Source organism: Uloborus diversus, chromosome 3, assembly GCF_026930045.1.
Source record: "Uloborus diversus isolate 005 chromosome 3, Udiv.v.3.1, whole genome shotgun sequence".
NCBI lineage: Eukaryota > Metazoa > Arthropoda > Arachnida > Araneae > Uloboridae > Uloborus > Uloborus diversus.
The window spans coordinates 168,365,837-168,431,732 of NC_072733.1; the positions used below are offsets into that span (position 1 = coordinate 168,365,837).

Genomic DNA, 65,896 nt, shown 5'->3' on the forward strand with positions numbered 1-65,896 from the left:
ACTAATCTCATGATCTCTAAATTAAATTAGCATGAAATTCAAGATGCATGTCAAATAAAATATTCAAGATCATTTGATTTTACGATAGATATTTTAAAATTTACTCAAACAAAAACCTGGGGAAAAAATGTGTATGTTAAAGCAAAATTGATTTTTATTTTAGTCTATTCATTTAATTTTAAGTTTTATTTAAATATTAGTAGCTTATACATTTAGCAATTTTTGCAACTTCCATTTCTGAAACATCCTGCATTTTAAGAAAATTTGCAAAATTCCCTAGTTTTTTTCCTTTTTTTTTCGCGGGGGGGGGGGGGGGGGAGATTTTGAATTCCTTGTATTTTCTGGTTTTTCTATGGTATGGCAACCCTGCGTGACATGATTAGTGTAAATAAGTACAAAAGCTTGATGGATATTTAAGTTTTACGGGTGTGACCCACTTTCCCCAATGAACAAAATCTAAGAAGACATAATATAGTAAACTTTATTCTTCATTCTGTTTTTAATAACGTAGTTGACTCTCTTTTGTCCTAAATGATAAATAGCTGAAAAAAACTACCAATGAAAACAATTATTTATTTTTTATTATGTTATTTTTCCATTATATTGATTAAACTTTTTGGAAAACCAGAACTAGTTAGTGTTCCAAATATTTACTGGCGAGTTAGAAAACATAAAGCATAGTAGTGACAGAAACAGGGGCGTAGCTAAGGGGGGGGTTTTGGGGACAAAACCCCCCCCCCCGAAAAGTTAGTCTCAAAAAAAAAAAAAAGAAAAAGAAGAGAGAAGAGAAAGAAAAAAAAAAGAAAAGGGAAAAATTCCAAGTGATTATACATATATATATATATATATATATATATATATATATATATATATATATATATATATATATATATATATATATAATATATGTGTATATATATATATATATGTTATATATATATATATATATATATATATATATATATATATATATATATATATATATATATATATATATATATATATATATATATATATATAAGAAGTAACCCCCCCCCGAAAGTCGGGTCTAGCTACGCCACTGGACAGAAATGTACATAATGTGATTTTGTAGAAATGGCAGTCTCTGGAACCTTGAAGTGAGAATCTTTACTTATCCTTATCAAAAGCTAAAATTGAAGGAAACTGACATCCTGAGTTTCCAGTCAAAAGAGTCATTGGGATTCTACCTTATTCCCGAAATATAGCAGCCAACTAATTGTTTTTTTCGTTTATCTTGATGGTTGTGTAAAGTCATCCCTGGCTATTTAATAAAATTCTTGATAATTTAACTTTATCACTATCTTTTTGCACTGAGGAATTCTTTTCTCAACTTCTCTGATAAAGAAAAATTGTGACAACATAAAATAGGTCAGTTAGAATGAGTCAAAAAGCACAAGCAGAGGAAATGGCAGTTAATGAAACCCAATTTCTCTGCTATGTGCCATTCAGTGGGTACAAAAATATAAGCTTCTTGGGAAAGTGGAGTGAAAAAAAACATACATTATGAAATCAAATTTATTAATATATGAATACATTTTAACAGAATAGAATACAGTAACGGCTTTGCAACTTGTTCAATCAGAAAAAAAAGGTTTTTTTTAGTAGTAACTGCAACAAAACTATTTGTTAGTAAACAAGTTCCTATACTAATTCATCCTTTACACTTTCAGTTAGTTCTAATTTGGTTACAGTACTTTTACTACTGTTGCATTTTTTCTCTTGCTAAAGCCTTTGGTAAATAAATTACCTTTCGTACCTTTCTGCCATTTGCACCTATCATCATTATTGCATTTTTTAAAATATGTTTATCTACGTTAGAGAGTTTATACTTTCTACTTGGGGCTAATTTCTTCAATATTAGTGAAATTAATATTGCTTGGAGAGAATTATAACATAAAAAGATTTATAAACTAGTTCACACAATGATTGAAAATATTTTTTTCAACATACAACAAATAGATAAGTGTGAGGCATATAACTATATGATGTTTGCTGCAATATATTTAAAATGTGTTTCTGGAATTTCTAGAAATTTTTCTAGGTCAATCTTTATCTATCCAAAAATTAAAATTCAAGAAATTGATGCCAGTTATAGTAGCTTCAAGTTAAAAGGGTTTCTGATAATCGACATTCTACCCTACTTCAAAACAGCTCAATAATCTAAACAACGCTAACTTTCTTACTAATCTAAACTCACCAACTTATAAAGCATTAATTGTAATTAAAAGAAATACATAGGATTAACGTAATTTAAAACATAGAGTACGAGTATTTAAAACACAGTATTATATTAATAGGAGTGACTTAACAGCATGCAGTAAAGTGAAATATAAACTGTTATAACAATAAATAAGATGATTTAGGACATGAAGACAGCTGTTTTTTTTGATCCAGACCAAGAGCGGAACATGTCCAGGGGTACTGCAACAATACTTTGAATGTAAGGCACCAAGAGAAAATGTGTCGACGAGGATGCACTGAAAAATACAAGCAGAGGAAATAGTAGCTAAAATGAAACCAAATATCTCCACTATGTGTCATTCAGTTTTGAGCAGTCACAAAATTGCAGGAACCTGGAGGGTAAAAAAGAAAGCATTCATTTTTCAGTTAAAATATATAATAAATATAAATCAATAACATATAGTTGATCTTAATTTATTCAACCAGAATATTTTTTTTTTGTAGTTTTTGCATTAAAATAGTTTTTTATCTGCTAATATCAGAAAACAAACCTTTTCTAAAATTTAATATTGATTCGAAAGATCTGTAGTTTGAAAAATACACAAAGAGAAATTAGAATGGAAACAATATCAACAAAACAAAGGTGTTATGCAATTCAGTAAATAATATAATTATTATTCAGTAAAACCTTGGATTCCTGAACAAAAAATTTACTTCACCTATAAATGAAAGCAACACAGCACCATAAACTAGCATAGAAGGATACAATTTTGAAGCAATGCATTACATTTTGTAATTAAGGGTCCACTGTACATGGTTTAGGGCCCTGAAGACCACTGTTCCTTGATCCAGACCGAGAGCCGCGCACCCCTGGGGTAGAGAATAGAAGAATGTATGGCACCAACAAACTATACGTCGACGAGGAAGCACTGAAAAACACAAGCAGAGGAAATGGTAGCTAAAATGAAACCAAGTCTCTCCACTACGTGTCATTCAGTTTTGAGCGGACACAAATTTCAGGAACCTAGAGGGTAGAAAAAAGCATTCATTTTTAAGTTAAAATACATGATAAATACAAATCAATAACATATAGTTGATCTTAATTTTTACAAACAGAACTTTTTCAATAAAATATTTTTTTATCTGCTAATATATATGTCAGAAAACAAACCCTTAAACAAAATCATTCTCTTCACTTCCAGTTGTTTTATTTATTTCATTATACCAGTTGAATTATGTTGCATTACTTTGATTTCAGTTATTCTTTTGCTTAAGAAAATTTCAGTAATTTGCACCTAACTCGTGCTTTTGCAAATTTTTAATCTGATACTCTTCCTAGACCTAGAAACACTTCTTTGAGCCACTTTTTTCTATTCTAAAATTTAAACTTGATTCGAAAGATCTGTAGCTGCAACACAAACTAGCAAAGAATCATACAATTTTGATGCAATACACTACATTTTATAATCAAGGGTCCACTGTATATGGTTTAGGGTCCTTTGAGACCTGCTACATGTTGCTGTGCTTGAGTCCCCAGTGGAGCTGATATTTTGTTTGACTCGGGTTGCACTTTCTGAAGAAGAAAGGCACCCTTTACGAGGAGAAACCCCTCGGCTCCCCTCATGTGCCAGTCCATCAGCAACTTCATTTCCATAAACATTTACATGTGACGGTATCCACTGAAAAGTAATTTTAGGACGTCTGTAAAAGTAATGTCTGTCTACCTGTTACTATCAGAAAGATTTTCATAACATACAGCACTAGCCAAATGTATATAAAAACAGCACATTTAATATCCGTTACAAAATGACATCACTATTCACAGAATACAGCAAATTTCTCATTAAAGAAAGTTGAAGAATTTACAAAATACAGCAAGAGAAACAAATTGAAAAGAAAAGAGTACTAACAGAACAAATGTATTTTCCAATAAAAATAAATACACATGTATTCAGGAAGAATTGCTTTTTATAATCAATGACATTTTAGTAAATTAAGGTAGCACAAGTAAAGATTATGTATTAAAACAAGGATAAAATAATTACTAATGTACACACAATTGTTCATACTATATAATTCACATTTCAAAACTATTTCCCCCAGAAATATTCCAATTAAAAAATTTGTTTAATTAAGCTGCAATGTCTATAAAGTAACACACACAGGTAGGTTACAGGATTTTAAATTTCTCTTTATTAAAACACATAATTAAACAATAATATTATCGAGACAATTCATACGGATTGACTTCCATTAAAATGCAGATACTACTAAATATTTCACTTTTTACATATATTAATTTTGTTTGAGATGTTAATAAGAGCAATTAAAATGACTTACATCGAATAACTTTAAATTCTGGTTCATTCTTGAATTGCAAATATCAATTTCTTACTTCAGTCATTACATCGGAATGACAGGTCATAATCAAGAAAAAACACACACTTGGTTTCGTAATTTGTTCAATCAGGTTTTTTGTATCTCTCACTATGAGATAACACAAACCCTTTAAAATAAAAACAATCCATTCTCTTCTCTTGAAATTGTTTTATTTGATGATACCAGTTGTACTTGTGTTGCAGAACTTTGACTTCAGTTGATTCTTCTGCTAAGGCAGTTTTCAGCAATATGTACCTAACTACTGTTTCTGCAAATTTTCAATCTGATCCTCTTACTAGAGTAAAAATCAACCCTTGGAGCTACTTGTCTCTATACTTGAAAGACCTGCAGTTTATAAAATATACCAACAGAAATTAGAACGAAAAGAATAGCAACATAACATAGGTGTTAGGGAATTCAATAAACAATATAAATATCATTCAGTGAAACTTGATTATCTTAACATACAACATTTTCCAAAAATAAATAAAAGCAACACAGAAATATAAACTAGAAACACAGAGCATATAATTTTGAAGCAATACATTACATGACAATCCAAGGTCCAAGTGCCACAGTTTAGGGCACCGAAGAATGCTGTTTTTTGATCCAGACCAGGAGCCGAGCACCCCCCAGAGGTATTGCAGCGATATACGAATGGATGGTAACAAGAGAAAATACCTCGATCCATGGATGAGAAAACACTGAAAAAAAACAAGCAGAGGAAATGGCAACTAAAATGAAACCAAATCCCCCTGCTGTGTTTCATTCAGTTTGGAGAGGACACAAAAAACGTACTTCAGGAACCTGGAGAGGAAAAAAAGCATTCAATATAAATCAAAATTTATAATCAAGAAAAAAACACACATTGGTTTCGTAATTTGTTCAATCAGGTTTTTTGTATCTCTCACTATCAGAAAACAAACCTTGTTTCATTTATTTCACTATACCAGTTGGATTTATGTTGCAGAACTTTGATTTCAGTTTTCATTACTCTTTCGCTTAAGAAATTGAATAGAAAAGAGCATTAACAGAGCAACAGTACATTTCAATACAATAAATACACGTAATTTCAGCAAGACTTGCTTTTTATAATCAATGACATTTTAGTAAATTAATATAGCATAAGTAATTACTAATGTACTACACATAAGATAAACTAATTACTAATGTACTACACATAATTGTTCAACGTTCATACTACATAATTCACATTTCAAAATTATTTCCCACAGAAATATTCCAATTAAGAAAATTTATCATTAAGCTGTAATGTCTATAAAGTAGCACACACAGAGGCTACAGGATCTTAAATTTCTCTTCATTGAAACACATAATTGAACAATGATTGAGACAATTCATATAAATTGGCTTCTATTTAAATGCAGATACTAAATAGTTCACTTTTTCTACACATATTAAATTTGTTTGAGATGTTAATGCAAGTAATTAAAATAACTTACTTCGAATTACTTTACATTTTGATTCTTTCTTGAATTGCCAAGAGCAATTTCTTACTTCTGTCGTTCGGGCAGGAACGGTACCTGGAAATAAAGAATATTTTAACAAAACAAATTCCAGAAATTGATTCCTCACCTAAATCAAGTCAGCAAAGAGAGCAATGAAGTTTTTTTTTCTGATATCATAAAAGGCATAATAAAAGATAAGTAATTAATGCATTAAAACAAAAAGAAGGTACCTTGCCGCTATCCACATTGCACGTTGGACAAAACAAAGGTGTTTTGCTATTCAGTAAATAATATAATTATTCAGTAAAAATTTGGATTCCTGAACAAAAAACATACTTCACCTATAAATAAAAGCAACATAAACCAGCATAGAAACATAATTTTGAAGCAATAATTGCATTATATAATCAAGGGTTCACAGTACATATTTTAGGGCCCTTTGAGACCTGCCACATGTTGCTGTGCTTGACTGTGTGCGCTTCGTAGTAAGGCTAGTACCATTTGATCTTCCCAGCTGATTGCCATAAGTAAAGCAAAAACAGGGTGGGTTGCTTTTTACCCATGTGCAGGAGCCCGTCTCTAAGCGGAGCTGATATTTTGCTTGACTCTGGTTGCAATTTCTGAAGAAGAAAGGCACCCTTTACGAGGAGAAACCCTTCGGCTCCCCTCATGTGCCAGTCCCTTAGCAACTTCATTTCCATAAACATTTACATGTGACTAACCACTGAAAAGTTTTTTTAGGACGTCTGTAAAAGTAACGTCTGTCTACCTGTTACTATCAGAAAACAAATCCCCCCCCCCCCTTTCTAAAATTTATCCTTTTCACTTCCGGTTGTTTTATTTATTTCACTTTTCCAGTTGCTTTACCTTCTGTATTACATTATTCTTTTGCTAAAGCAATTTTCTGAGACTTGATTTTCATAACAAACAGCACTAGCCAAATGTACATAAAAGAGCACATCCAAGGTACAAGATTAGTTACAAAATGACATCACTATTCACAGAATGCAGCAAATTTCTCATTAAAGAAGGTTGAATTATTTATAAAATACAGCAAGAGAAACAAATTGAATAGAAAATATTATTAACAGAACAAAGGTATTTTTCAATAAAATATATACACATATGTTCAGGAAGACTTGCTTTTTATAGCCAACGACATTTTAGTAAATTAAGGTAGCATAAGTAAAGGATTATGATTAAAACAAGGATAAAATAATTAATAACGTACACACAATTATTCATACTACATAATTCACATTCCAAAATTATTCCCCCCTCCCAAATATTCCAATTAAAAAAATTTGTTTAATTAGCTACAATGTCTATAAAGTAACACACACGCCTAGGTTACAGGATTTTAAATTTCTCCTTATTAAAACACATAATTAAAACAATAATATCGAGACAATTCATATGGATTGGCTGCCATTAAAATGCAGATACTACTAAATCTTACACTTTTTCTACACATTTTAATTTCGTTTGAGATGCTAATGAGAGGAATTAAAATGACTTACTTCGTATCACTTTAAATTTTGATTCTTTCTTTTGAATTGCAATTCTTACTTCACAGTATTCGTTACATCGGGATGAGGGTAACCTGGAAATAAAGAATATTTTAACAATACAAATTTCAGAAATTGATTTCTCATCCAAATCAAGTCAGCAAAGAAAGTGTTGAAGCTTTTTATTCTGAAATCAAAAAAGGCATAATTAAAGATAAGCAATTAATGCGTTTAAAACAAAAGAACATACCTGACCATTACCCACGTTGGACGCTGGACGATCCCATTCTTGAGCGGTAAATAGGGGGTATAGGAATAAGATGACATCACCGGCCGGCAGCATAAGAAATGTTTATATTTTTCGAGTCCGGGCAGCCGGCAGCGGAGTCACTTCGAAGTAGTAACGGTCCAGTTTCACATTGACTTGTAAACAAGCATGGAACAGCGGTTACAGGGTTACAAGCTCCTTTTAGTAAAATCGAGTCGTCAGAAGAAGGCATCTACTACTGTAATCACGAAGAATAAATTTGAAAAATAAACGTAATAGTACAAAATGCATGAAAATGACTTTTATCATTTCATGAACGCCGCCATTAAAAATCATAAATATCATGTGACAGATCACGTGACAGTTGGGCACCCTTTTTAAAGGAGCCAAAAGAACCGCAAGGACATCTCCAAGCCTTCGTTTTCACCCGGATGCACCTTGCTTTCACCCCAGGGTGCCAAAGGACCTTTCAACGGCTCCTGTAGTTCTGACAGTGTAGGCTGAGTGGTCTGGATGTAGTCAAAGCTTAAAAAAAAAGGAAGAACACCCTTCGATTAACAATCAACTTATCTGAATGATAACTGTAGCCTGCATAAAGGAGTCGAAACACCAAGCAGCATTCCCACTGCATTTATTTTATTGCGTGTATATGTTATGAGTACATGTACTGCGTAATACTAATATAAATTTGATATTATGTCGGATAGCCCAAACTTGCCCGAAGTTCAGATAGTTTATAGCCGAAAACTCTACCGAAAAAATCTTATCAATTTAACCGAACAACTAAGCCCAGTGCTTTTAAGCTTTATTAAAATATGAACACACACACATACACAGGCTATTTTTTTTTTCTTTTTTTGCCGAAAGCGACGTAAAAAATTGGAAAACTGCATTAGAACTTTGCTTTAAAAAAATGCATAAGAGCTACAGGCTGCATCAAGGTTTTCAAACAGCAAGGGGCGTTTTCGAAAACTTGATTTTTCGACCGTAAGCTATTTTTCGTCATTAGCCAGCCTGATAAGTTTTAAAATGAGAAGGGAATAATATATAAGATAAGATATTGAAGAGAAATGTTTTTATTTTTTTGAAAATTTTTACAATTCGTTACCGCAGGCTGCTTGAACCGTTATAACTTAGATGGCAGCTCGTGTTCATTATTTAACAGCACGGTTAAAATACAAATTAAATTGAACTATGCTCTATTTTAAGCGTAGCTTTTCGAATGTAGTAAAAATGTGATAAGCTATTTTTTTTTTGCCCCTTTAGAAACACCCGAATGCAACCAAAAGGGGGGGTGCACAACTAGATCCTACTAGGAGTCTACGTACCAAATTTTAACTTTCTAGGTCTTACCGTTCTTGAGTTATGCGACATACATACGCACATACGCATATCCGGACATACATACATACGTACATACAGACATCACGAGAAAATTCGCTGTAATTAACTCGGGAATCGTCATAATGGATATTTCGCGTATCTATACGTTCTTTCGCACTTATCTACGTGTGTTCGAGTCGGAAAAGAAAAAAAAAAAAAAAAAAATCAATATTCATTCGGGTATGAGTAAAATGGAAATTAAGGTCGATTTTTTAGTGAAATTTTTTTTGCGATCTTGAGATTTAAAGTGTCAACCATTCCTAAAACTTCAGACATAATAAAATTCAAGAAATAGTTTCATCCATCCCACTGATTTTTATTTATAAAGACTGAAGGTATGAGAACATCAATGAAATAAGGGTTTGTGGCATACTCAAAACCAGTGGTTGGAAAAACTACATTTTTTTTTGTAGCGAACTACAACTACTTTGTTACAAAAGTAGTTAACTACAACTACAACTACTTTTTTCAAAATGTAGCAACTACAAACTACTTTTGAAATGTAGTCGCTAGTTCGCTACTTTCCAAAAAATAAGTAAATAAAAAGCATACACAATAGGTTGTCCCTTAAAAAATGAAAGTCAATTTTTCAAGTCGCATACACTCTTGTATTTTCCCCTCTTGTGTCAAAACAATCGTGAAAAAAAGTTTCATATAATTTGCACAACGGCAACCCGTGCCGACTTGCAACTGAAAGTGTATAACAGTACTTGTATGCTAGGCCAAATCGAAAGAAAAAAAAAACTTTTTTTAGAAACTCGAAATTTTTGTTGATAAAACGTTGCCCCTGTACCCAACACCTCACATGTACCACAAGAACATTTATTCAAATTAAAAAACATTTAGATATGCCACACTTGACCTAAAATTTATAATTTTATTTAAAAAATTGATTTTTTTTTCAGTTATCTTTTAAAAAATTTACATATAAATTTAAATAGAATATCAAGTTCAAAAATTACTGGCGAACACATTTACAGATCAAGAATTACAAACGAATAAAAAAAAAATATTTTTTTTAATGAAAAATTTAACTGAACCTGGAAAAAAACCAGATCTTTGAGTACTGTGTGGGAGACCTTAAAATTGCAGGAAAACAAAAATTTCTATTTAATGCTAATTACCTACTTTTCTACTTCACTGTTTATATTTTTTAGCTTAATAATTTCTTAAAATCTTACATTTCTGAAAATATGTATCAAAAACTTAATTTTTTGAAGAAAATTATAAATGTTAGGCACGTGTTGGATAGCTAAATGGTTTTTAATTTGAATAAATGTTTTTGTGGTGCATTTGTGGGGTATAGGAGTAACGTTTTATCAACAGAAATTTTGAATTTCTCAAAAAAACATTATATTTTAATTTGGCCTAGCATTACACAAGTGCTGGTTCACACTTTCAGACATAATCGGCACTTGCTGCCGTTGTTCAAATTATATGATTTTCTTTCTTTTTTTTTTGACGTAAAAGGATAAAAATATAAGAGAGTGTGCGACTTGAAAAATCAACTTTCGATTTTTTTTGGGGAGGGGGAGACACCCTAATACATACACACACCGTAAAAGGATTGAACAAAAAAGATTGATATATTAGCTCACCAGAAGACGCTAAGAAAAATGTCCGTTATCATACTCTCACACACTGTAATGCTCGTATTTATTGTAAGTCCCCCAGAAAAGTTCATTTTCATCCTTTTCTATAACATTTTCAGTAGCTTCTTTTTATTTGGAGAATGCTGTCAAAAATTTAAGCCTTGCTAAAATATTTTTGTTTTTCAATCTTCGGTCTGTTCATATAAAATTCACCAAATTTTCAACTCGCGAAATCACCGATATCTTCATTTTCGCGAAAATAAGTGCATTTCACAATATAAATATTGGTGAAATATGAAAATTAAGAGGGCAAAAAAACTAATGGCGTCAAACAGATAGAACGTATGGCGTCAAAATGAAATGCCTGAGGTCAGCTCGTATTTTTATGAGTCTTATTTCTCATTGCATTCGCTGATGTACTTGTGTAAAGTTTGCGCCAGTCAAATTCGTTTGAACCTTGATTTTTTTTTATTTTTTTTTTTTTTAGTTTATTTAAAAGTAGTTTCCAGAATTCGCTACAAACTACTATTTTTTTGTAGTTAACTACTCACTACACTACTTTTTTATAAAAGTAATGCGCTACACTACAAACTACGCAAAAATGTAACTACTACAGTAGCGTCGCTACTTGTAGCGCTCTACTTCCAACCACTGCTCAAAACAATATTAAAAGATATTATAAATATGCTCGTAAACACTTAGTTTTTTTTTTTTTTATTTAACTAAGCACATATGTACGTTTCCTTTATCTCAGTATTTTTTGAAAATCAAATGATAGTATCGCAGCAGACAATGAAATCGTGAAGACACTAAAACGTAGAAAACTTGGGCTAAATTTAATAGTCAGCATTCAAAATTTCAAGCAAAGGCTGAAATAGATCAAATGCTATAGTTTGCAGTCGATTTTAATAATTATGGAGTACTACTGTTTTATAAATTTGTTGTATAATATGCTCAGCAAAATCATTTGAAGTGAAAGTAAACGTTTGACGCTTGAGATTTTCTTACAGTCACCAAATTTTGGGCAATCATCCTTTCATTCTGGCCAAATCGTCAAGGCCTAAAATATGTAGTGCTCAGAATATATTGATATTTTTAGCATAGGATTGATCCCGCACCTGCTGGACTCTTTTGATATAGTTAGTATGTGGTGAACTGATGAACAAGAGCGGTGAGCAAGGTTGTAGCACTGTTGCAAGTGGAATTAGTTGGTGTTGTTTTATGTATTAACGGTAAGCATTCTTCTTAGTACATTAAAGGTATTAATAATGCGCTTATTGCGATGAATGAAACTGCTTGCGGTTTCCGGGGACTAGTGACCGATAGAGAGAAGAGGGCGGTGGCTCTCTATAATTGAGGTAAACTTAATCAGGCAGCATTGTGAAGGCTATGCAGATCCTTATCACAGCATTACGACGCTGCCAAGGTAGGTTTGCCCAAACCATATTTAATATGTTGATAATTAAAATCCTAATACGCCATAAAAATACAACTCATATGAAAAATTAACACATTTAATCTAGGCTAACAGTGTTTTGTTCACTAACTTCAAAAGTGCATTTTTATTAGTAAACTTGTAAAAATTTGGTGACAACATTTTATTCCTAATTGAAATTCAAATAGAATGTTATTTCCATAACTCAAAATAATAATGTAAGGTATGAAAACCAGACACGAGCTCTGAAAAATATACAGAACAATGAATAAATAAATTTAAAGGGAAAAAAAGCGTAAGAACATATTAAAAAAAAAAAAAAAATGCGTCAAATCTTTTTTTTTTTGGAGCACGCTGGGGGGGGGGGGGGGGGTGTCTGCGAATCTCGTAATTTTTCCGGAGGGGGTCCGCAGAGGTCTGAAATTTGTTAACTTCTGCGATAAACAATAGATCTGGTGGATTAGTTTACATTTTAAAGCTATTATTAATGTAATTTAATGTCTTTTTTACTTGGCGAAACATTTTAAATTGCAAAGAATTTTTTACGTATTTTAAACACTCATTTTAATACTTTCATTCATTCAAGTTGAGTTCTTTGAGTCTTTGAGTTCTTAGCACGGGCATCGCCGTGCGGGTACTTATAGTCAAAAATATTTCTGCATTGAAACTCTCATCATTGACGTATTTTTTTTTAGCAGTAGTGCTTTTGCACTTTATATTATCACCTGAATTCGCTCCCAGAAATAGTACTAAGATTTTACACCCTTTCGATTACTACATTTTTACTAATGAAGTTATAAGATGACATTGTGGGGGTGCAGATATGGCATATTGTTCTTATTATTCATATTTGTCAAATTTTAGTAGAAGAAATGAATTATTTAAATTTGTTTGGATTGTTTCCAACATTTTGTACACACAGAAATGTTTTTAAAACATTCATTTAATTGCTTTGAAAACTTAAATAATTATTTGCGTGTGGATTAAAAACTATGTAGCTTATGTCTTTAAAACAAACTTCCCAATCACTTTCTAATGATTTTCAAATAACGCAAGTGTAAACAATTTTAGCAAACTTTCCATTCGAAATGGGTGTCACGCATATTTTCTTGTTGACTAAATGTTGGACAGTTATTGTTAAAATTGGAAATCGATATTTATAAAGCAACACGCATACACTTCCAATTATATTGCCAAAAACTCCGTTTCATTATTCATTCGGCATTCTCTAACATCAAATAAAATATCTTCAATCAAACAGCATACTCTTTGAAAAAAAGTGCCACTAAAATTTTTTCAGTTCAAAGCGAAGTATTTTGATTATATTTTCCGAAAAATGGTTTCTACTTGGAGCTCTGGAGCAAGTCTATCGTCTCCAACGTGTGGAAAAATAACCTCAGAGATGCCAAACGAAAGTGCTGGTTTAACATTCATAGATTTCTTACCTAAGTGTAGAGAGCCTGGCGGTCTGTTTTCTAAGCCTGTTTTTGAAACTTTTAGGTAAGAAAGATCATTTCTTTTTGCTTGAAATACCTTTCTAATTTTACAAAAGAAAGGGAAAAACTTGAGTTATTATATTTTAAATCTCATGGTAAAAATAAGTATAATAATGGAAAATCTAACGCTGATTGAAAAGAACTGTAACATTAGTTTTTCTTCTTTGCAAATAATTTCAAAATTGGTTAATAATGAATTATGAAAACTATTCCATAATTTTCAGGAAAATTTCAAAATTTTACAACGTTTATTTTAATTTTATTAGCTAGTTTTCATACAAGAGAACACAAATTAGCGTCATTCTTCCCGTTCAGTAGCTGAACTGGTCTTACTTTTCAGTGTAATGTTACTTTAGTGCACCCCAGGATTGTTGGCACCCCACGATTGTCCTTGAACGGGTCCACTTCATCAGTTGAAAACGGAAGAAGTGAGGACTGCTCCAATTAAGATTGGCGAAACAAGTTTTTTTTCGTAAAAGGTCGTTGATTGCTAAAACAATGATAAAATATATTTATCTGAATACTCGCGCCAATCTCCCTGTTAATGAGCATGTTGTGAGACTCCTGATTTCCCGATCACGTTCACTTATTTCTCCATTCCCTGCCAGAACTCCACATATCCTTATTTCATTTTTTGATTTCAAGAGCTTTGATCTTCATTTTGTACAGTTCAAAAACTTTAAAACTAATTAACTTATTACGAGGGATATCAGCTACGGGGAAATTTAAGACCAGTAAAAATCCTGAACTTATTGGGAGATTTGTTTTCGATTCAGGGGCACCCCGATGAGTGGTCACGTGAGGTCACTGTGACCGCCCAAAAATGTCCTTATTCGGCAACTTTTGTTTGACGATTCGGCAAAGTTATCACCATTCAGAAAAATTTGGGGTTCCATTTGGCAGAACTTGGAGTTCCATTCAGCAAAACTATCATCATTCGACGAAATTGAGAATTTTCGCCCTCCCCAAAATTTAAGTTCGTGGAGCGCCTGTTTCGATTAGCGGAAGACTGCGAGAGAAATTCAATTTTCTTTATCTAAAAAAACCAATAAAACTCTTTATTCTCTAACTTAAAAATATTTATAAAAAAAAACATTCACTCGAATTTTTGCGCTTGCGATAAAACCCTATTCATTGGGTTTCTTGTTTCTACAAATGGCTCCTAACACAATCGTAAGTACGAAAAACAATTTAAATTCAAATGAATGCCTGGGGCTGGATGTTGTGTACTGAAGCTGGATGCTGTTAATGTGTAAAGAGGATTCTGTAAAGTCGAGAGGGTTGGTTACAAATAAAATCAATTCTGCGGGACATGGATGCCACGGCCCAAGTGGAAGAACATGCTCACGGAGACACGTGGAACAGGGGACATGGACGCCACCGCTTAGGAGGAGGGACATGCTCACGAAGGCCCGTGGATCAGAGGAGTTAGCATTATAAGCAGAGGAAAATAAAATAAAAAGAACGTCAACTACGGTAGAGTAAAAACGGCAAGTAATCGTGATTGCTCAAAAAATCAGAGCTTTTGGATATAGTTTTAGTTTTTTTTGTTTCCGGATCAAGGATCAAGGAAAAAAAAAAGTTATTAATCGAAACAGAAATGCCGTTTTACATTGATTTGACACAGACGCAAGTTAGAGATTAACAGAATTAAAAAAAAAAAAAAATGGATTCAAAGAGCGACGCATTTCATTTCGTTTGTAATGATCATTGACGTGAACATTTTCTATTTTCGTACTGATATTTATATTTTATTCTTTCATTTTTGATAACGAAAAAGAAAGAGGTTGAAAACACGTCATTTTTTTCCAACACCAAAGGAAAATCTGCATAGAATTTTATTTTTGGCATAAACCATCTACTTAGGTGCACTTCTTTTCATATATTTTTCAAACAACTAAGAAAACCTTTTCAAACAGAAGCTTAAAAATTAATTGCATCTGTAACGTGTAAAACATACTCTGTGTTGAGTTTGTAATTCATTAAGCAATCATATTTTCTTCTTGATTTGACTTTGCCGTGTTTTTTTTTTTTTTTCCCCCCGCTCTGTGATTGATTATTGCTATTGCTTGAAAAAATATTTTCAGAAATCGAGTCTCTGGTAGTAAACATTATCGTTGGCTTTATTTAACTTTCTATCCCTTTTCAATGGCAATTTCTTTCGGATTAGATATTCGTTGCTCTTTTTATTTTATTTCAGAATATTTTCGGATCGTAAATTAACTTTATACTTATTAAAATATGGTAATTCAGAATGATCATTCTTTAAATGATATCCAACTAAAAAATTTCTTATACTAGTGGTGCCCAACTTACGGCCCGCAAGTCACATCCGGCCCACGAAGCCGATTTTTGTGGCTTGTTGTTTTGTTTAATCGAAAATCTGAGGTCTTCGTGTCTCAGTGGTAGAAGCTCCGTCTTCTCCCGCCAGTGCCCTGGGTATTATTTCCTTCTCTTGAGTTGTATATATTTCTTATGTGTGTCCGGAAGCAAGGCGCTTTGTACGCAGTCCTCTATGTATGTGAAGTTGTTGAGCTTCTGTATAAATGAATCGAAAAGCACGATTTGTGACAATGTTCCAAATTTGAGACTAAATATTCAGGAATTAATTTCTGGAAAATAGATGTAATTAATAAAATAAGCATCAAGTAATTGTTAACAACCATTTTATTGGTTTGTAATTTTCTATTCTTTTCCACATCTTCTCATGTTATTTAGAAAATAGTTAATTATTTTGAATTTTTATATATATACTGGCACGAGAGAATAAACCATAATATGAGGAGCGGCCTTCGGCAGAAAAAGGTTGGAAAACACTGTCTTATACGAAAAATATTTGAATGAATTCAGTTCGAAATTTTTTTCCACCTTCATTTTGCCTGATTTTAAATTCATGCTATTTGTTTAAAATTTTAAAAATAAATAAATAGTCGAACCCCGCTATAGCGAACCCGGGATATAACGGTCCGCCGGTTGTAGCGAACCTTTTAAATGGTCCGAACAGAAGTCCTATGTCATGCAATTTCAGGCGCTTATAACGATCCCCAAATGCTAAAGAATCGGTTATAGCGATACAAAATTTTCTAAAAATATTTCACCATTTGGTGAAACAATTGATGAAGACATCCTATCATTGGCAAACGAACCTGATCCAAAAAGTAAATTTATTTCAAACAAATTTTATTGGACAGAATTTTTGACATTGAACGTGTACATCGAAGATTTTCTGGTTTTATGAACTTCGGTACTTTCTGATCAATTCAAAAACCTTCGACGAGAAGAACTTCAATGTGTACTGATCTTCTGTCGTCGATAAAAAAAAAAAACAGAAGATATTTGTCATGGACCTTCAATATCAAGCTCTAAAGGTAGCTGTCAGTATTTTGAACAATGTTTTTTGCAACTGAATCTATAGAACAACATGTTACGGATTTTTTTACAATAGCTGACTAAAAAATTGGCAGAATGCATATAACATCCAAAAGCTTGCAAACGAAAATATCATCTTTCTTCCATGCTATAGAAAAATGTAAAAAAAGGGTAAATTTTTACAATTAGTTTATTACTGAGTACAATTTCATTAAAATTTATTGCCAATAGAAATATCGTGTAATTAGGATGTTTATTATAGAAGTATCTTAGCGAATTCGGACTTTTTTTTTGGAAAATCAGATACAGCGAACCTCGGCTATAGCAATTTCTCAAGTCGGTTAGTTGAAGGTTCGTTATTGCGGGGTTTGACTATTACAATTTTCAAAAGTATCTTTTATTTAATGTTACAATTGTTTGTTAAAAATTTTTACTTCATAGATAATTTATTTTTTTATGATTGTTTTTATGTTACATGGTATTTCTACTTCTAAAATATTACGATATGTTAGTGTTCTTTTATGGTTATTCGTACACTTAAACTATCAGTAAAGATAGCTGAAAATTATACCTTTTAAAAGCACATTTATTGGAAACGAATTCATTTTAGAATAATTTTTATTTTTACCCTTTCAGCTTCGAAATTTTACATTGTGGGAAATGTTTTTTGATCACTCAACAATTTGTTTCACTCTACTTGTACCACATATACACTTAACTAAGACAAAATAGCTGAATTTTAAATCTTCTTAGTAAAATGTTCATTAATCGTTGAATTCACTGAAACGTAATGTCTAATTCTTCGAAAGAAAGAATTCGATATCAAGTCAAATATTTATATATTATTTTTTCCTTTTTTGCTTTTTGTTTGATTAAAAGAGGCATATTTTGTTTTTAGAAATCTGTTTTCAATGTTAAAAAGGCATGCAGTAAAACCTCGTTTATCCGGACTAACCGGGATCAAAAGCAATTCGGATAGTCAAAAATCTGGATAATCCGGGTAGTCAAAGCAAATCTTTATGCAAATAGTTTTTCCGTTCATTACGACCAAAAATTATTTTTTATTTATTTTTTTTTTAAATTTTAAACATAGAATTGTCGACAATGCATAAAAAATATCAAGACAATTTATCAAAAACATTTTTCAGCACAGAACTGGTTCACTGTGTTCTGGTTCAAATATAGTTCAAATACGTTTGGCGGTTAAATAGAGCACGATAACGCAAACCCGTTAAAATCAAAAGCAAATGTTTAGTGTCGCATAGGTGCGTTCTTGCTATCATAATTTTAAATTATCTATGTGAACATGATTTTTTTAAAGCCTTCAAATTTGATCCTAATAAACGAGGTTCTACCACGGAATTTGAATCATAGACAGCTGGTGCACCAAGAAAAATTGGTGGGGGAGGGGGGAAAGGAGATGGGGGACAAGGGGAGGGGAGGGGTTAGGTAGGTGGCACCCTGAAGCTGAGTTTTTCAGAAAATTGAGTTGTATTACTGGATTTTAACGTCATTATTAACAAACTGATCTTTTCTGAAATTTTTGAAAGAGGGCCACAGCAGACTGCTTTCGTTCAATTTAAAGTAAAATCGTAATTTTTATGAAATAAAAATGAGAAAAGTATAAAACTCACACTTGTTAAGTGAACTCATCTTTCTTTACACGCGTGAGCCGATTAATACAATAATTTGTTTTATTGATTGTTAATTTTTTAGCATTAAAGAAAGTGGAGGGGGATGACTCCATTAATTTTCGGAAGTGAGGGAGCGTCCCTTGTACCTCCCCCCCTCGCCCCCCCCCCCGAGTGTCCTATGTTTGAAATAATGTACAGCCTACGAATCAATTGAGAAAAATATTTATCCAAGGTTAGAAAATCAGTGTTTATTAGCGGGAAAGAAGGCCTGATTAATTCTTGATTTTTGTCAAACACTTTCTTTTTATTAAATACTGTTTTAATTTCAGAACTGTAGTGGATCGAGCGAACGAATGGCACCGTTTGAATCCACAATGGGAAATAAAGACTTGTGAAAGTGTGGAATTTAAAAACAAAGGAGAAAACGTTGATTATGAAAAAATGACATATTTTGAGCACGGTGAAGGTGAAACGTGGTTTATTAGAGGTTTAAGGTATACTATAATTTGCATATTTATTATGATATTGATGAGTGTTAGTTACTGGAGCATCTTAAATTGTTTAATAATGTAGTACACTACAACGAACTTCAAGGTACCGCAAAAATTTTGCTCGTTGTAACGGAAATTTTGTTATAATGGAATACAAGCAATTGTAATGGCAATTAAAACGGGACTGAACATTTATTTCGCTGAAGCAGATATTATTCGTTCTGTTGATATTCACTGCAATGAGATTTTATTATTTAAATTTCACATAAAAGCGTCTTAAAATGACATTTTGGGATTTGTTCGATTATTATTTTTATCAATGTCATTTTTGACAGTTGCGCTGAAAGCAGATTTACGGCCATATCCTCCAGCCGAGTTGAATCTCATACAGATATCCGAACTGTCAATCGAAGCGAGACCTTCGATCGAAGGCTCTTCCACAATCAATCAGAAAGCTTCAATCGCAGTTCGGGTGTTTGACTGAGATTCAACTTGGCTGGCGAATATGGCCGTTACGGTACTCACTTGTTATATCTCTTCACAAAGCGGTTGCATTTAAATACATTTCCAGCTTTAATTAAATATTCAAGAATCACATTGGAGACCCACGTTTAGTATCGAAACATATCGAATAACGTATTCTCATTACTTCAAATAAGTCGCTCTATTTTTCTAACTATACCTTGCTGAAACGGTAAATCTAGATCCATTCAATGCTTTTAATCTGTCTCTTCTTCGATTTTTCACGAAAACAGAATGTTGCGAAGGAAGCCTAAAATTTTAGAACTGTTTTCAATTTGTAGAAATCTTACGAACTATTATTTCAAGGAACCCCGTTTGCCAGGTCCAACAGTAACCATGCAGAGATATACTAAAGGCTTTTATCGCAGCCATAATTTGAATTCAAGACGACAAAATTCAAATGAATACCGGGGGCAGGATGCTGGATGATGTGTGGTGGATAGTGTTTTCGTGTAAAAAGGATTATGTAAAGTCGAGAAGGTCGTCTATCTATCTTCTATCTATCTTCTATCTATACATTAATAGAAAAAAGTTATTTAATGTTTTATGCGTTTTTTTTGCACTTTTTAGTACTTTTTACCTCACAGACCCCGAACCAATTGCACCACACAAATATTTTTTGTACTATAGTGTAGAAAATTTAATTTTAAATATGATGAAGGAAAAAATTTTAAAGATAGAGCAATTTTTGTATTTTTATAAATTTTTGAAAAAACTTTTATTTTGCATTTTTTTCTGGGTTTAGTTTTTTTCGAAACCCATCCTGCAAAAAGTATTGAGCCCTCAATTCCAAAATTTTAGTTGGTAATAGTTAAAACATTCCGCCCCCTTCAGAAGAAAAAAGTTTTTAAAAAACGTAAAAGTTTTGTTTTTACAATTTTTTAAATGCAGAACACGACGCGACCTGTAAGCATTGCCGGCTGAGTTCCGCACTTCCTCATCACGTGACCTAACTGAAATCGTTCACTTTTTTTTTTTTTTTAACGTTCAGAGATTTCTCAGATCTTGATTTTTCCCAACTTTTTTTCTTTTTTTTCTGGACTGTTTGCTATATTTATTATTGGTCAAATAATTTTGCGCATTTTAATTCAATAAAAGCGGTGATTTTTTTTAAACTTTTGCAAACGCTGCTTTTTGGACACTACAAGGAACATAGAGCCTTTTTTTGCGTGTAATTTTAAGCGAATAAATAAAGCCCGCGGTTTTTTCGCATGATTTTTGTAGGGATTGGTGGTTTTGTTTGGTAGATAGAGAGATGATATTAAGTGGGCAAAAAATGTTTTTTTTTTTTTTTTACATAAAAAGGATTGTTAATTACTATCAGAGGTAGATATGCATGGATCGTATAGATAGATAGATAGATAGAGAGAAAGAAAGGTGGACAAATATAGAGGTGGATACAGTAGATGGACAGTAAGAAATAGAGGAACTTCAACGGGGGATCAATACCCCCCCCACCCCACCCCACACACCATGTTCCGGCAGCGCTTGCTTTTTTTCTTTCCTTTTTTGTTTTATTTAGGGATTGCATTTATTTCTTTTTCCATCCCCCCCCCCCCAAGCTGGACCTTTCGCTGTATCTATATTACGTTACATTTCATAGTTGTTCGCATTAATTCAATAAAAACAGCGAGATTTTTTTTAACTTTGTCAAACGCTACTTTTTGCACACTACGGGGAAGAGATGGATTGATTACTACTGCTGCCAAATTTATTTAAACATCCGCCGAAGGCGGCAAACTTGAAGTAAAAAGGTAAATGACAAGTTAGCTAAACAGCCGCCGTAGGTGGCTGCTTGCACAGAAAGGCGAATGACGTAAGAAGGCGAACCAGCTGGTCGCCGCAGGCGGCTAGTACATAAAATAAAATAAGATGTTTGTGTGTGTGCGTGGCGCGCATCCCAGTAAAACGGTAAGGCCTAGAAAGATGAAATTTAGTATACAGGTGCAGTTTTTGCCGAAGATATGCACCTCGGGCTTCGATTTTTGATATTTTAATAAGAAAAAAAGTTATTTAATGTTTTATGTGATTTTTAGCACTTTTTAGCACTTTTAACCTCACAGACCCTAAACCAATCACGCCAGACGAATATTTTTTGTACTATAGTGTAGGAAATTTAGTTTTAAATATGATAAAGGAAAAAATTTTGAAGATAGAGCAATTTTTGTATTTTTTATAGATTTTTGAAAAAACCTTTAATTTGCATTTTTTTTCTGGGTTTAGTATTTTTCGAAACCCATCCTGCGAAAAGTATTGAACCCTCAATTTTAAAATTCTAGTTGGTAATAGTAAAAACATTCTGCCCCCTTCAGAAGAAAAAAGTTTTTAAAAATACGCAATAGTTTTTTTTTAACAATTTTTTTAATGCAGAACGCAACGCGAGCTGTTCGCTTGCCGGCTGAGTTCCGAAGTTACCTCATCACGTGATCCAACTGAAATCTTTTGCCTTCTCTTCACCTTTTTTTTTAATATAGTTTTTTATTTTTTTGCAAGCGTTACTTTTTTGCACACTACGGGGAACATAGTCTTTTTTCTTTTTTTTTGCGGGCTATTTTGATTAAATAAATAAAGCCCGCGATTTTTTGCATGATCTGTGTTTTTGTTACGGATTGGCGGTTAGGTTAGGTAGATACAGAGATAGAGATCGAGTGGACAAAAAATGTTTTTTTTTTCGAATTAATACTTTTATAAATAAAAAAAAAGATTGTTAATTACTGTCGGTGGTAGATATGCATAGATCGTATAGATAGACAGATAGATAGATAGATAGACAAATATAGTAGATGGACAGCAAGAAAGAGACGTGCCCGTCATTTAAGGTACTTCAACGGGGTGTCAATGCCCCCCCCCCCCCACGCACACCATGACTTTGAAAAAAACAATGCTTTCACATAAAAGTGGGAGTGTTTTTTTGTTATTTTTCGTCAAAATTTGCATGAAGAGTACGCCGTTTGTGTCTTCCCTCCCCTCCATTAAAAGTGTTCAAACGACGGAACTGGAGATAGATCTAGAAAATATTTTATTCAAACTACTAATGATTTAGATAGATATAGATTGATTGATACCGCCACGAAATTTTTTTAAGCAGCCGCCGAAGGCGGCAACATTGGCGCAAAAAGGCGAATGATAATATTGATATATAAAGAAAAACATTGACTAATACCTTCGCTAAATTGGCTAAGGAGCCGCCGAAGGCGGCAACCCTGGCGAAAAAAGGCGAATGGCGTAAAAAGGCGGACCAGCTGGTCGCCGCAGGCGGCTAGTTTATAAATAATTCGATTTCGAGGCACATGGACGCCTGCATTTTAAGCATAGAAAAATAGAATCAAAGGACGTCATTCAAAGGACAGGTGAAATCATCAAGCAATTCGTGAATGTTTACGATTTCACTGAAATTTATCTCATACTTCATAATAGCTAATCTAATTAAATACTTGATAATAATTGATATTGGATTTACTTGCTAAATGCTAACAGTTCAACCAAATTCATCGCTGCATTAAGTTAATCTCAATAAACAGAAAATGTCATTTAATTAAAAATAGTCGCATCTGAGAAATGTAGCAATAATTGCACCAAACCAGGAAGCTACACTAACACAGGAATTATAAAAGTCAGAATAAAGTTCAACGTTTTTTGGTGCATGAAATTATTGCTCCCAGTCTGCTCGCTGTGGAGAAATTATTTTCTTGTACTAAGTTCAAGATGTATACTGTAATCCCCCCCCCCAAAAAAAAAATCACGTTTCGTATATGTGTCGTTCATTGTTAAAATGGTCTATACCGTATTTTTAAAATGCTTATTTGTATGCTAAGTTATATCAGATTTAATAATACCTTTCAGTATAAGAGCGGAGCAAAACACCTTGTAAAAGATAAATATCTAATAACAAATAAGTTGCTGAACATTTGTGTTTTTTTTTTCCTAAGGAAAAATTTTCAAGGAGCTATATGCAATAAGGCGCGAAGAAAATTATTCATACCATGGCAATGAACGACACATATTCGTTTTGACTATATGCAGGTAAATTAATTATCACGAATTTTCGCATGATGTCTGTATGTGCATACGTACGTCTGTATGCATGCATATCGCATAACTCATAAAAAGTACACCGTAGAAGATTGAAAAGGTACGTATGTATAGTCTCTATGGGGTTTAGTTGATAACCATCCTTTCTCGTTGCTTTCCGATGTTCCAAAAGGGTTCTTTTACATGCTTTATGTGGAAAATCAATGTTAATTTCAAACAGACGTAATGTCACGAATTGGCGACCTCTTGGCGTTATATCACAAAGTTTTTGACCGCCAAATTTTATTTGCCACCCCCCCCCCCCAACTTATTTGCCAAATAGGCGACAAATTTGATGTTGAAAGTGAGATGCCGAATCATGTGTTAGTTTTGTGATATTGGCTTAATTTAGCGTCAGAACCTAAGTTAAATATTATCATTACCCCCCCCCCCCCCCCACCTTTTTTTTTTGCAATTTTACTTTATTGTGTTAATTGTAAAGTAAGCATCTTTATGTGCACTGTGTAAAAAAGTACACACAAACGCGCTGTTTTTTTTTTTTTTTTGTTAAGATAGTTTCATTTATTCGCTCTCGGAAATAGAACACTCTGTGGATTTTTCAATTATAAGACCAATTTCGCCATTTACGAAGACTATTTCCTCGCTGGGTCAGGAGCTTCCGCTTTCACCCATTGAGAAGGGATAAAAATGGAGGGAGTGAAGAAGTCTTTCATTCTTGGAGCAAAAATCTCAAGTCGCATGATAGAGTTTCGAACAAGTGTTGAAAGAAATCAGGATTTTTTTTACTAGTTTCCAATTAAATGTGTCACCCATTCGTCGTAGTTGAATCACATGACTTAGGATCTTTGCTTCAGCTTTTCCTAAGCCAATGCAATAATTGGCTTAGCTTTGACTTTGCTCCCTCCAGTTAAGAAATCCTACTCTAAGCTCGTACTTCACGAAATTTTTGCCAATTTATCGAAAGGTTTACTGAGATTTCTCTTCACGAAGAAATACGGCAAAACTTTCGCAAGATTTGAGCATGCCTTTCTGAGGGTGCTTCAATGCAATTTTTTTTTATTAAATAAAAAAAAAATAAATAAAAACAAGGAAACTTTTTTTAGGTTGTGGATTGTCAAACGAGATAGCACTAATGAAAGAATTCGAGAAATAGGATTTATAAATATCGTTCCTGAAGAAAGATCTGAAAAGGGAAGGTTTTCGACTTCATTTGAAAGACTCCAGGATGTTATATCTAAATTTAATTCCAAAATAACGGAAAATCCTATTCCGGGTAAGTACGTATTTTATAAGTTTTAAAACTAACCAAAGCTTAATTTTGAACAAAGGAAATAAGGGAGCCTTGTAGTCTCCAGAACTTATTTTCATACGTAAAAAGTTTGAAATCGACGGGAATTCGGGAATGTGGAACAATTTGCGCAACATTGAAAATAAGTAGGGGGAGAGGATGGTGGTCTTCATTTGTTTTATCGTAGTTTCTTTCATTTTAGCTCAAAAGGAAATTTAAATACAAGATATTATTATGGCCACTTTTATTTTTTTTCCTTCAAATTTTATCCTTATTATGTTCGTTTAAAAAATGTCAAAATGTTTTCAAGCTGTCTCACAAGGGTGCACACAGTGGGACAGGACATGGGGTACATTTGGTCCATTGATAAGGAAACATAAAAATCAGCTGATTATATTGTACGACAACATATCAATAAATGGAGGTTTCACTTTTACATTCTATCCTTCTCATTTTTTGAAATCCTTAAGTATTTTAATGTTACCTTCTTATTTTTTCAATGTAGCACACATTATTTTTCAAATATTTTTTTGACTCTCTGACGTGCTTTATAATTGTTTTTAACTCTTGTCGTTTAAAAGCTGTTAGCATGTGTATGTACTATGTATATCTCAACCATTGTAATTTCTAGATGCAAAGATGAATAGTATGATAACATACATTTGAACAGTGCATCTTACAGCCCATTTATCTGCTGCGATACCAGTGGTGCAGCGAATGGGGGGGGGGGGGAGTAGAAATATCCACCACAGGCCTTGTTTTTAACATTATTTCCGGGTATATTTTATATATTCCGGTTATATTCTATAGTAATAATATTTGATAGTATCAACCACTATCGCAGCCAGAATTACCTTTCCGAAGGTGTTTTTTTTTTTAATCAAAACAGTCCTTACACGTGTATGTACAGTAAAACCCCGCTAATGCGGATACTAGGGGGACAAATTTTTTTGTCCACAATAGAGGGGTGTCCGCAGGATAAGGGTTTAATAATGTTATTCGCATTGGAATCGGGGAATTAAAATATGTCCGTATAAGAGGGGTGTCCGCACTTGAGAGGTGTCCGTTAGGAGAGGTTTTACTGTAATACTAAAAACAAGGCCTGTGGGAGATATTTTTACTCTAAAAACTCCCATTCGCTGCAACACTGGTATCAGCAGATAATTGAGCTATAAAATGCACTCTTAGATGTATATGTTATCATACTATTCATCTTTGCTTCTAGAAATTGCAATTTTTCCCAGTAACTACCTTTTAGAAAGAGAAATCATAATTATTTTTCTTAGAAATCTAACAATTACTGCAGTAATGGTTTAAAATAAAGAGGCCTTATGCATACTAGGCACAACAATTTAAGGAGGGAAAAAACAGACCTGTTTAAAAATGTTTTTAAGGAAATTTGGCTCTCTACTTGAAGCAACGTTTTCTTCACAGGGAGTTAAAAAAATAAAAATAAAAATAACTATGCACTAGACTTGTGGTATACCCAGACATTAACTTTGGGGGCGTATATCGTCAATATCATGAAAGAAAAAATTCTTTAGTTTGGAATTTTCAGATTTATTTAGGAGCCATTTCATATTTAAAAATGATCTTTCAGCAATACATGTTGTAACAGACAAGGGAACTGAAATGTTTAAAAATTAATGACATTTTGAAATCATTACTTTGTAATCACCCTGTAGACTAGGGTGCCGCAAGAAAATTACAGTTCTTCATGGAGTGCCGTGAATTGGAAAAAGTTTGGGAACCCCTGTTCTATGGAAATTAATCTAGCCTGCTGTTACAGTGATTGTTTATTTTTTCCTATCAAAGTTCATAGAGCGAAAATGTATTAAAGCTTGACCACGGAGAGATGGCGGATGACCTTGAAGCGGAAAAATCAATTGTATCGTTTGTAACAGGTAGAATCAGCCAGAAAGCGCCGGTTCTCGCTGATCCTATCTGTTACAAAATAATTACAAATAATACAAATGATGTTTCCGCCTCAAGGTTACCTGCCATCTCTCCGTGGTCAAGCTTTTCCTCGCAGCGATTTTTTCCCCACTCCCAGTCGGCGCATTGATAGAGCATCAAGCACGTTTTGTGCGCTACATGTAGAAATATATTTCAGGTCGCATCGTCACTATAGAAAGTCAAGAAATGAAGATGACCACAATGGGTGAGTTTGACCCCGACCAATCTAACTGGGAAGAAAGAGGGAATATGAACAAACGTTTCATCTTCATTATTCGAATTTTCTTTGAGATAATGAATGGGATTCCAGAAGAGATCGGTGAGCTTTTTTTGCATTTCTATAATGAGATTTTTTATTACTTTACTTTCACCACACTGCCTAGCTAACTTAACTAAAAACTCAATCTTTTCAATGTTTAATTGCAAAAGGGAATCAAATTTGGTATTTAGGCTAATTTCAGCATTTTGAATTCATTTATGCTATCAAAAATAGGGCATTCCATTAAGATTTTCAAAGTTATCGTTCATTTCGATATGAAAACGGCCTCTTATCAAAATTTTATTTTACTAATTAAGAAGAAGTTCACGGCAATTAACATCATGATTTCATAGTGAAAATGATGGCGGAATAATTTATAGAAGTGTTTCTTTCTTTTTTTTTTTTTTTGCATCCGTCCAGAACAACAAAATTGTATTTACAGGGCAGAAAGAGCGATGAAAGAGATTTACAGGGCAGACCTATTCATGAAAATCATGCACTTATTAATAACTATAACACAGATTAAAATGCTTATGCCTTGCGGCTCTCTTAACTTTTTTTCTGTGTTACTTGTACAACTATATGTCTGAACACTTTAATATCAATATTCGGACATACCGAACATTTGGCGAGATTGTTAAATCAATAATCGGCCAACACAAATATTTTGTCGATGGGTCAAACGTTCGTTGCATCTATAATTAGCATTACTTTCATTTTAACCTTCCAGCGGGCGCGGTCTCAATAGCAACATGAAAGGTCGCGCGTATCTCTTAAAAATACACTATTCTCCCATACAAATATCCATTTTTGACATATCTCGCAGCTGAACTTCGTGAGTGTAGTTCGCAGTTCGCTTGTCATTTTGGATTATGATTGGAAGTAATTTTTATGTTAAGTTGAGTTAAGTGTTAGGATAGCAGCAGTGCAGCGCCGTGTCCAAGGGGAGGGTTTTAGCGGTTAAACCCCTCCCTTGGGGAAAAAATAAGCAAAATGAAGAAAGACTTAAATTTACTTTAATGAGAAAGTTTGAGTTCAGCGTTTTTATTTTATTTTAATTTTCTCTCCGAAGTTTTTTGCGATTTACAACTGCTAAAGCCTTACAAACTGATGTAATATTTCGGAAAAAGTATGGCGGACGAACCGCTGAATGATCTACCAATGCAAAGAAAGAATATTGCTTATTGTAAGGAGCATATGGTGAATTTGGCATATGTTACATCTATGAAGATGCATTAGTGATTGTGCTTGGCTATGTAATTTGCATCTGCAAAGAGCTCTTTCTTGTTTAGTTTATTAAGCATTATTTCAGAACATAACAACCTGATATACATTCTACATTATAAAAGAATTTGTGAAGAGTTTTTAATACTCATTGCAATATACTACATTGTAAACAGAATTAATTAAAAAGAAGCAAGCAAAGTTTGATTAAAGCGAATCTGTGAAACGAAGGAATACTTTGGTAACTTGTACAGCTAGAGGTATCTTTCAAGAATACAGCAGTCCTTACATGTGAATAAACGCCATACTGGGATCGGCAATTTGTCGTAAAACTAAAAGCTGTAAGGGGGTTGAATTCTCCCCCCCCCCCCCCTACTGGTAAGATTAAAACCCCTCACTTTATGAAAATCTGGACACGGGCCTGTAAGCAGTGTATGTGAGAAACACGCGCGACTGTTAAACTAAGTTCTTGTTACATTCCATTTTCAATGTTTTTATAATAAGTTTTATTACAGGAGAGCACCGTTTAAATGTATTTCTTTGGACCGTTCCTGAAAAATGTATAGTATTTAAGCCTAAAATAATAAAATAAATGGAATATCGAACGCATGCAACAGAAACGTTTTAAGCAGTCGCGCGTACCTCTCAGATACAAACATTAGATATGCAGACTGCTACTGTCCCTAGACGAGTTCCAATGATAACTAAAATTAAGGCTAGGGAAGGGGAAAGAATAATTAAAGTCAGACGTTCGTAGTGCTATAGGGGGTAAAGCTATGAAACAAAATTACCTCTTAGCGGATCTCTCAGATCCAGCTGGAGGATAAATCACAATAAAAATAGTTTATTGTTATTGATATTTTATTAAGAAATAAGAAGCGTTTTTATAAGAGAAAAAAAGACTAACATTGATTATTTTGAATTTCACTTCTCGTTTATGTTCTACTAACATTATATTTTTACATTTCGAAAAACAAAAAGTTTCTTTATTTCAGGGAGAAAATTTTTGAAAGAAATAAAATGCAAAAAAAGTGTACACATTTTTTTTCAATGCCAGAAATTAGCGTCAGTAAGGAGAAAATCTATTTTTTTTCTGCATTTTTCGACAGTTAAAATCAATAAATGATTTAAACTGCGTTCTTTAACTACAAAGTGTGTTATTAAGTACAAATGGTAAGAAATAATTTTGCTTTCAAACAAATATAAAGTACGCGAAGGATTGTTTTAGGAAGGAGAATATCCCCTTTCTTCGTATGAAATTTTCTTTAAAATATCAGTATGTTTTCGAAAGTGGCAGCAGTATCAAAAATTGATTTACTGTAATGCTTTTTTTTCCGGAGATACAGCGAGGGGGATTAAGCCCCTAGAACCCTCGAGTCTAAGGTAAAAACTTAACTGCTTCCGCGTTCTCACTGATCCTGTTGGGAATTCCAAATAATATTATTAATAATTCACGTTTATTTTGATATATTTGGCATTAATTAAATCCCTATTTTCTTTTATCTTGCAAAGTCACAAATGCTAATTTCAATGTTTATAACGTATTTCCCGATCTTAGACACGTGCGTGCCTTTCGTCATGAAATGACGAAATTCCTTATCCATTTGATTGGCCGCCGTTCTAACATCGGGAAATGCGCATTTCACATGCAAATGACTCTGGCTGACTATATATGTTGCTTCTGTAGCTCAGTTGCTCTCTCTCTGTTAACGCGCCGTATTTTAGTTTTATAGTCAGCCAAGTCGGCTACTTGCCGTCATGCTCTTGATTAGGCATTTTATAACTGTAAACATTATCTGCAAACCTTAAGTTTAAATAACTGTAACTTCGATTGCATAAATGATTCTTCATTTGTCATAATGCAAATTTACAAATAATGGTTTTGCCTGTTTTACTAAACTAATTATGCTTCGAGAGAACTTATGTTGCAATATCATATTTCATATGTAAATAGCTCGCCAAGGATACCACTGTATAATATCACCAAGGAGGAAATAAAGTCATAATTTCAAATACAGGTATTATTTTCTGAAAAGGACTCCAGTTACACTCTGCAACTAAAAATGCACTAATTAAATTACTCATCGGTGCGATAACTTCATTGATAAAATCTCATCGCACAATTGATCCTACCTACTACAGTGGCGCAGCGAAGGGGGGGGGGGGGTGAAAACACCCCCCTAAGCTATTGATTTTAACATAAATGCAAATTCTAATACAGTAGTTTATGCATATAAAAGCTAATATGCATATAAAATAAAATATGCTTTGATATAAAAAAAAAACTTCAGAAGGTGTTTTTGATTTAAAAAAAAATTCCCTTCAGAAGGTACTTTTCATCAAAAAAAAAAAAAAAACTCCTCCAGAAGGTTTTTTTAATCAAAAAAACCCTCAAGAAGGTATTTCTGGCTGCGCTAGTGACCTACTACAAAATAAAGTGCTCTGTTTCAGCTTTCAATTCAGCTGCCAGCTCCCCGCGGCACAGTGATACAAATATTTTAGTATTTTAAGTAAATGTTTATGAAACTTATATAGTAAATTAATCTTTTTTAAAGTTAAGTTTTGAAACATCAACACCTTATTTATTTTTCAGGAGTTGCAGACTTTTCTCCTGATGTCGTTAAAAAGAGAGGAATCTTTTCCCTTCCTGAATATGAACCTTTTTCCAACGTAGTCAAAAAAGCGTCGGACTGGTGTGCTCAGCACACTGGATTGAAATTTGTCAATGCACAGTCCCTCGAAATTAAAATTCCTGCCGATTCTTCTGGTTAGTTTCATTTATGATTGGGATTCTGAGTGCATCAAACTTTCCTTACACACACATATGGACTATATTATAGTGCATATGTATGTATTCGGCGCAAACATACCACCAAGTGCAAATATGTATTTTGCTTGCTCATAGTTTCAGACAGGGGTGTCCATCCCCCCAAGCTCAATGGCGCGAATTCCCCCCCCCCCAAATTTTTTTTTTTTTTCCTCGCTGTCGAATCGGGTTAAACATAACAGTTTTTAAAGTGTTTAATTTCCAGTCAAATTCATGGTTTACAACGTGGACCTAGAGTAAACAAATTTTGGGTACCCCTGAATTTTGCTATACTTTTTTTTTTTTTCAAACGTATGAACAATTACAGGGAGAGTGAATTCAATTTTCTGGCTTGGAATGGAGTCATTACTAGATGTACATGTATACACTATGAATATTGAAACGGGAATTTATTGTGACTTAGGTAAGGGGTCCGGGGGTTTCTCCCCCGGAAAACTGTAGAAATTGTAGTTTTAAAATCACAGTTTTAGACGATCTCTGGTGATGTAAGGGGGATAAAAGGTTTGGCGACCTCTTCCCGGTAATTTTTCAATATTGAAACTTTAAAAGCGCAATTGTAGATAGTCTAACGTTGTGTTAAGGAGGGCTCTCCTTTGCTTTCAAAATTGTAGTTCTAAAAACGCAGTTTTAGACTATCTGTGGTGTTGTTACGAAAAGAAGAGATCCTAGGGCTCGCCCCAGGAACATTTTCAAAATTGAAGTCTTAAAATGCTATCTATGGTTGGGGGGAAAGCAGTTTTCTGAAATTGAAGCTCTAAAATCGTTATTGTAGCCGACCTTTGTGACGTTAAGAAAAAGAGTTTTCGGAAGCTCTCGCGGAATTTTCTCGAAATTGAAGTCCTGAAAACCAAATTTAAGACGATTTTTTAATAATGTTGACGAGAAGTGGGGGAGATGCTCTACTTAAATTTTCGAACTTGTAGCTTTGAAAACGCAGTTCTGATAGATCTTGATAATGTTAGTGGAAGGTGAACTTCGGTCTTAATAAAAGAGAATCGTGGATGTTCCTAAATTGCGTTTTAAGATTACATTGTCTATTCGAATTTTACAGAAAAAATGCTTTTTGTCCCTATTATTTCAATTGCTCATTTATAATTACTATTTTATTTTTTTAAAACAACGAAGAGTTTCCCTTTTTCTTCGTCAGTTGCATCGCTAAAATTAAATTGGCGGCCCCACTTCTGAAAAACTAGGGAAGGGGGTGCTACGGCGACGTCCCTGAAGAGTACGTGAAATGACGTTCTTATTGAATGAGTTTAAATATTTTTTCTTTCCAACTTTCAAAATTTTCATGTTTTAAAGAAAAAAAAACCTTCTGGGAAAAAAATCCCCCCCAAAAATTTTGATGGCGCAACTTGCGCCATAATCCTCCCCTGTGGGCACCCCTGTAGTTTCACACACAGAAGGATAGATTTTTTTTTCCCCGAAACGTTTTTGCTGTTTGAACTATCATTGAATTATGTACTTCTTTACTTGAAAAGAATTAAAAAAAAAAAAAAAAGAAATAAAACTTCACAAAATATAAGTGAAATTTTCAGCATGAAAACTGATCACTCCTGAGGTGGAGTTTAAGCTAAAAATATCAACTTGACATGTGTATCCGTATATATGGAAAGTGCATAGGATGAATCGCTCAGAATACAAACGGCAAAGGTTCGATAATGTGTGTCCTTGATATATGTAAAATTTCAATGAAATAAATAATAATTTTCTTTTGTGAAAAATATAGTAAAAATACAGGGGTGAACCCAGGGTAGGGGTTATGGAGCTGTGGTTCCCCAGATAAATACAATTCTAATCCCTCAAGTACTTAAAGATTTTCGAAAATTTCTGCTTTCAGATTTCAATTTCTATAAATCCCCGAATTCTCCTTTCTTTAACATCATTTAAAATCATCAAACATTTCGTGTTTAGAACTTCAATTTTTAAAAACTTCTGGGAGAGTGTCTCCATACTCCAACCGTTTCCTGAACATTAATAAAGATACAGTGAAGCACCGTTTATACGTTTCTATCAATTATACGTTTTTAAAATTGGTCCTTGCAAAGTCTAATACACATTAACCTACACCTATTATATGTTTTTTCGTTTGTACGCTTTTTTCGTACAGTCCCTTCAAAAATGTATAAACGGTGCTTCACTGTAACGTACATTTGCGTTTTTAGAACTTTAACTTCAACAAAATCCCGGGGGAGCCCTACTTCCCCCTCCACATCAATAAATATCGTCAAAAATTTTAGTTTTAGGGCTTCAAATTCAAAAAAAAAATCTGTTTTTCCGGGAGAGAATCTCGAACCACATCACTTCTTTAAACTTCACCAAAGATAACTACAGATGTGTTTTTAGACTTTCATTTAGAAAAATTAAAGAGCGTCCCCCCCCCCATCTCTGTCACACACAGGGGCGTGCACAGGGGGGGAGAGAAGGGACACCTGTTGCCTGTTGGTCCGAGCCCGAGCCTGAAGGGGGCCCAATATTTTAAATCTTAGGGGTGAAATATAGGGGTAAATAATGGAGGGGGGCCCGGAAAAATCATTTGTGACGCGCTTCAAAATTTCTGTGCGCCCCTGGTCACACACACACACACCCATCATTAAGGAATTATTAAAAACTTCGCTATTTCAAGACATTTCAGCGGAAGAGTCTCCGAGTTCGAACCTTTCATTAAGTACCTGAACCGCTCTTCCTCCTTCTCCTAGCATCAATAGAAATCGTCTAAACTGCACTTTTCGAGTTACGATTTCAAATAATTTCCATTGGAGAACGCTCCTTATCTTCTTTTACTGCGAGAATGTTACTTAACCGACTATACGTTCATACTGCTAATTTTCTTTTTCCGTTTACAAAACGCAATTCTTCTGATCTGTGCGTTCCCATATGCTGCATAAAACAAACCCTGAACTGTATCTCTCTATCGCTATATATACGTTTGAAAAAAAAAAAAAAAAGAGGAGTAGCAGCAAACTCCCTTCCCCCTTCCCGCTCCCACGACGACCTTGTTAAAAAATCATCGCTTCATTGAAATGTGGAGACCCCATCCTGAGGAGGAGACACGAAAACGATTTAAAATTTTTACCTCCTCAGCCCCTCTCAAAACAAAATCCTGGATTGTTGCCACTGTAGAAATTTTCAACATAATTATTGTGTACGTTTCCGATCAAATTAATAATCTAAATTTTGATTGTCAGTGAAATAAAAACATTAGTTTCTCTATTTATTTTTTTTTCTCCAGACTTTAAACACATGTGCTTTAGGCAACTCATACCATGATGAAAAAGTGACAAAAAATTGCTGCATATATCTTATGTAAACTCATTTCGCTATTTCCTATGGTATTATACACGTATGAAATACTTTCGGAAGCATAATGTAACGTATTTTATCTGCGAAGAACCACGACATATTTTCACGGCTTACTCTGAAACAAAGACTTCAAGTTCACGAAACGATAACAAGTAACGACGTAACAAACAATAACGTATCCTTTATTCCATTTGAAATCAGGAACATATGTTACCGGACTCTGTATTTAGTGTGAACTAATGGGTTAACTTCCATGGTAAACTCCCGATTATCCATGGAATTGGGTAGCACACGTACCGCGGATAATAAAAATCGCGGATAAACTGCAAGAAGACTAAAACGAAGGACAAAAAATAAATAAAAAAATAAATAAATAAATAAATGAATAATAATAATAATAATAATAATAATAATAATAATAATAATAATAATAATAATAATTGAACTTCTTCAAAAACTTAAGCTGTACTGATGAATAATACTTTCTTCAAGCAGTAAAAATATATACAGTACAGTAAAAATGTTTTGTATTTTTGCACAAGGAAGCTTAACATCAGTAAAGAACAAGTGTTATGTTCAATGAAGTAAACACAAAAATAAATAAAAGAAATACAACTGAGTTTAAATTGCAATTTTTTGACAAAAAAAACAGCCATTGGTATTTGCTTCTTACTGCGAAGATACATGTTCCTGATTGTTGATTGGCTCGCGGATAATCGAGAGTTTACTGTATTCATAATTTTCATTCAAATAACAATATTTAATAAAATAATATGTTTCGAAACTACAATCCTTAACTGCGAAAACTTAACAAAAACTTTTTTTTTTTTAAATCTTCGAAGTATTTTTAAAAATATTTTTATTTCCTTATAATTTTTTAAATCAGGAAAATATGTTGGACTCCGTATTTAGTGTGAACTAATTATAACTTTTATTCAAATATTAATAATAATAATAGTTTTAAAAAAAATGTTTCAAAACTACAATTCTTGGTCGTAAAAACTTATTAGAAACAATGTTTTTTTTTTCTTTTTGTTTCTTTAACTCTTCAAAGTGTTTTTAATTTATTTATTTATTTGTTTAAATATTTTTATGGTGCTTAAATGCGGCTTTTTTAAATGCAGATATTGCAACATTAATGGACTTTTGTATTTTCAGTATCACCCTTTTTAGTTTTATCACATATTTTCTAAGCACTTTATACAGTGAAATCCCGTTACAACAAATACCAATACAACGAAATACATTTTGAGCCCCGGTTTAATTTCCATTGCTGTACTTTTATTCTATTACAACGAAATCCCAATTGTAACGAAGAAAATTCGCGGTCCCTCGAAGTTTGTTGCAACGGGATTTTACTGTCATTCAAGTGGACAGCAATTTATTGAAACAAGTTCCATATCCTTTCAGGTGATGATGTTGATACGCAAAAAATGCATTATACAGAGCATGGATCTCGATCTACGTTCTATATACGAATCGTTAGAGTTGCTTATACTAAAATTGTCCAAGACGTGAATATTAGCAAAAAACAGCCATCCTCTCTTACCCAGCTAACATGCAAAACATTTGTCCCCGAGCAGTTATCTACAGGTTTATTTGTTCCGGAATTTGAAAACCTCACTAAAACTAAGCAAAGAATTTCTGCTTGGGTGAAAGCAACTGGTGAGCGTATTTTTTCGCATGCTTGTATTGTCCGTTTTCTACGAGAAGGCACTTGACTCCTCCCTCGTCACGTGGCATCCGATGATTCTGTTTCGCTGTTTTAGGCAGAATGTATATTCGGATCATAGCATTTTGTCGTAAGAGCAGCAATTTTTAAAATGTAAGAAAACTAAAATGACAACAGACAAGTGAAGCAAGTGATGTAAAGGACACTAAGACTGTTTTTGCTCATTAAAATGCACACCCAAGTTACGGATGTCTGGTTTTGTCTCCTTTAGAAGCGCGTGGATTGCTTACCGATCACCCCCGGGCGTAGTGCCTTCTCGTGAAAAACGGACAATATCTTAAATGGTAATGTGTTTTAAATTACATGACATACTGTAAAAGCACAAATTTTCACAAAGCTTTAATTTTCATGATTTTCGTAAGCCCGTAGTAATCGCAAACTTTTAAGCCTCGTGAAATATTTCAACTTATAATCAACTTTCAGTTTTGTTCGTGTAAAATTAAAGAAATTTTCAACTCGCGAAATAACCGATATCATTAGTTTCGCGAAAATAAGTAACTTTTCAACATTATTCTTATGTGAAATATTATTTTTTCAGTGGAAATTTCCAGATATAAAGACTATCTTCGAAATTTACACTTTATCAGAAGACATTCAATCTGTCAAGCAATAAAACTATTGCCAATGTCTAGGAAGATATTAATGAGGTACTCCTTCAAGTACTCATGTTATAGTGCCTAGAAAGTACTCATGTCAATAGGAAAAATTAAACCATTAAATCGTTTCTGATAATTGAAAGTTTTATTAGTTTTCAGAATGAGAAGTGTTAGTTTTTTTATTCAGTTTAATGTTATTTTAATATTTAGTTTATTTAATCACGTAATTTTTATTTTAAGTGACTACTACGTTTAAGAATATGGTTAAATCCTTTATTTTTCTGTCTTTTTTTATTTTGTGTGTGGGGGGGGGGGGGGAGTAGAATATATGTTACTTTATTTTCGTTTGATTAATATAAAATTTTAAGCCACAGCTGAAACTAAATTTCGTACAGTTATGTGAATCAAAAATAAAGATAATCTTTGAGATTAAAACTTACTGAATCTTTTCTAAACTTTCACATGACATATGGCAAAGAGAAAACGAAATATTTCTATACACAATTGCACATAAAATAAGTTTTAGAATTTTGTTTAAAATTATACAGAACATTTTGAAAAATCTGAATTTTGTTGCATATAAAGTCAGTTTATCCATTTAGGAAGCTACGCGGGAGCAATTTTCCTTTCTTGAAGCTTTTCACTGTTAAATTTCACCTATGGGTTATGCTTTCAACAGTGAAGACTATGTTCGTTGATGCGCTTTTCTACTTTAAATTTTTTGATGAGATGAAAAAAATGAAACGTGCAGTTTGATTTTCCATCCCCATGAGGTTCATTAAACATTTCTCACCATCTCAGATTTTTGGAAGTGCTCAATTCCTTTTTACATTAATTTTTTAATAGAACTCGGAAACGAACTAGCGAGCACAGATCATGGGGTACGTTAGTCAGCATTACGAAAACAACTTCTAAAACAATTTAAATGATAAATATCATCCAATAATTGTAACTAACTTATTTTCTTGTCATGCTAAACACAAAAGAACAAAAGTTTAAAGATCAATATAACGTATTAAAATATTAAATTGACCAACTTCTACTTTTGCGCTGTTTACGCCAGAACCATCATATTTTCTCAAGAATCAGCAGAGGTTGTATCTTCATCAGCTTCACTGTTGCTAATAATATAATATTTGTCTTCTAATTCTTCAAATAAGTATCCGTTTTTTTTTTGAGCAATCACGATTGCTAATTGTTTTCATTTGACCGCCCTTGGCGTTAGGGTTCCTTTTTCAACCCCACTGTCCTCTGCAGGCGCGACTCCTCCCGGTGGCCGCTTCTCCTGATCGGTGATGTCCATATCCTAGACACACGCACGCTCATGCACATACACACTCACACATATACACACACGTGCATGCACACAGATCTACGCACACACACGCAAGGCTACACATACACATACACAACTGTACACACGTAACCGCCCAAGAGGAGGAACAGGAACCGTTTCTAGAAACAAGTGAGTAGGACCAATAAGTAGGATCCTGCCGCAACTCATGATTGTGAAAAACATAATTTGTATTCAAAATTTCAGTTTTTTTTTTTTTTTTTTTTTTTTTTTTTTTTGTGGCGTTTCTAAAAGTGGACCAACGCACCCCCGTTCTTGGTTTTAAGAAATGCTGTCATAATTTGTTTCTTTATGATAAAAAATAAAGAAATAACAACTAATTATGGACTAAAAGAGCTTGCTGTATTAGGAGAGTTCGAGTTGTTTCTCCATTCTTCATTAAAATCATTTAAAAAAATAAAATTGCAGACTTGTAAAAAATACTCAGTCCGGAAAAAATAACAATAAAATTTATTTCTAAACTGAAATTTTTTCAATGTTACTGTACCTTGTAATTTTGTTATAAAATATGTAGGACTATAGGTGCTATTTTTTGGTCCTAAATTAAAAAAAAAATATTAATAATATTAAAATAATTGAAACCGGTCCATAGTGCCCTGCTGTCCAATGAGTCCCATCTCCCACTACTTAGAAAATTTAATTGTGACAGGCAAATTCAATCACTTGGTCATTAAAGAAAACCACCATATAGCGGCTATATGAAAATTGGACTTCGAGAAATTTCCAATACAACGACAAAATGGAATGACGTAGTGAAGAATACATAGGTAGGCAACAATAAAATGATAACCTTGAGTAATACGTTCTCTGATGTCTTCTAATGGAGGGAAAATGCTGAAAAATCTGAACTGGTTTAGTTAAACTGAATTATTTTTAAGGGCTGAAAACAAAAAAAGGGGCCTCCGTGGCTCTGTGGTAGAAGCTTTGTCTTATAAACTGGAGGTCGTGGGTTCGATTGCAGCCTGAATGTTATCCTTCCCTTGTTGTAAATATTTTCTGTGTGCGTGTGTGTCCAGAGGCAAGGCGCTTTGTACGCAGTCCTCTATGTGTGTGAAGCTGTTCAGTTGCTGTATAAATAAATACATAAAAAAATAAATAAATGAATGATTTTATTCTCAGTTGTAAAACCGAAGTATAGGTCGTTGTTTCGGGAAAAGTAGAAGATTGTTCAGTTTCATGGATTTGCTTCAAAAGAAAAAGGACAGTAAATGCTCATAAAAACGAGAGGTTAGCAGCATAATATTAAAAAACTTTCGTTTGTGTACACAATCAAACGAGATTTGATATTGGAATTTCTAAATAACAATGTTTACATGTTTGATGACAAAATAAAACTTTTAATGAGAAAAAGTTGTGGGGGATGTAAGTTTGAGACATATTTTTCATTTCTTCATGTTTTGGATAAGAAGATTCATTTTGTAGTCTCTCAAAGCAATTGTAAGGAAATTTCAACGACAAAAAATGTAAAAAATATCAAAACAGTAAAAACAAATACTTTTCTTGAGTTAGTTTTGATTTTCTTTATGTTTTTATAAATTTGAAAACCTTCAATAAAAGAAAGTACATGATTTAATGCTTTGTAACCTCATTAAGCAAACCGTATTTTCTTAGAGAGCATGAAATTAATATGAAGTATGACTGTGACAACGAAAATAGTTCAGTTTCATGAATTCCCTGGGAGAGAAAAATTACACCGAATGCTACTTAAATCCTGTCTTAGCAGAAAAAGAACCTATGTATTATTCAACAGAGTTGTTTGATGTTTGAATTCCCCAATCACTACTGTATGTACAATTCCCTAGCGCAGCCAAGGAATGCCTTCCGGAGGGTTTTTTTTCTTTTTAATCAGAAATACCTTCTGGAAGATATTTTTTGATCAGAAATACCTTCTGGAGGGGATTTTTTGATCAAAAATACCTTCTGGAGGGGATTTTTTGATCAAAGATACCTTCTGGAGGGGGGTTTTTGATCAAAAATACCTTTTAGAGGGGTTTTTATAATAAAAAATACTTTCTGGAGGTTTTTTTTTTTTTTTTTTGATCAAAAATACCTTCTGATGTTTTATTTATTCTTTTTTTTATATCAAAACAGTCCTTTCGGATATATAAACTACTGTATTAGAATTCGCATTTATGTTAAACCAATGCCTCTGGGAGGTGTTTTTACCCCCAAACTCCCCCCCCCCCCTCCTTCGCTGCACCACTGCTCCAATTACATGAAAGAGTAAAATTACATTATATAATTATAAGAAAGAATAATAAGAGACTTAAAATTTGCAAACAGCTGTTTCGAGACTAACAAAGTGAGTGTCTTCCTATGTGCAAAGAAAGAGAGGTCCACAGCAATCTTCCTAAGAGTACTACTCTTAGTAAGATCTTAATAATCTTCCTAAGAGTACTACTCTTAGTAAGAATTCAGTAATTTTCCTAAGAGTACTCTTAGTAAGATCTCTATGAGTGCAACTGATAAAACTTTGAAAACAAATTCTTCGTTGAAGCTGAATTAAATTTTTTGTAGCCGTTTAGAAAATGTTCTTTTCTTCGATTACATGTAAAATACCCTAAATTCGCATCCAGTTTCCAGTTTCTGAAATTTCTTTCTTTTCAGGAGCACTAGTGGTTAGTGCAGAGACAGCTGCTGTACGTGTTTCTACTGGGGGAGAGGCAAAACACGGTCCGGAGGCAAGCTTCACTTTTAACGAAACGGAAAAAGATGAATACTGGATTTTTGTAATTCGACTCTACCTAAACGGACAATACAATGATCCTCCAAGCAATTTGTTGCCTCCTTTGACAGAAATTGACGAATCTTGCTGTGTTTTATGTTGAAAATGAGTCCTAGAATGAATTATGAGAAAATAAAAATTTCAGGGAATGATTTCTCATTTATTATTTCTAACCTTTAGGGAGGTACATTCATTTCATGTTTAATTCTATAAAAAATGTCGGATTTTTCTTTTATACTTGACTTAAATAGAGAGAGAATAATAAAGATATAATTAAGAATGAAAGAAGCCAATGCTTTTTTTACCTTATACACTTGCTGTATCCCGGACACAAGGCAGATAGAATGTCTATCTTTCTTGATGGAGTGACGTTGAGTCGGTCAACTTCCGTGTCTGTTTCGCTGGATTCAGTGTTTTCGCATCCATATGTTAAAAATCTAAAGGCAAAATGAAACATATGTGTAGGTAGACAAAATGAAGAGAAAAATACTTCAAGCTTGTTCCAGATTAGATTCTGATATAAACAGCTTCATCTATTAGACAAGCTAGAAAAAATTTTTCCTATTTTATTTCAAAATAAATACAGCCGTCCCAATTCCTCCGAAACTCCATAGCTATATTTTCACACCTTATCATGCAGAAATCTTACCAGCTTCTAAAGGACAGCAAAAGATTGAGAACACAGCGATTCGCCTCCGGGAACAACATAACATAACACTCCAGGGTCCCCCGTACCTACCACTATGTGTGGTTTAAACGGTTGGATGGGGCCCTGGAGACAGCTGTGTTAATCGGTGAGTTGATACATTGTATATGTCGTACATAATGCATGCAATACATGAAATCATATTCCGACAGACAGGAATTTTGCTTACAAAATTTTAAACTCACACAAAGATTAATAATAATAATAATAACAATAATAATAAAACATACACACACATACACACACACACACATATATATATATATATATATATATATATATATATATATATATATATATATATACACATTACACTGTACACAGCTATACACTATTGAATAGTGGTAGCAAATCAACAAAGTGACACAAACAGACAATAAACTCAGCTACATTCACCGAAAACAAAGCCAACAATCATTAGATTGTACAATGTAATAGGAGACATGCAGAAGGACAGAATGTCTAAAGAGGCAACCATTAGATACTAAAGCTGTGGGTAAATAAAAATGCATGGGTAAAAGAAATTAGATTGAGCTCTGGTACAGGTAACCCTCGGTTGATAAAGAATGGAAGATTGCGTTAAGACGCGCGATGCTATGCCGCAGTTTAAGTGCCTGCTTCAGGCGTTGTTGATGGGATGTGCCCGGAGGACAGCGGAGATGGTGGGCTTCTGTCAGTGGGCAGTCAAAGATGTAATGGAGGCTGTCCCCTATTTCTCCGCAAGAGCAGAGAGGAGAGTCGATAATGTTAAATCTATTCAAATATGAAGGAAATGGGCCGTGATCTGTTGAGAAAATGGTGTGGCAACGGTGTGAGACGCGCGGGTAGAGCTTGATTGTTGGTAGCATATCGTGCAACCCTCTGCTCGTCTCCGCGTTGTCCCATCGGTATTGCCAATCCATACAAAGCTGAGTTGTTAATAGCCTCTTGAGGTGAGACGCGGGGTATGGGACACTCGCGTCTTCCTGAAGTCCGGTAGTGTCTGCCGCTAATTTGGCAAGACGATCAGCTTCGTCATTCCCTCTGTTGTTTGAATGGCCTTTTACCCAAAAGATGTTAAAATTTTTAGTAGAGCTGAGTATCTGTTTTTGAATTGTTTGGACTAATTGATTTTTGCTAAAAAAAATTTTAAGGGCCAATAGAGATGACAGGCTGTCAGAGAAAATTTGGAACGGGTATTGAGGAAGGCTTTGCGTATAAGCAATTGCATTTTTGATGGCCAAAAGTTCTGCTTGGAAGACAAAGTTTCCCTCCCGAAGTCTCACCGAAGAGGAACTTGTAATTGTGTCACCTGAAAAGGAAACAAACGCGGAGCCCACACCAGCCATGGTTTTTGAACCATCTGTGTAAATTCTGCGGGATAAAAGTTGGTTTGGATGGATCTCCTCAGTATGGATTAAGCTAGTGTCTACGAGTTGTTCGTAGGAGCATGTGAACCATTTTGGAGCGTCAGTTTCAAAGAGCGTACTTTGGAATTCGATTCCGTCAAGATGAATTGGTTTTTGTTTGATTAGGATGTTGAAGGACCACATATGTTGCCTTATTAGTAGTTCCAAAGGGGGGATCCCAGATAGTATGTAAAGGGCTTGATGTGAGGTTGTGGAATATGCACCTGTAAGAACAAGAAGGAAACGGCGTTGGATAGAATGGATTTTATTTACGAGGCGTACTCCTAGGTAATTGCCCCATAGTCCAGCTGCATGCATGAGGGAGGATTCGACCACCGCCTTGTAAAGTAGACGTCTTTGATGAAAACTGATGCCCCAGTTACCCCCCGCTAATCTTTGAAATTTGCTAAGAAGTGTTACTGATTTAGTTTTTAGGTAGTCGAGGTGAGCCGTCCATTTTAGGCGATTGTCGAGCACCACCCACAAATATTTTAAGTTATTTTTTCTGATGATGTGGAAGTCTCCCATTAGAAGAGTGGGGTCTATTTTGAGATTCCTTGGGACTTTAAGGTGCATATATGCTGATTTGGAATTGGAAGCAGTCAGGCCATGCTCGAGCAGCCAGGTGTTGACTAGTGAAAGAGTGTCGTGCACAAAGGTTTGCAGATCATGCGTGCGCCTTGTTGAAACGAGAATTGCAATGTCGTCCGCAAGGGCCTGCACTTGGGTGTGATCCGGCCATGGAATTCGAAGTAGTGAAGCCACGACGAGATTCCACAGTTCCGGTCCGCTACAGGAACCTTGCGGACAACCTTTTTTCTGCTGGATCGAGCATGAGCCTGTGCTTGTTTGAATGAAGATTTTTCTGTGAGAGAGGAAACTGCGATATATATTTAAAATGCCCTCGTCGCAGTGGGAATCGGCGAGGTAATATATGATCTTATCCCATGGAAGATTGTCAAAAGCTGAAACAATGTCCAGGGAGATAAGCACCATTTGATGCCCTCTTGCAATTCCTTCTTCTATTTTTGCAAATAGTGCAGCCAAGGCGTGATTAACGGAACGCCGCGGGACGAAGCCATATTGGTTTGGGTGGTGGAGGTTGTTAAGGGAAAGGTGGCTTTGGAGACGGAAAAGTAAGATTCTTTCAAAGATTTTTGAAAGCACTGGCAGAAGAATTATTGGCCTAAAGGAGATAAAGAGGGAAGGATCCTTACCTGCTTTCAGGAAAAGTATTAATACACCCTCTTTGACAGGTTTTGGAAAAGTTCCTAGTGCTTGGCAGGCGTTGAAGTAGTCTTTAAGGAAATTGGGGAAGGTGCGATGAATAGCAGTCCATATAATGTAGTCCAGGCCATCTTTACCTGGTGCTTTCTTGCGAGGGATGTTCAACCTCCTCCCTCGTAAAAGGAGTGTAGGTTGAGGGTGGGATAGGGGGATCGACTGGAGGATCTGATTGGTCTTCTGGGTAAAAATGGTTCAGGATCTTTTGACAAAAAGAATCTTCAGTATCAATAGTGGCGGAAGATTGATGCATATAAGTTGGGGAGAAAGCTTTGCCGAAGAAGATTTTGTAGGGTTTGCCAAACACATTTTTGCTGTGTGTGCAGACGGTTTTCCAGGAAGTGGTTTTAGCTTGGCGTATTGCTCGTTTGTATTTGGCTAGTGCTTTTTTATAAATGACTTTGAACTGATTCTCCAGTGAGGAACCCCTGTTGCGCTGGAGACGGCGTCTCGCAGCAGTGACACACACTTCTGTGAGAGAACACACTACTGTGTTTAGAACAGTCAAACCTGTATGCCACCATTTTGCCGGTGAAGGTGTGGCGAAATTTTTCTTCTTGAAAGTTAGCTCTGCACAGTCCTGTATAGCGAGTGTGAGGGCTGTTGTGAATCGATCAAGGTCATCAAATGTGGTCAGGGTTGGAAATAGGGCAATTATTGGTGGCAGTTTAACTATGAGCAGTTTTTCAAATGGTATAGTAGTATATAAAGTTTTATAGCGGATGAACCGTGAGGTTGAAAAAGAGCTGTCGATATTAATAAAAATATAATTATGATCACTTGCTGATATGATATTGCTGACATCCCAGCTAATGTTGCTGCAAATATTTTTGGAAAAGGTTAGGTCTGGCCAACCATGACCATGTGCTGTTTGAAAGGTGGGAGGGGAGTGGGGAGAGTTCAACATGTTTAAATTCAAAGTAGCGGCAAAATCAAGGACGGCCTCTCCCCTTGCCCCGTCTCTGGAATAACCGAAAGTTCTATAAGGGGCATTGAAGTCCCCTCCGATGAGGATGGGGATGAGATTTATTGAGTTAATGAAACTCGAAAGCTCGAGAAGAAGTTCTTCGATTGGTTCGGCCGGGGACGAGTATGCTGAAAGCAAAATGAAGGGGGAGGTGTCCATTGAGACCTTTACTGCCACAAAGTCATATGACTGAAAGGCACTTATAGTTTTAAGTTTATCTGTGGGTAGGAAAATTGCCGCACGACCACTGGTTGACATGACTCGGCCCCAGGAGGAAGGGATATTGCAAATTTGTTTCTTGACCAAGTATGGTTCCTGAGCCAAGAATGCATGAATTTCTTGTTCTGATAATAATTGTTGAAGTAAGGATGTAGGTGCAGCCGCTCTTTGAAGGTTTATCTGAACAATCTTCAGAGAGGGAGTGGAGACTGAGGTGAATGAATTTGGGGGAACTGTTGAAAATTGTTTTAGATTTAAGTGGTTAAAAGATGAAGAATTTGCCGATCTAGTGGATGGAAGGGATATCTCAGAGTTTGCATTTTGATATGTTTTATTCATATTTCGTTTGGGATCTAACTTTGTTATCAATATTCAAATAAAAAGGGCACTTAGAGTCGTTTGCTGCGTGATCGGTAAAGTAGTTGGTGCGTTTGCTTACATTGGAATTGATGCAATTCGTGCAAAATGGTCGGGTTGCATTGCAAGGTTCATTGCCATGGTCCTCAGAGCAATAGCAGCAACTGCGTTGCTTGTTGCAGTCCCGGGCGACATGGCCAAAGCCCTGGCAGGCATAACATCGTCGAATTCCGAGGAATTCTCGGATGCTGATGACCCGCCAGGAAAGGCTTAGTTTGGGGGAGGACAAAATAAAGTGGTAGGCGCTTGGGGAACACTGGAAAACCCAGTTATTAGTGCCGTTTTTCCCTGAAAGTTTAAAACACGGGGAGACCTCCTCGTGTTCGAGAATGTCAAAATCGTTGTAGAGAATATCTTGTAGGACTGGGCCGTCAAAGTCAGGTGTGACACCGTAGAGGATTATTCTCGGTAATCTGAGTCTCGGTGCTCGCACGCTAATTTTGTCCTTTAGGACTGGGACTTCTGCGAGGTTCCCCTGTAGAGAGGAAAAATCATTTTGTGTTGGCAGGTCAATAGCCACTCCCCCTTTAGCGACGTACCTGACCATTGAAACTTTGATACCGTCCTTCAATGGATCGAAGTTAGTCTCCAAGAGCTTCCTGAGGTTTTTAGATGATGTGCAATTGGGGTCGGTGGGGTACATTAACATGGTGTGTACATTTCTTTTGGCTGCCGAAGCATAGGACGGGGGGTCATTAAAGGGGGGGAGAGGCAAGATTTTTAACGGGTTGGAGAGGAGAAGGCGAAAGGATGGTGGGGGAATCAACTATTAGCTCTGTCTGTGTGCCAGCTGTGGTATACGTGATCTCTGGTTGGTCACACTGGGAATTACTCTCAGTCAAATTGAGCTCAGGGTGTAAGTTTATGACATTATTTGCATCGCTGGGCGAAATTCCAGTGGGGGAAGAAGTTAATTGGTTCTGTCGGCTATCCTTAAGCTTAAATCGTAGTAGCGCAAGGGCAGATTTGACTTGCTCTCGCAATCCAATCTTCAAGAAGATGTGACGGTTTCGATCCTTGCCCGAGATAATATTGTCAAAGAAATCCAATATATCGTCTACTGAGTTTTCATATGTTATGAAATTTATTGGGGGTTGGGTGGTCTTATGAAAATGGTCTTCAAAAGGACCAATGTAAATCTCACTAAAATCTGTGGAGTTTGAAGATTGCAAGGAGTGTGAGGGTGTTGGTGGTGTACTGTTGGTGGGAGGTGGGGAGGTTGGGTGAGGAAGTTTACCCAGGGAAGTCATCTTAGAGTCCAGTTTCTGTAACACCCAATGAGGGGGAGAATGCCTTTGTACGACCTCGTGTGTATTTTTCATCGTATTTAAACGATAAGTATTTAACGAATATTTCAGATGCTAATCAATGAAAAGAGGAGTGACATCAAAAAAAAAAAAAGGTTGTCTTGAAATCTGAGCTGAATGAATGTCTACTTGATAGGGTTCAAAGAGCTTCTAATTTTGTAAACTAATTGGACAAAACTATTTAAGCTAATAATTCCGGAGATTATGATTTAGCCCAAGGAAAAAAAAAGAGTACTGAAATCTCTCTTAATTCTGAGTAAAATGAATATTTACATGACATTTCAACAGTTTTTGAATTCTTAAGACGCATAAAAATATAGCGTAAAAATATTAATTACAATAATTTAATTAATCAGGGAAATCCAGGCATAATGCATTTAAAAAATTTTAGCGTCGCTCTGCTTGAGGCACCTTAAATAAAAAAAAAAGGGGGGGGGGTACTTATATGGAGTAAATGTTAAAATATAGATATATATGTAAAATAAAACACATTGGTGAAAAGTAACTGTGTAAAATAAGTAAAATGTACGGAGATATACTTTGCAGTATACAGCGAATTTTTAATTAAAATATATATATAAAAAATTATATATATAAAAAAAATTAATAATAATAAATTCCAATAGTGAAAAATAATTACGTAGAACCAGTAAAATGTACAGAGGTATACTCTGCAGAATGCAGTGAATGTTAATAAACCGTAGCGCAATGTTGATAAATCACTATTAAATTTTTTTATATATACAGTTCCTTGGATGGAGAGCAGTAATTAATCCACATGTGAGCGACAGCTCAGGTGATGATAGCAGGAATGACGAATGAGGCTTATATGTGTAGCGGGGCAACCAGAGCACGTTCCCTAGTCAGCCGGAGAGGGAAAGTCCATAAAAGTCTGATATGGTGACTCTGAAGTGTGAGATGGAGTTAACACTCTGGGCACATGAGAATACACAATGTCCACTGAAAGTCAATGATGCACTGTGAGGAAGATCCCTTGGCTACGCAATGCAGAAATACTCTGCGGGTGGTCCCCTGGAAGGTGTTGGGTTCGCTGAGGCGTGGGCGTTCACTGTGGATGCTGGATTTTTACATTAAATGTTCCCCCTGACATTCATCTCCTATGCTGTTGAAGGATCCCGCAGGAGCGCGGGTGCTTGCACGGCGGGGTCGAAGGTCGCACGGGGTGTTTCTAGCGCTGCAAAAACCGGGTCGTCTCAGCGATAGTTTAAGGTGTCCTTCTGTTTAGGTTCCTGGCGCTAGGACAAAATAATCAGTATCCTCTTGGAACTTGCAAAATAAGCTTTCCATTGATAGGTCGTCCGTGGTGGTGCGATGGCAAGAAGTGGATCAAGGTGGCCCGCGATGTTTTCCAATTCTTTATTCAGTCAGACAATGTGCTAAAACAGGGCGGGGACATGTTCAAAGATGAAATTAACTGATTGCAAATGAATGGATGATTTAAAATCCGTGTGCAGCTACTCTACGGGAAGGGTTCAACAAGATCTTTGAATTGGTATAAAATATGACTCTCTAACTTCTATATTTCTGCAGCTATGGCAAATGGAATGCGGAGTGTATGGAAGCACGTCTGATTCGGAGGAAGCCCAAGGCTGATCTCTCCGGGAACAACAGTGGAAAGATCAGATCCGGGGCAGAAGCAGAGGTCGAACACACCATATTTGCTCCTCAAACCGGTGCCTCTCCCCTTTTTACTCTTCAGTGAAGGGACCAATATTTTTTTTTTTTTTTGAAGTCAAAAGAGGGGACAAAAAAAAAAAAAAAAAAAAGTTGCCATGAGATGGCTCTTGTGCAATATCAGACAGTGACAGAGCGAGATTCTTCCAAAATAACAATTAGGTATTCATAGGACCGCCGCAGAGGCGAAACCAGTCGGGGTGCAAGGGGGGCAATTTCCACCCTTTCGGAGACCTCTTGCCCCCCCCCCTATCGTGGAAAATTTCGTGCTCAATCGGGGAATTTCAAAAAATTTCAATGCAAAAAATTTAATTGCTAAAAAAATTTTCTTTCAGTCACATGTTTATTCAATGTTGCTGAAATTCGTTACTTGTTACACGCTTCTTCTAAAAAAGAAAGGTTTCTACAGCAATTTCCCAATTGTTACTAATGAAATCTTCTCGTCGGGAGCCGTCGGATATTGCCACGTCGGCGTCATGAAGAAATGGAGAAAGACTGGACTGGTCTATCCATGCAGCAAAAAAAGTGTTGCATTACAATCAAAAGAGGGTGTGAAAAAAGCCATGGACGACAGGCTATCTGGAATTTTCAAAAAGGAATGAGGGATGGGTAATCCATCAGAGGAGGGGTTCAGATGACTTTTGAGGTGGAGGAGAGAGTAGCATATAGCGTATAAACGGCTTACACGGAGAAATTTGGACCCGTGAGGTGAGGCCAGATGGCATCATTTATGCGAAAAGTGTTTTGTCACAAGAAATTTGCTGGAATACAGCACAGCCTTTGACCATTGCCAGTTTGACTCAACAGATGATTTTGGTTAGCGGTGTTGTAAAATTTTATCTGACGAGTTTACTTGGGCATTAGTTTGAAGAAAGTGCAATTTGTGTTATATTTTCCGTCGTAAGGGACTAGAAGACGTTTCCGTTGAAAATATTTTCCTGTTGGAGATCCAAGATAAAAATTGTTTCCTGCATCAAAAGGGTAAGAAGTAAAAAGATTATTTATTCATAGAGAGAAATGACTTTAATTTGTTTTTAAATTCGCGTATTATACTCGCTTGAATGTGAATAAAAAAGAAACTCCCTGACAACGTTTAATCCATATAATCTATATTGAAATTTAGGATGCACCGACAAGCAAATTAGACGATTACCAATTAATCGGTCGAACTTTTAACTACTACTTTCTCCATTACCGTTTTTCTTTTTTTCTTTAGAATAATGTTGCAAAATTCCATCCATCTTAGTGAGCAAATTTTCCATTTTTTAATTAAGTTAGTTACGTTTTGCTAACTAAAGCTGAAAATTAAAATATTTAGTTAATAGTTACTTGTATTCAGTAGACGTTTTTAACTTAGTAGCTGCTTTTTTGTTATTAGTAACTACCTAATCCAAGACTTTTATTATTTATGAAAATTATTAGGCAATCTTAATGCATCAAGCTAAAGGTAGGGCGTAGAGAAAAGTATTGACATATTAGGATGTCCAATAATTACCGAATATTTTTCCCCGCCCGGTAGCAGAAACTGCGAGACGCGAGACGTGCGTCGCAGATTTTTCAGCGGCTTGCAGATTATTTTACCAAAAAGAAAGAAAAAATAAACAATAAAAAGAAAAAAAAAGAAACACAACTTGGCAAAGATCGTTTGGACACCGTTTTTTGACAGGAAAAGCGATGGATGTTTCAGCGTTTCAGCTAGAAACTCATTCGCCATATTTGGTCATTCACAAGATCGAAGTAGATAAGATGCTTTCGTGCCTAAGTTAAAAAAAAAAAAAAAAGCAGAATTGGATGTTTTATTTCTCTGCAAACAAATGAAAATAACTTAAAATGTGCAGCAAATCGCTTTTTTCTTTTTTCTTTTTTTGATTTTTTAAAATAATTTTCTTGAGAAATGAAAAAATTATATTTAAAATTTCACCTTATCCTCATTGCTTTGGACGTAAAAGCGATAAAAACTTTTCAGCTCAAATGTAGTTTCATGAGGATTTTTATTTTTGAATTATTTTTTGCAGCAATTCAGAAATTTATATCTTAGTTTTTGGTGTAGTCGCCATGTTTGGTCATTCCCAATATGTTGGTACGGGGAATTGGATGTTTATTGCAATGCATATTTGAAAATTATGCAAAATGTGCCACTTTTTTCGGATGATTCTTTTATGATTCTCTTGAAAACTGCAAAATTTTATCTTTAGAATATTATTTAATCTTCATTGCTTTGGAGGCTAAGGTGCAAAATACTATTTCATCTAAATTGTAGTTTTTTAAGGATTTTGAATTTGTTACTACTTTTTGTAAAAAATTAAAAAAACTATAATCATGAATTTTTTCAGAATTGGATATTTACCTCAATACAAACTATTGAAGATAACATAAAATGTACAATAAATCAAGCATTTTTTAAAAATTATTTTCCTAAAAAATGTGAATTATTATCTGCTACAATTGTATTTGATCCTCATTGCTGTGGATGCTTTGCTATAAACAAAAACATTCATCTACAATGCAGTTTCCTACCAAGTTCTCATTTGCTAATTTATTTATTTTTTCACTTCTTCAAAAAAAAAAAAAAAATCAAACACCTGTTTTAACTTAAATTTTCCATATTGAAATAAATATGTATTGAATAATTGTTTTTCATAGTGCACAAAGTTCTATATTTATTTTTATGAAATTAGTGAAAACTGCCTCCCCTCCCGCTTTTTTTTTATACTTTTAAACTCGGCGACTAGTGGCCACTAAGTTTCTCGGGTCCAGTGGGAAAATTTCTGAGTCTTGACCTTTTTCAGGTTTTTAAGGACTTGTGTATTTTATGAAAACTTAAAATAAAACTAATAATAATGCTGCAGATTATCTTCAACTGCCTAAAATAGTGTCGCAGACAGGCTAGAAAGTTTCTGTTATGGGAAAGTATGGGAGCTGTGAGCGACAAGCGTGGGAAGCGCTTCCATCAGGATATTTCTGTAATTGACGCGGGATATCAAGGACGGGTTTAATCCTAATATGCTCGGGATTACTGTTGAAATCTTGATTCAAGTTTGTGTTAGTGCCAATAATAGAGCATCCGCAGTTAAAGCATTTACAGCTACACAAAGTATGAAATTTAGGAAATTTTTTACGAGTATCAGTATTTTTTTCATCAAGATTCTCTTCAATTCCTCTATAACTTTTTAAACAATATATTTTTTTGTGTATTATGCTAGTTTTAAGCTTTGTAATTGTTTATAAAATGGTAAATGATAAAAACATTGGTCATGTAGTTAATAAATGTCATTAAATTGAAATTTTAAAGATTTTGGATTTCTCAAAAATCTGTGGGTTCTTTTTCAACATCCCCTAAAATATAAAAGTCACAACTTACTGAGGAACAGAAACCTTGTTGACCGGTGTTATTAAAAAATATTTTCCCGCCGATGAATCGGCAAAATTTGGTCCATTATGGCCCATTACGGATTACTACCAATTAATCGCAGCATCCCTAGTTGAATTCTACGGTATCGTTATCTGATACTTTTATTACCAATAGTTAATTTTAAACAATAGTTGTAGAACGTAATCTGCTGTCTTGACATGAAAAATGATGGATAGCCTCAATTTCAGTCGTGGCAACAAAATTCAGTGTTTGAATACTTGTGTCGATAAATGTTTGTGTCTTAAACGATTCAAACAAGAGGTATGCATAAGCATAGTAGGATGTTCAGTAGACTCTCAATCCGAACACTCATGGGACTGAACAAAAGTGTTTAGATTATGGGAGTGTTCATTATAGGGGGAAACTGGATAATGGTGCCATGTAAACTTTCGAGGGGGGGAGGGTAACATTCATATTTATATCATCTGCACATTAAAATTATCTTCCTTTACATAATTTGCAAAAACCATACAAGTTCAGAAATGCAAGTTTATTCTCGGTTTTCTACGACAATCGACGTTTCGCAAAGAACCAAAAATCCTAATATATGCTACCCCAATTCCACAACCTATGTTTGATAAGTCGAAAAACCCCAAGTACGTAAATGCGTAGAACTTTCACAAAGAAACCTATGTCCGTGCAAGATAGAATTTGCATTCGTATAAACATTTCAACTTAAATTTTGTTTATGCGTAGAACTTACTATATGTCTGCACATGCAGAGAAACTGTCCGGTGGCAACAGGGATATCGGAAGTATCAGTTTCAATTTAGATCCGTCAGAGCTGCCAGCGATAACGATTTAAAATTGGTATACGTACTTGCAGGCCCGTGTCCAGGATTTCACAAAGGGAGGGGTTTCAAAGATCTTTTAAAAATCATTTCTCGCAGTGGCATGAAAACACCTCTTGTACCAAATAATTCATTCCTGTTTTATGGTTATAATCAAGCAATGGAGTACTTTAGGGGCCAGAGCCATTGATTTTAAAGCGCATTACTATTCCTAGGAAGAGATAACAAGTATAGTATTATATACATGTAGGGATGTTTGTGACCCCTCCCCTATTTCCCCAAATTCCGGCTGCGCTAGTGGATAGAATGTTGTTTTACAGCTTCTTCAGAAACAAGCCTTTTTATCTGTTAACTACACTGCATATTGCAAAAGGTATTAAAAATTTCGCACAAATATTTTTTTTTTACATGCTGTATACCAAAAAATATTCCCATTGGATGTTTTGTATTGTCAGTCTATTCAGTGGTTCTTTTGCAACTGGTTTTCTAAAATATAATTTCAGTTGGTGAAGAGTGGGCACTCGTAAATTGCTGAAAAAAAATCAAAGAAAATGACTTAAAAAAAGAGCACTGACATAAACATTAACACTATAACTAAAGTTAAATATCATTTTCTTCATATTGCTTTTATCATTATTCTCCCCCAATGGGAGAGGTTTAACCCCTAAAACCCTCCCCTTGGACACGGCCCTGCGTACTTGAATGGTTAAGTACTTGAATACGTACTCCATGGTTTCAAGTGGTGCCGTGTGTTATGAACGAAGTCGATATTTTCCCTCTTAATTCGGGACTTATAAGTTGTATTCGTTCAGCTTATGCGGTCCGAAAAGGATGAGTTGCGCTCCCGCTAGTGAGTTAAATATACGAGAAGTAGTCTTATTAGGTTTTTTCATTTTTTTATAAATACAAATATTTCTTTTCAGTATTTTTCGCAAACATTCAGCGTAATATCAATGGTTTACGTTTAATTAGAATTATAAATCGTGTTGATACCTCAATTGGTTAATTTTTAATTGTTGCATTAAGATGCTTTTTTAACCAACACGCATTCACTTTTCAGGGCCCACGAAAGGCCATATGAGCTTTGTGAGAAACTAGGGGCACGGTCCTTAGAAGGGCCTCGTTTTTGAAAACTTTAATGGGGGATGGGATCCGGAGACCAAACTGACAATGGGCCCACCTTTATCTTCGGCGGCCCTGTTAATTTTCCCTTTTACAATAATTAAATATTAAATTACTGATTGAAGAATGCAGATAATTTCTTGAAATTTCAAACACTCACCTTTCACACAGAACCATCAAAGATCATGGGTCTGTCCACGGTGACTGACGTTACAATTTGACTCTATTTTTAACTTACAAATACAGCGCTGTCTTGAAATTAAATTTTGTTTCTTCTGAAATTGATCGAAAATATTATGGTATGGTACATCACTGCCCCCACACGTGTTTTCAGACTTGAGGAATTTTTTTTTTGTGTGAAATTGAAGGGAATAAAAAAACGTGACTGATGTTACGCAGAAGAGACATAGAGAAAACTGACTTATATACAATTTGAAATTCTCTTCAAACTAATAACGTAAAATCTAAACAGATTTTTTCCCCTTAAAGTACAGATTTTAGACTTGATGAAAACACTTTGTTTTATTGGAAAAACTTAAAAACGGAAGTTATAAAAATTATTTAACACCCGTGACTGATGATACAAAGATTTTGTAACTGATGTTACATTTACAATAAAGTGCTGTAATTATAAATTATTTCTCCTTAAAAATGAAATTAGCACATGTTTTGTTTGAAATTATATTTAAATTACAAGAAAAGTGCATTTATAAAGTTTTAAAAGATATATTTTTGATGTATTTTATAAAATAAAAAGTCCTCTTGAATTTATTACATCTAGTGTGCTAAATATTTTATTCCTTTCTCATGTGAATAATAAATTTCATTCACATTGACAGGCTATTTCTAATGTCTTTCTGCTTGAATCTTGACAGTCACTAAATATTCTTAGTTTTTAATTTCAATGCATCTAACTTCTCGTGATACAATTGTTAGTGATATTCTTTAAGAACCCGTTCTCCAGTAGCAGTCAACAATTTTGAAACATGTTCTGCTGGAAGTGATTCCCTTCTTTACTGCAAAGAAAGTGTTGTTGCTAAGCTCCTGCTGCAGCTTATAAATTTAAAAAAAAAAAAAAAGCATTACTCAATTATAACTTTTTATAACATGGCTGCAAGTCGGATGGTGATAGCTCTGAAATTTGCATGAAGCTGTAACATTTAGAAATATTTCTGTATCTATGATACAGCACTTTTTTTTTCAAATGTATTACACTCAGAATTAGTTGTATATGTTTGTCAAATTTCATGTTGGAAAATTTTTTACGGTTGCGGTTTTCTTTTGTGAAGATATAACAAAGAGCGCTTTTAATAACTAACATATTTTACCAAGGTTTCATTATTTTGAAGAAGGGTAATGCAGCTAATAATTAAAACCTGGGACTTCAATACTTTAAATTTGTTCTACTCTTGTTCTTCTTCATCATCAATTTTCTCTTTTTAGTTCCATTCTGAACTAACTTTGGTAATTATGCTAGGTATTTTAAAATTATTGTACTTATTTTTTATCGTCCGCTCTTTTTAGCTTCCACTTTGTTTTACTTTTTGTAATTTTCATGTTTTCTTTATTTCTTAATTATCTCCCCTCCTTTTTTGCTTTTCTGCAGCAATCAATGGCATTTGTGCAATTTGTTTGAGGTTTATTACCGAAAAGAGAAATGTGACTGATGTTACATATTTTAAATAAGTTTTAAATAATTAAATTCAAGTATTTCTAAATATTTAAGGAATTAATATTAAAGATATCATCATAAATGAAGAGAATATGACTTTTTATTAATTTGGGTTTGTTTTTGTTTAAGCAATGAAAACTTTTATACAATTTTGTGACTGATGTTACATTAGTATGAGGCCTAGTTTTAAAAGAAATGTTAAGACAATTATAACAGTTTAAAGTTTCTTTGTTGGTCTAATCTCTTCCTGTGTAAACTAAATTTCAATAAAAAGATTGTAGACATAACAATTAATTTCGTAAGTGAAAAAAGGATTAACTTTTAGAGCCGCTTATACAACGACACATGGGCACGAGTAGTGTTGTTCCAATTTGCCTATAAAACTTACAAAAAATGCGTTTATAACATTTTTTACATAGTTTTATAAAAATAGTCTTTTTCTCCTCATATGAAAGAAAAAAAAAATACTGATACAATAAAGTTTTTTTTTTTTTTTTTTTTACTGTAATGTCTCTAGTTTCATGGAATTGCCCTTGTGTATTTTTGAGTTAGTATTTCAATTTCTCCGTAATTATGTCCAGTATTTCCGTTTCAAATGATATATCGGATAGAAATCTAAGTACGTTACCGTGGTAATAGATATATATCGATATATGACGATATATCGGTATATCGCCCAGTCATAATCCTAATATAGACACACATACACGCATCAAATTATTTAACATAGAAGATGTTTTTTGTGTTCGTTTTTTAATGATTCCACTGTTTGCACGGTTGTTTTTATTTTAATTTCTTATTATTTTTTTTATTCACCTTGTTTAAGTGTTCCTGTGTAAGGATAACAGGAGAGTGTTCCTTTAAGTCGGATGTAGAACATCTATAATTTCAGGGGATCCGGGGTTTCTCCCCCGGGAAATTTTTTGAAAAATAGATGTAAAAATCTGTATTTTGAGGCCTAATATGGAGTAACTGAGATTACAAAAATATAAAGAAAATTAGACAAACAAAGTCTTTTAAAAGTTATGCATTCTTTTGCAAATCAAGATCAATCCAAATAAAAATTGCTTGCTCGACAAATCGTTGACATTAATCGATAGAGAGGAAAAACGACAGAGGAGGAAGGAGAAGCACATCGTCATTTGCTCATATCGACTTTTAGAGTAGTTTGTTTTTGATCACTTCCTCAACATCCCCCCTCCCCTTTTCATCAAATGGCCTACAGTATAAAAATTGTATAAAATGGTTTAAAAGAAATGGTGTTGAAATTCAGAAAATAAGAACGAAGGACTTATCTGGCCATTTGGACAATTCATACTTTATTTTCTTGATAAGAGACAAAATAAACTTTTACAAAAGAACTTTTAAAGGAATTTCAAAAACATAAATAATTTTCAAAGACTCTAGAAAAGTTGAAATAATTTATAGCACTTTATTTGCACTTTTCAGAAGTTGATTGCACAGTCTTACAAAATGATTATAACATTTTAAGACACACTCGTTTTAAGTTAAAAATAAATTAACTTCGAAAATACTGAATTCTGTATTAAATAAATGGCAAGACATGGAACATATCAGTCACAAAAAAATATCTTGAAAAATATGCTACAAAAACGCGAGAATCATAATTTTTACATTTTTTACTCAGGATGTATCAAGGAACTGGGGAGGCAATGTTACTCCAAAGAGTTCTATAACTTTTTGTGTTACTCACTTGTGTTTACCCCTGCCAAGTTTTCTGATATTAAGAGAGTGGTCTTTATTTACACGGATTAAATATCTTCCTGAATAAAGTCATATGTAAGAACTGTATCAAGGAGCTGAATTTGGCACATCTTGGTAACCAGATACTAGCTTAATCGGTAAACTAGGTGCCCGGCCCTTGGGGAGTACCGGCTCGAAATCGGTGCAATGTAGGTTTTATACGAGTTTTAGGGGAAGCAGGGCAGGGGCGTGCACAGGGGGAGAAGGGACACCTGTTGGCCCGGGCCCGAGCCTAAAGGGAGCCCAATATTTTTAAAACTAGGGATGAAAATAGAGATAAACAATATGGATGGGGGCCCAAAAATTCATTTGTGACGGGCCCCAAAATTTTTGAGCACGCCCCTGGAAGACGGCAAGTCTACTAAACTGACAAGGTGCCGGCCTTGGCCCTGGACGGTCCTGAATTGAATTGGGAAAGACAGCAGGAAGTCCTAATTAAGAGTCTAAAATTTCAAGAATGCTTTGCAGCTAATCAGAATTAGAATTGCTTTTTCTGCATTTTTCAAATTTTCACTCGTTTAATAGTTACAAAGTTAAGAATAAAAAAAACAACTTTGTTGTTTTCCTTTTCTGACATTAGAAATTTAGAAAAAAAAAAAAAAACTTTCTTCTGTTTTACGATACAAAACATTTCGGTTTTCGGTGAGGGCCCAGGTCCGTCACCCCCCCCCCCCCCGGATACAGCCCTGGTGTTCTTCAATTTTGAAAAATTTCATGAATTAGAGCCCTTAGATCCCTCGAGTAGGTTTATACAGCTGTTTCTCTTTTTCCGCAAAAATAACAGCGCAGTTCTCTTGATTTGTACCCCCCCCCCCCTTCTGCAGTTTCATGACCTCGTAAAGTCCCTTCATTGCAGAAGCTCATTTTAGCATTTTTAACTTCATTTAAATTCAATATTTTTGTTTTGTGTATCTCAACCATTGTAATGGAAAATAAAACTTTTAAATAGATACGTTTTTATCATTTAGCGACGAGCTCAACTGGTAGCTACCGATAGATTGATCACGTGTCAGCTAATGATGTCAGCCGATGCTAAAGCATTGGAGATGACGTTAGTATTTGTCATGTGATCAACCGCCGGTAAGCTGCCGGTTGCTCATCGAACACAACCATCGGCTGACCAGTCGAGATCGGCGAACGCAAAAATAGTAATCATTTTTGGGTTACTCATTTATCTATATAGCAAATTTCATTTGGCAATTATTAAAGAAATTTTTTCCAAATAAACAAACTACGTTCGGTTAGGGACCGAAAGATTCTGAAAGCGTCAGGGTGAAATAGTGCAATATCTTCGCTTTTCTACTTGATTTTCTTATCGTTCATGCTGCCATCTAGTGAACAAATGTATGAATATCAATCAATATTAATTATAAAATAAGGTTGCAAAGCCATTAAAGTTGTCTTCTTTTTTGTTCCGTATTCATTTATTCTTCATAATTAGCCAAAATATAAATATTTGAAGAATTAAAAAGGTTACATTTAGCGTTTATGATTCAAAAAAATGAAAAATAGACTTTTTCATTTACATACATAATTATTTACTTTAGTGGAATCTTATAAAGAAAAGAGAAGAAGAATGTATTATTTTTGGTTACATTTGGTGTAAATGGGTGAATAAATAAATTTTCAAATTTATTAATATATAAACATTATAAAATTCAAATTGCCTATAGTTGTTAATGATAATAAAATTATTCAAACGGACAGGAATAAAGTAGTATTATTAAACGTTTTTTCATTTGGGTTATTCTAAATAAATACATTGTGCATTTGCATGAAATAGACTTAAGATATGTAAGAGTTACGATTCATAAAAAGAGTAATTTAAAATTGGACGACAAACATTGGACGTTCTTGGGAATTGGTATTTGTTACATTCGGATGAGGATGTAAAATTAATCCTCTGAACAAAAAAATTCATGTAACCTCAACTGATGAAAGTACTCAATAAACTTCGGTAAAAAAATATTTTAGAAATGAATGAAAAAAGTATTGATGGAATTATTTTCTTCCTATTCATTTAATTTTTACACTTAGTATTCATTAATAATTAATGCCAGTTGAAAAATAACTATGTACAATAGAATAAAAGTTATTAAACTAGTTTGTTGTTAATCATATCTTTAAAAAGTGAAAAGGGTGCTGAAGAAATTTCAGTTAATTAAAAGTGAGCAACAAAAATTTTTAATTGAAAAAAAAAAATTCAAATTCGTTTAAAACAAGTTTAATGATGAACATATCAGTTTAAAATATGAATTTCAGTCTAACATCAAATACAAAAAAAAAAAAAAAAAAAAAAAAAAGCGCTCAAACATTTTAGACGGCAAGACGCTCATATGTGAAACATTTTCTATGTTGAAATTCTATATGAAAATAGTTTTATTGTAATAATGATATAGGGTATTAGAAATGACTACTTAACATCAGGGTTTGTGATTTTTTTATTTTCTTTTTTAATCAAAAAACTCGGACTTTTTCATTCAGATTTTTTTAAATCTTGAAACATTCGTAGATTAGGGTTGGTTCGGGGACGTGGGTCACTGCGGTAAGTGGGTCACCCCCCTAAAACTGAAATAGGGATAAACAACCCTTAAAACTCTCTTCAACTCTTTCAAACTCTTTTGCACAGATCATGTTAAATTTCATCACAGTAATTGGTTTAGCACATATTTGGGAATCGTGAAAATTTTCTAAGTCATAGCACTTAGTCAAAAAAAAAAAAAAAAATAATTTGAATTTTGACATCTTGAATTCAAATTATGTTTTCCGCAATCACGAGTGTGTGTATGTAGGCGTGTGTGTTTGTGTGTGGGGGTATGTGTGTTTGTGTGTGGAGGGTATGTGTGTTTGTGTGTGGGGGGTATGTGTGTTTGTGTGTAGGGGTATGTGTATGTGTGTAGGCATGTGTGTTTGTGTCTGTGTGCTGGCATAAGTGTGTGGGTAGTTGTGTGTATGAATGTGTGTATGTTTTTTAGTGTGTATGTGTAGGTGTGTGTGTGTATGAGTTTGTGTGTGTATGTGTGTGCAGGTGTATGTGTGTAGGTTTTTATGTGTATGTGTGCGTGTGTGTGTGTAGTTGTGTATGTATGCGCGTGTGTGTAGGACATGGATGCAACCTGGAGACGGCTTTCGCTATAGGAGCAGCATCGTGAGGAGCCGGTCGACGGTGATGGTGCGGATTGTGGCGGTGGGAAAATAAAATGATAGGACGCCAAAAGCAGTCAAATGAAAGAAATAAGCAATCGTGATTGCTTAAAAAAATCTGAAAAAATTCTTTTTGAGAGTTCAAGCAACATTTTTCAAAGAAGTGTTTCCAGGTTAGTTTTTATTATTTTTATGATAATTGATTTTTCACCTATAGTATAAAGTTCATACAGCAACAAGAATTTTTGAATAAAATATTATTAATAAGTGTTTAAAAGGAGGGGTCCCACTTACCCCGTACATTTTTGATATACGTGGTAAGTGGGTATTATACACATCTACTAAATAAGTGTGTATTATACCTACCTCCTCACTATGGGGTAGGGTCCCCCTATAATAATGGGAATTTCAAAATAAAGAGCAACTCTGATTAAGTATTTGTATTGGCGAAATACAAGACAACTATGACGACTTAGTATAGGAATTGATGGCTGAGCTAAAAACTGTTAAAGCTGGTGATCATGTATTTGTGAAACGTTCGATTTAAGTAGGTCTAATGTTGGAAGTTGATGTTACAAATTAAAAATAGTGTTGAATTTTCAAGAAGGAATAGAAATAGTGACACTTTTTATTGGCATTGTGCAGAAGATATTGGGAAAATTACTGAGGATGAAACGATAATGGTTCTTTTTTACAAAGACGCAGTCATTTAGTGTTTCCAATTATTTTTTTTTAACTTATAATTTTGGCAAATTTACTCAAATTTATCTTAATCAACTGTATTACGTTCATTAAACACACCTTTATACGTAAAAGTAAAATATATGTCCCTATAGACTTTCAATAAATTTCACAAATAAAATTGCTTTGTTTTTCGTTTTAATATTTTTCGTGATACAGATTTAAAAGACAGTAAATATCTTATATAAATGTCAAAAAAAAATAATTCACACTAAAAATATACCGCACCGCATTTTTAGATATGCTTTATTTAAATTTAAAATAAAGGGGGTAACCCACTTACCCCTTACTCACGCCCGGCTCCTGGGGGAGGCGGCCACCTAGGGTGGCAGATTTTAGGGGCGGCAAATTTCGAAGTATGAAACTCTGTTCCAGCGCCATAAGATTCACGTCTTCAAGGGTAAAAGTACAAATAATTTAGAGTTTGTATCAGTGCTTGGACATGCAAAGCATAGTTCGGAATATAACTAAAATTTCAATTTAGTTTTAGAGGTTGCAAATTGCGTGGTTTAAAAGTCTTTTGAAAATATTGACATCCGTATCAGTGATATAAGATGCACGATTTTATTAATGAAAAAGACAACTTAAAGTGTGTACCACAGCTTGGATATGCAAAACCCATATTATTATTTTATATTATGATTATTATTATTCGATGGGGGTGATTGGGGTGCGGCAATAGTCAATGTCGCCTAGGGCGACAGAACTACTAGAGCCGGCCCTGCCTTACTATGGGGTAAGTGGAAGGCCCATCCGATTTTTTTAAAAATATAATCGTTAAGAATATTTAAAGCATTATTTTAGAAAATAATGAAGAACCTTTGTTTATTAATAATATATAAGATAAAATAAGACAATAAGTTTAAAATTTTCTGCTTCAGAACTTATGCATAAGGTTTCAAAAACGAACTATTCTCAAAAGGGGTCCCACTTACCCCATCCAACCCTACTTTACATTTAAAAACATAATATATTTCCCACACAATAGATGAAACAGCAACTTTTTAGCTATTTTCATTTCATGGCAGTAGCTATGTTTGAATAATAGGTATATAAGTAGACCAGTTTTAACACAAATAATGTATGATTCAAAATAAATTAGCGTTTAAAATTTAAAAAAGGTTCATAGAATTTTTATTTTGATCTTTTGGTGCAAGTCTATAGGCATAGTCCATAGTAAATTTTTATCATAAAATGTCTGTACATGTACATTGTGAAAAGTAACCTGCAATTTTTCCCCCAGTCTCTTCTCCCCCTTTTTTCAAGCAGTTTTCAAGTATGATTTTCTCTTTTTTTAAACTGAAAACTGTCATACATGATGATAGAAGTTTTACAATGACAATTAGAAATCCTTCAGAACAAATTTTGACTATCAACCACGAGTTTTCAAATCTAGCTGCTCTGCTCCCCCCCCCCCCCCTTCCCCCAGCTACTACCACCAATCCTTCAACTATATACTTCTAGGAAACAGTGGTACCCCTATTTCTATTATTATATGTTTCACATTTTATAGAAGAAAAAATCTTAAAATTTGGCAGTTTTCTATGTTTATCAGCTTAGAGTCGACAAAAGTTCTGAAATAGATTTAATTGGGGTGAATAAGGCAATTGTTGAAACTTGATTATAAACCAGTCTGAACTGATGAACCTTTTAGCTTACTCTTAAAATTAGCATTAGTTCTTTGAATATTCAATAAATTCTTAAGATTCATAAATAAATTATAACGTACAGATAAGATGCGATTTTGTTTAACACTTTGCTTAATCAGGGGTGCCCCTCTTCCTAAAGGGAAAGAGCACACCCCCCCTAAATGTCACGAAGTTCCCCCTCCCCCTATCAAGAGCTTCCCAAAATTGAGAAAAATACTCCTAAAAGCGGCTCCGAGCACTGCCTCCTGGTCGATGGCGTCCATGTCCTACACACACGCTCATACACTAGCCTTTACACACCTACACACGCGCCTACATGCATACACACACGCCTACATGCATACACACACGCCTACATGCATACACACACGCCTACATGCATACACACACGCCTACATGCATACACACACATGCCTGCGTGCATACACACAGTTCTACGCACACACAAGCCTATACATGCACGCACGCGCGCCTTCACACACACGTAACCGCCCAGGAGTAGGGGCAGGCTTGGGAGGACAGGAGCCGTTTCTAGAAACAATAACACCCAATTGGCAGGGTCCTGTCGCAACTAGTGATTGCGAAAAACATAATTTGAATTCAAAATTTAGAATTCAAGTTATTTTTTTTTCTTTTTTCTAAATTACTTTATTTATCATGATTTTAATCATAACTTAAATCAAGCTGATTTAAATCGAACACTGCATAACATTAAGTAAGATTGTCAAGCAGTTAATAATAAGTATTAACAAAATCGAAAGCGTTGTACGGATCCAAATTATGAACACATTGAGCATTAATGATAACAATTAGGATTTAAAAAAATAGTGCTCATATTTTAATATTTTGTTGTCAGTCAAGAATTTTTTTTTGAGCAATCACGATTGCTTATTGCTTTTATTTTGACTGTTTTTGGCGTGCTATCATTTTATTTTCCCACCGCCACCCTCCACACCATCACCGTCGACCGGCTCCTCACGATGCTGCTCCTATAGCGAAAGCCGTCTCCAGGTTGCATCCATGTCCTACACAACTACACACACATACACACACATACACCTACACACACATACACACGCATACATACAGACACCTACACATACATACACACACATACACCTACATACACACTCACACACAAAAACATACATACACACATACACACCACTACTCACACATTCATGCCTGCACACAGACACAAACACGTATGCCTACACACACATACACATACCCCCTACACACAAACACACATACCCCGCACGCACAAACACACGCCTACATACACACACTCGTGATTGCGAAAAACATAATTTGAATTTAAGATGTAAAAATTCAAATTAATTTTTTTCGCTTTTTTTTTAACGTTTTCTTAAATTAGTCAAGTGCATGCTGGGCAAAGTGACATAGTTCAATTCGTTTACTTATTCAATCATTAACTAACTAACAATTGCCTTATTCACCCCAATTGAATTTATTTAATAACTTTAGTCGACTCTGAGTTGATAAGCATAGAAAATTGTCAAATTTTAAGAATTTATCTTGAAAAAAGTATAAAAATTATAATTCTAGGAAATATAGTAGCACCAATGTTTCCTAGAAGTATAAATGAATGATTGGTGGTAGTAGCTGGGGAAGGGGAGGGGGGGGGGGCAGACCAGCTAGAGTTGAAACCTAGTAGTAACGAAATTTGTACGCAAGGATTTCTAATTATCATTGTAAAACTTCTATTATCATGTGTGACAGTTTTCTTTTATAAAAAGAGAAAATTCTGTTTGAAAACTGCGTGAAAAAGGGGAGAGAAGGGACTTAGAAAAAATTCTAGATTGCTATGCACAATGTACAAACATTTTATGATAAAAATTTACTATGAACTATGCCTCTGGACTTGCACTAAAAGATCAATAATGATAATTGATATCTACAAATGTTTCAAGACTAAAAAAACAATATAAATAAAAAAATCCGAATTTTTTGATTTAAAAAAAATTAAAAAATCCAATCCCTGATGTTAAGTAGTCATTTCTAACCTTTATCATTATCACAAACTATTTACATATAGAATTTTAACATAGAAAATGTGTTTCACATATGACAGTCTTGCACAGTAAAATATTTGAGTGCTTTTGTCTGTAGTTGATGTAAAACTGAAATTCATATTTTTAACTGATATGTTCATCATTAAATTTGCTGTAAACGAATTTGAAGTGTTTTTTTTTTTTTTTTCATTCAAAAATTTTCGTTGTTCACTTTTAATTAACAGACATTTTTCAGCACCATTTTCATTTTTTTATATTATGATTATTATCAACAAACTAATTTAATAACTTTTATTCTATTGTAAGAAGTCATTTTCACCTGGCATTAATTCATATGAATGCTAATTGTAAAAAGTAAATGAATAGAAAGAAAATAATTCCATCAATGCTTTTTTTTTTCCATTTCTAAAGTACTTTTTAGCGAAGTTGACTGAATACTTTCATCAGTTGAGGTTACATGAACTTTTTTGTTCAGAGGATTAATTTTACATCCTCCAAATGTAACAAATACCAATTCCCAAGAACGTTCAATGTTTGC

The 65,896-nt window shown here is 34.2% G+C and overlaps 1 protein-coding gene across 1 annotated transcript; it reads left to right on the plus strand.

The window, feature by feature from the left end:
• Nucleotides 1-13,572: 13,572 nt before the first annotated feature.
• On the plus strand, nucleotides 13,573-41,147 carry LOC129219042 (uncharacterized). The gene is made up of 7 exons (XM_054853362.1): nucleotides 13,573-13,736; nucleotides 19,065-19,229; nucleotides 24,884-25,053; nucleotides 27,182-27,343; nucleotides 31,101-31,274; nucleotides 36,048-36,302; nucleotides 40,927-41,147. Exons 1-7 carry the CDS (start codon nucleotides 13,573-13,575, stop codon nucleotides 41,145-41,147), a joined length of 1,311 nt encoding a protein of 436 aa, XP_054709337.1.
• The last annotated feature ends 24,749 nt before the right edge of the window (nucleotides 41,148-65,896 follow it).

What these genes read in the sequence shown, in the direction of transcription:
- LOC129219042 (XM_054853362.1), top strand. Translation starts at nt 13,573, where the DNA reads ATGGTTTCTACTTGGAGCTCTGGAGCAAGTCTATCGTCTCCAACGTGT. An exon ending in AACGGAAAATCCTATTCCGG is followed by an intron (nt 25,054 to 27,181) that starts GTAAGTACGTAT and finishes AATATATTTCAG; the next exon opens with GTCGCATCGTCACTATAGAA. An exon ending in TGCTTGGGTGAAAGCAACTG is followed by an intron (nt 36,303 to 40,926) that starts GTGAGCGTATTT and finishes CTTTCTTTTCAG; the next exon opens with GAGCACTAGTGGTTAGTGCA.